General features: G+C 48.5%; 1 protein-coding gene and 1 long non-coding RNA gene across 2 annotated transcripts; one reads left to right on the top strand and one right to left on the bottom strand.

Moving 5' to 3' along the window:
- Positions 1-484: 484 nt before the first annotated feature.
- On the bottom strand, positions 485-7,168 carry LOC129825484 (uncharacterized). The gene is made up of 3 exons (XR_008754891.1): positions 6,853-7,168; positions 3,668-3,885; positions 485-3,325 (listed from the first exon to the last, which is right to left on the bottom strand). It is a non-coding gene; the product is annotated as an uncharacterized LOC129825484 (long non-coding RNA).
- A 9,513-nt stretch (positions 7,169-16,681) lies between these two features.
- mtfr2 (mitochondrial fission regulator 2) lies at positions 16,682-33,413 on the top strand. Its single transcript, XM_055885609.1, has 8 exons — positions 16,682-16,769; positions 17,034-17,270; positions 17,504-17,608; positions 19,277-19,404; positions 25,113-25,339; positions 25,554-25,920; positions 27,336-27,522; positions 30,860-33,413. Exons 2-8 carry the CDS (start codon positions 17,199-17,201, stop codon positions 30,902-30,904), a joined length of 1,131 nt encoding a protein of 376 aa, XP_055741584.1. The 5' UTR covers positions 16,682-16,769; positions 17,034-17,198; the 3' UTR covers positions 30,905-33,413.
- Positions 33,414-55,738: the final 22,325 nt, after the last annotated feature.

Genomic DNA, 55,738 nt, shown 5'->3' with positions numbered 1-55,738 from the left:
CTCGCTATGAATAAAAGTTACACTCAGGAAATGGTGTGGATACAGGGTGACGTTTCCCCTAGGTACAGATCTAGGATCAAATACCTCTCATCTTCCTCCTAATAATCATTTGTGGGGGAAATGTAAAACTGACCCCAGAGTCCCCCCCCCCCTACTCTCTGGGGGCAACTATACCTTGTGAATATGTAACAGTATAGCTTCCGTCCCTCTCCTCGCCCCCAACCAGGGATCCTCTGCACACATCAACCACAGTCACTCACGAAGCATCGTCACCCATCGCGCCACAAAAGCCGCGGCCCTTGCAGAGCAAGGGGAACCACTACTTCAAGGTCTCGGAGCGAGTGACGTCACCGATTGAAAACGCTAACTAGCTAGCCATTTCACATCGGCCACAAATACATAGACCAATATGTAACATTGTGACACCTACCGGTGAAGCCTGGATAATGATCGTGTTGGAAAACGGAAAAGCATTCGTGCAATGACTGATGCAATCAATTTTATTAAACCAACATTTCGACAGCTATGTCTTCTGCAGGGTTTTTCATAGAAGTCTGGCAATAACGATAATGTTGCCTGTGTGGTATAGTAAAGGACTTCCATTATACTAAGCATTTTCATTGTACTGTGTACACCAGGGATGTCAAACTCATGGTTATCCCGGACGCCACATTCAGCGTTTGAGGTGTTACATTTCCTCACCTTGTTTAAGGAAATTTTTGATGATCTGTCTAGTTTTAATTTCGGTGATTATTAGCCAGCTCTGGACTGACAAGAAACTGTCTGAATGAAGGTAAATGTTGATTTCTACACAGTTTTAGAGTTGGTTTTTTGAGTCATTTTAAAGTATATTGAGTGAATCTCCCCAACTTAAAACGATCTGCAGGTCACCCCTGTATGTCTTGAAACCTCCTATTGTACATAATTGGAAAAGTTGTCCTAATAAATTCTAACACACTCCCAGGAATTGAGTTTTTAATTAAGTTAAAAAATGTCTGCCTATTCATGCAAGTTTAATTTTATGGTTGTGGTTTGTTTACATTGAAATGATTTTGACGAATAAAGATATTGTGAGGGATACATGAATATATAAAGATATATTAGGGGATATATACACATGATCATTTATTTCAAGAAACAAACTAGAATCAGAAAGTATATTGAAGGCAGTTTTACAAGCAGAGTTTCAACTGTAAGAGATTTAAAGGTCCAATGCAGCTGTTTTCAGCTTAATATCAAATCATTTCTGGGTAACAATTACGTACCTTATGGTTTAAATGTTTTAAATTAAAATGGTCAACAACAACAAAAAAGTGCTTCTTAGCAAAGAGCAAGAATTTGACTAGGACTGTCTGGGAGTGGTCTGAGTGGGGAGGGGAGAACTGAAAACTAGCTGTTATTGGCAGAGAGGTTTGGAACTCTCTTTCTTATTGGTCTATTAACTCATTTACCGCTCGGTGATGTCACCATCCTACCGAAACAGGCAGACGTTTCAGGTGTTTTTTTGCAAACAGCTCTCACACTAAAAACATTATAACTTTCAGGAAAACCCACTGACTGCACTGGACATTTACGGTCCCCCCAAAGCAGACACATCCCTGGGTCTCTCCTCTTTTCAGTTCGCTGCAGCTAGCGACTGGAACGAGCTGCAAAAAAAACCCTCACTCTTCATTCAAAGACTCAATCATGGACACTCTTACTGACAGTTGTGGCTGTTTCACGTGATGCATTGTTGTCTCTACCTTCTTGCCCTTTGTGCTGTTGTCTGTGCCCAATAATGTTTGTACCATGTTTTGTGCTGCTGCCATGTTTTGTTGCTACCATGCTGTGTTATGCGTTTCTGCCTTGCTATGTTGTTAGGTCGTGGTGTGGTGTCTCTTGTCGTAATGTGTCTTTTGTCCCCGTAGGAGGCCTTTTGGTAGGCCGTCATTGTAAATAAGAATTTGTTCTTAACTGACTTGCCTGGTTAAATTAAAATGATTCGGGATTGGGCCTTCGATGCAGTTCTGCTGTATTCAGATCTGGGCTCAAAAGCCCCTGTGAGCAGCCATACCGGCTCCTAAGGGCACCAGTCCAAAAGCCCCTGTGAGCAGCCATACCGGCTCCTAAGGGCACCAGTCCAAAAGCCTCTGTGAGCAGCCATACCGGCTCCTAAGGGCACCAGTCCAAAAGCCTCTGTGAGCAGCCATACCGGCTCCGAAGGGCACCAGTCCAAAAGCCCCTGTGAGCAGCCATACCGGCTCTTAAGGGCACCAGTCCAAAAGCCCCTGTGAGCAGCCATACCGGCTCCTAAGGGCACCAGTCCAAAAGCCTCTGTGAGCAGCCATACCGGCTCCTAAGGGCACCAGTCCAAAAGCCTCTGTGAGCAGCCATACCGGCTCCTAAGGGCACCAGTCCAAAAGCCCCTGTGAGCAGCCATACCGGCTCCTAAGGGCACCAGTCCAAAAGCCCCTGTGAGCAGCCATACCGGCTCCTAAGGGCACCAGTCCAAAAGCCCCTGTGAGCAGCCATACCGGCTCCTAAGGGCACCAGTCCAAAAGCCTCTGTGAGCAGCCATACCGGCTCCTAAGGGCACCAGTCCAAAAGCCCCTGTGAGCAGCCATACCGGCTCCTAAGGGCACCAGTCCAAAAGCCCCTGTGAGCAGCCATTCCGGCTCCTAAGGGCACCAGTCCAAAAGCCCCTGTGAGCAGCCATACCGGCTCCTAAGGGCACCAGTCCAAAAGCCTCTGTGAGCAGCCATACCGGCTCCTAAGGGCACCAGTCCAAAAGCCTCTGTGAGCAGCCATACCGGCTCCTAAGGGCACCAGTCCAAAAGCCTCTGTGAGCAGCCATACCGGCTCCTAAGGGCACCAGTCCAAAAGCCTCTGTGAGCAGCCATACCGGCTCCTAAGGGCACCAGTCCAAAAGCCCCTGTGAGCAGCCATACCGGCTCCTAAGGGCACCAGTCCAAAAGCCTCTGTGAGCAGCCATACCGGCTCCTAAGGGCACCAGTCCAAAAGCCCCTGTGAGCAGCCATACCGGCTCCTAAGGGCACCAGTCCAAAAGCCCCTGTGAGCAGCCATACCGGCTCCTAAGGGCACCAGTCCAAAAGCCTCTGTGAGCAGCCATACCGGCTCTTAAGGGCACCAGTTTCACCAGTAGAAAGATCAGGTGAGGAAACTGCCTTCAGAGCTAAAGCCAGCTGCCAAAGGCGTCATTCTTGGCTGCGGTGCGGGACACGACACAGCCCTGTCTGTCGCCGTCTTGGGACTCTCGTCCTCTGAGAGTTAGTCTGGTATCGCCACATTCTCCACCCTCACCACAAGCACTGAGGAGGAGGAGGGCCTGGGGCAGAGGGGGAGGAAGAGAGACAGAAGAGAGAGAAAGGTATAACTTAAGGTAGCGTAACGTGTAAACATGGAAGCTTAGTTGATTTTTATCCTTTCATTAATCTATATATTTTTTTTTACCAATACAGTACCAGTCAAAAGTTTGGACACATCTACTCATTCAAGGGTTTTTCTTTATTTTTACTATTTTCTAAATTGTAGAATAATAGTGAAGTCATCAAAACTATGAGATAACACATATGGAATCATGTAGTAACCAAAATATACAAATAAAAAAATAGATATGAGAGTAGCCACCCTTTGATTTTGACAGCTTTGCACACTCAACCAGCTTCACCTGGAATGCTGTTCCGACAGTCTTGAAGGAGTTCCCACATATGCTGAGCACTTGTTGGCTGCTGTTCTTTCACTCTGCGGTCCAACTCATCCCAAACCATCTCAATTGGGTTGAGGTCATATGATTGTGGAGGCCAGGTCATCTGATGCATCACTCCATCACTCTCCTTCTTGGTCAAATAGCCCTTACACAGCCTGGAGGTGTGTTGGGTCATTGTCCTGTTGAAAAACACATGACAGTAAAAATAAAGAAAAACCCTGGAATGAGTAGGTGTGTCCAAACTTTTGTACTGTGTGTGTGCATATATATATATATATATATAACCCAAGTCATATTGATAACCTTAATGAATAAAGTTGACTTATTCATGAGCGCCAAGATTTCTGACCCGCCTCCAAACCATGCCAGGAGCAGCAGAAACACCAGCCCTGACAGTAGGTCCACTTAGTCCAGGAGCAGCAGAAACACCAGCCCTGACAGTAGGTCCACTTAGTCCAGGACCAGCAGAAACACCAGCCCTGACAGTAGGTCCACTTAGTCCAGGACCAGCAGAAACACCAGCCCTGACAGTAGGTCCACTTAGTCCAGGACCAGCAGAAACACCAGCCCTGACAGTAGGTCCACTTAGTCCAGGACCAGCAGAAACACCAGCCCTGACAGTAGGTCCACTTAGTCCAGGAGCAGCAGAAACACCAGCCCTGACAGTAGGTCCACTTAGTCCAGGACCAGCAGAAACACCAGCCCTGACAATAGGTCCACTTAGTCCAGGACCAGCAGAAACACCAGCCCTGACAATAGGTCCACTTAGTCCAGGAGCAGCAGAAACACCAGCCCTGACAGTAGGTCCACTTAGTCCAGGAGCAGCAGAAACACCAGCCCTGACAGTAGGTCCACTTAGTCCAGGACCAGCAGAAACACCAGCCCTGACAGTAGGTCCACTTAGTCCAGGACCAGCAGAAACACCAGCCCTGACAATAGGTCCACTTAGTCCAGGACCAGCAGAAACACCAGCCCTGACAATAGGTCCACTTAGTCCAGGAGCAGCAGAAACACCAGCCCTGACAGTAGGTCCACTTAGTCCAGGACCAGCAGAAACACCAGCCCTGACAGTAGGTCCACTTAGTCCAGGACCAGCAGAAACACCAGCCCTGACAGTAGGTCCACTTAGTCCAGGACCAGCAGAAACACCAGCCCTGACAGTAGGTCCACTTAGTCCAGGACCAGCAGAAACACCAGCCCTGACAGTAGGTCCACTTAGTCCAGGACCAGCAGAAACACCAGCCCTGACAATAGGTCCACTTAGTCCAGGACCAGCAGAAACACCAGCCCTGACAGTAGGTCCACTTAGTCCAGGACCAGCAGAAACACCAGCCCTGACAGTAGGTCCACTTAGTCCAGGACCAGCAGAAACACCAGCCCTGACAATAGGTCCACTTAGTCCAGGACCAGCAGAAACACCAGCCCTGACAATAGGTCCACTTAGTCCAGGACCAGCAGAAACACCAGCCCTGACAATAGGTCCACTTAGTCCAGGACCAGCAGAAACACCAGCCCTGACAGTAGGTCCACTTAGTCCAGGACCAGCAGAAACACCAGCCCTGACAATAGGTCCACTTAGTCCAGGACCAGCAGAAACACCAGCCCTGACAGTAGGTCCACTTAGTCCAGGACCAGCAGAAACACCAGCCCTGACAATAGGTCCACTTAGTCCAGGACCAGCAGAAACACCAGCCCTGACAGTAGGTCCACTTAGTCCAGGACCAGCAGAAACACCAGCCCTGACAATAGGTCCACTTAGTCCAGGACCAGCAGAAACACCAGCCCTGACAATAGGTCCACTTAGTCCAGGACCAGCAGAAACACCAGCCCTGACAATAGGTCCACTTAGTCCAGGACCAGCAGAAACACCAGCCCTGACAATAGGTCCACTTAGTCCAGGACCAGCAGAAACACCAGCCCTGACAATAGGTCCACTTAGTCCAGGACCAGCAGAAACACCAGCCCTGACAGTAGGTCCACTTAGTCCAGGACCAGCAGAAACACCAGCCCTGACAATAGGTCCACTTAGTCCAGGACCAGCAGAAACACCAGCCCTGACAATAGGTCCACTTAGTCCAGGAGCAGCAGAAACACCAGCCCTGACAGTAGGTCCACTTAGTCCAGGACCAGCAGAAACACCAGCCCTGACAATAGGTCCACTTAGTCCAGGAGCAGCAGAAACACCAGCCCTGACAGTAGGTCCACTTAGTCCAGGAGCAGCCATAGAAGCTCCACGAGTCCTCGCTGTAGTTCCACCAATCTGTTTTACAGCCTCATGACTGATTTTGTATCTCTGAGCCTCTTTGCACCTGGCATCCACTAAATGCTGCCCCCCCCCCCCCCCCAACAACACATAACCTTCACATTGCTTCCACAATCACCATCCCCTCCACACATAATTTTTCTTTCTTTAAAAATCGAACAGCTACATGTCCCATTCTTTGCCATTTAAAACATCGCAGTTGGGATGGGACAAATTCTCTGACATTAAAACGAAGAAATCCTATCTGTACTTTCCACCAGGCATAACCGTTCTCAAACCTCAACGGCACTGACAGGCGTTCCCTTCTTTCCTACTGATCAGCCTTTTAGTCTCCCGTCACATCTTCTTTAATATTATCTATGGACATAGATATCGGGACACCAGCTGGAATAAGTGTAACCGATGTGAAATGGCTAGCTAGTTTGCGGAGAGGCACGGGAAGCTATACTGTTACATAAGCAACACAGGGACGTGGCTTTTAATCTTCTTCCCATGAAGCTTTTCCATTGTCAGAATCTTCTCTTGCTGAGCCTGACTACCACCACACAATATGAACAATCTACCATTTCCAATGAACCGAACTAATTTCACTTCACCTACTACCACTTGCTCTATGGCAGGTGCTTCTACACCTGCATTGCTTGCTGTTTGGGGTTTTAGGCTGGGTTTCTGTACAGCACTTGGAGACATCAGCTGATGTAAGAAGGGTTTTATAAATGCGGCACAGTCGATAGCGCGCCGGACCTCGGGCTAGGAGGTCGAGGGTTCGAGACCTGCTCCCTGCCTGTTTCATTATACTACATTTGATTTGGAGTTAGGGCCTCTCTTACACCCTATGGTCTCATCAAACACTTTCCACTCCATCACTAATCTTGCTTCCTACCTTAGCCCTCTTTATGTTTTCGGTATCATAATCTCTCTTCTTCCAACGTCTTTCCACTACCGACCATTCCGGTCCTTGACCCTCATCCTCCCGCTCCATACCATCAGAACTGACACCGCTATTGTTCTCATTCCAGCACAGCTGTTGCTAAATCCAGTTTTTCCTCAATTTCCTCAATTTCGTCCGTACTACTTTCCGCCATGTCCGACCCTACCCGGCATGCAGAATGTCAGCTGCTAGTCCCCCAGCGGCTGCCGTTTTAAACATTTTACCAGGAAGACGGAGGAAACCAGGAACTAGAGATCGTTGCACACTAGTTTTCTGCCAGCAGCACAAACCACGACGTCAGTTTGGTATGTTAATGAGGAAACCTTCAAAATAAAAGCCCGCATTTCAAAACATTGCAATGTGGATGATTCAATCAAATTATATTTCATTTGAATCAATGGCCGCTTGTGTGCCAACAAGAAAATACGTAATTTTATTTTTTATTTTTATTACCAATTCATGAAAAAATACAATGTTGACACTGGTATGTTGAGGATATTGGCTTGTCGAGAACTTTTTTCCTGTCTCAGTTAAAGTGGGGTGGGAAATACTGAGTAGGTTCTCTACTAAACAAATGTGTGTAGTTTGAGGGGGGGACGGGGGACTGTGTCTCACGGCCTGCTGCTGGCTTTTCACTCCACACCCTCTTATAGCACCCAGTGCAACACACTGTGGATAGAACCAGGTAACTTAAAGCTGTGTTGCTGGATATGTACAACAAAGTCAATGTCACGATCGTGTGGTGGATTGACGGACCAAAATGCAGCTCTTGGAAAATAAGCCATCTTCTTTATTAACACACAACACGAAGATGAACACGACACAAAACACTTTAACAAAAACAACAAAACGACCGTGAAGCTACAAACGTTGTGCACAAACATACAGGCTACTAACGTTCTTACATAGGCTCTCATTAAGGGTGGGTAATTGTCTATGGCTACCCTAAATAAGGCTCCCAATCAGAGACAACCGACATCAGCTGTCTCTAATTGGGAACTCATTCAGGTAACCATAGACTCTTCTAGATCACTCACCAACATAGACAACGCTAGACATCTACACTAAACACAAAACCATATTTTACACCCCATAACCCCTTTACCAAATAAACATCAAAAACCAACAAAACATAAACATTACCCATGTCACACCCTGACCTAACTAAAATAATCAAGAAAACAAAGAATAATAAGGCCAGGGCGTGACATAACCCCCCCCTTGAGGCGCGAACTCCGGGCGCACCATACACAGTCTAGGGGAGGGTCTGGGTGTGCTCCCCTCCACGGTGGCGGCTCCGGCTCTGGTCGTAGTCCCCACGTCACCACAGTACCTAACCACCTCCTAGGCCTCCTCCAAACGACCCCCCTCCACATTAACCCCATTGCATTCAGGGGCAGTTCCAGACTAAGGGGCAGTACCAGGGTAAGAGGCAGTACCAGGGTCAGGGGCAGTACCAGGATCAGGGGCAGTACTAGGGTCAGGGACAGTACCAGGGTAAGGGGCAGCACCAGGGTAAGGGGCAGCACCAGGGTAAGGGGCAGCACCAGGGGAAGGGGCAGCTCCAGGGGAAGGGGCAGCTCCGGACTGAGGAATGGCAGCTCCGGACTGAGGGACTGCAGCTCCGGACTGAGGGACTGCAGCTCCGGACTGAGGGACAGCCCATGGCTGGCTGACAGATCTGGCTGCTCATGGCTGGCTAACTGATCTGGCTGCTCATGGCTGGCTGACGGATCTGGCTGCTCATGGCTGGCTGACGGATCTGGCTGCTCATGGCTAGCTGACGGATCTGGCTGCTCATGGCTAGCTGACGGATCTGGCTGCTCATGGCTAGCTGACGGATCTGGCTGCTCATGGCTAGCTGACGGATCTGGCTGCTCATGGCTAGCTGACGGATCTGGCTGCTCATGGCTAGCTGACGGATCTGGCTGCTCATGGCTAGCTGACGGATCTGGCTGCTCATGGCTAGCTGACGGATCTGGCTGCTCATGGCTAGCTGACGGATCTGGCTGCTCATGGCTAGCTGACGGATCTGGCTGCTCATGGCTAGCTGACGGATCTGGCTGCTCATGGCTAGCTGACGGATCTGGCTGCTCATGGCTGGCTGACTGATCTGGCTGCTCATGGCTGGCTGACTGATCTGGCTGCTCATGGCTGGCTGACTGATCTGGCTGCTCCTGTCTGGTTGGCGGCTCTGGCAGATCCTGTCTGGTTGGCGGCTCTGGCAGATCCTGTCTGGTTGGCGGCTCTGGCAGATCCTGTCTGACGGACGGCTCTAGCGGCTCCTGTCTGGCTGGCGGCTCTAGCGGCTCCTGTCTGGCGGACGGCTCAGTGGGCTCATGGCAGACGGGCGGCTTTGCAGGCTCATGGCAGACGGGCGGCTTTGCAGGCTCATTGCAGACGGATGGCTCAGATGGCGCTGGGGAGACGGATGGCTCAGATGGCGCTGGGGAGACGGATGGCTCAGATGGCGCTGGGGAGACGAGCAGTTCAGTCAATGCTGTGCAGACGGCAGATTCCTGCCGGCTGAGGCGCACTGTAGGCCTGGTGCGTGGTGCCGGGACTGGTGGCACCGGGCTGGGGACACGCATCTCAGGGCTAGTGCGGGGAGCAGCAACAGGACGCACAGGACTCTGGGGACACACAGGAGGCTTGGTGCGTGGTTTAGACACTGGTGGTAAAGGGCTGGAGACACGCACCATATAGCTAGTGCGTGGAGGAGGCACTGGTGGTACTGGGTTGGGGCGGGGAGGTGGCGCCGGAAATACCGGACCGTGCAGGCGTACTGGCTCCCTTGAACGCCGAGCCTGCCCAACCTTACCTGGTTCTATGCTCCCCGTCGCCTGACCAGTGCGGGGAGGTGGAATAACCCGCACCGGCCTATGTAGGCGAACCGGGGACACCATGCGTAAGGCTGGTGCCATGTACGCCGGCCCGAGGAGACGCACTGGTGACCAGATGCGTTGGGCCGGCTTCATGACATATGGCTCAACGCTCAGTCTAGCCCGGCCGATACGTGGAGCTGAAATGTACCGAACCGGGCTATGCACGCGTACAGGAGACACCGTGCGCTCTACTGCGTAACACGGTGTCTGCCCGTACTCTCGCTCTCCACGGTAAGTACAGGGAGTAGGCGCAGGTTTCCTACCTGACTTCGCCACACTCCCTTTAAGGCCCCCCCCAAGAAATTTTTGGGTTGTACTCACGGGCTTCCAGCCTTGTCTCCGTGCTGCCTCCTCATATCGCCTCCTCTCGGCTTTCGCTGCCTCCAGCTCTTCACGAGGGAGGCGATATTCTCCAGGTTGATCCCACGGCCCCTTACCATCCAGTATCTCCTCCCATGTCCAGAAATCCTTTGTGGGTAGGTCCTGTTGCCGCCTTCCATGCCGCTTGGTCCTATGGTGGGTAATTCTGTCACGATCGTGTGGTGGATTGACGGACCAAAATGCAGCTCTTGGAAAATAAGCCATCTTCTTTATTAACACACAACACGAAGATGAACACGACACAAAACACTTTAACAAAAACAACAAAACGACCGTGAAGCTACAAACGTTGTGCACAAACATACAGGCTACTAACGTTCTTACATAGACAATTACCCACCCTTAATGAGAGCCTATGGCTACCCTAAATAAGGCTCCCAATCAGAGACAACCGACATCAGCTGTCTCTAATTGGGAACTCATTCAGGTAACCATAGACTCTTCTAGATCACTCACCAACATAGACAACGCTAGACATCTACACTAAACACAAAACCATATTTTACACCCCATAACCCCTTTACCAAATAAACATCAAAAACCAACAAAACATAAACATTACCCATGTCACACCCTGACCTAACTAAAATAATCAAGAAAACAAAGAATAATAAGGCCAGGGCGTGACAGTCAACCTCGAAAACGACACATATTTGGCTACCGGGCGGCGGCGTAGCCTAGTGGTTAGAGTGGAGGGGCGGCAGCGTAGCCTAGTGGTTAGAGTGGAGGGGCGGCAGCGTAGCCTAGTGGTTAGAGTGGAGGGGCGGCGGCGTAGCCTAGTGGTTAGAGTGGAGGGGCGGCGGCGTAGCCTAGTGGTTAGAGTGGAGGGGCGGCGGCGTAGCCTAGTGGTTAGAGTGGAGGGGCGGCGGCGTAGCCTAGTGGTTAGAGTGGAGGGGCGGCGGCGTAGCCTAGTGGTTAGAGTGGAGGGGCGGCGGCGTAGCCTAGTGGTTAGAGTGGAGGGGCGGCGGCGTAGCCTAGTGGTTAGAGTGGAGGGGCGGCGGCGTAGCCTAGTGGTTAGAGTGGAGGGGCGGCGGCGTAGCCTAGTGGTTAGAGTGGAGGGGCGGCGGCGTAGCCTAGTGGTTAGAGTGGAGGGGCGGCGGCGTAGCCTAGTGGTTAGAGTGGAGGGGCGGCGGCGTAGCCTAGTGGTTAGAGTGTAGGGGAGGCAGGTAGCCTAGTGGTTAGAGTGGAGGGGAGGCAGGTAGCCTAGTGGTTAGAGTGGAGGGCAGGCAGGTAGCCTAGTGGTTAGAGTGTAGGGGCGGCAGCGTAGCCTAGTGGTTAGAGTGGAGGGGTGGCAGGTAGCCTAGTGGTTAGAGTGGAGGGGCGGCAGGTAGCCTAGTGGTTAGAGTGGAGGGGAGGCAGGTAGCCTAGTGGTTAGAGTGGAGGGGCGGCAGGTAGCCTAGTGGTTAGAGTGGAGGGGCGGCGGCGTAGCCTAGTGGTTAGAGTGGAGGGGCGGCGGCGTAGCCTAGTGGTTAGAGTGGAGGGGCGGCGGCGTAGCCTAGTGGTTAGAGTGGAGGGGTGGCAGGTAGCCTAGTGGTTAGAGTGGAGGGGCGGCAGGTAGCCTAGTGGTTAGAGTGTAGGGGAGGCAGGTAGCCTAGTGGTTAGAGTGGAGGGGAGGCAGGTAGCCTAGTGGTTAGAGTGGAGGGCAGGCAGGTAGTCTAGTGGTTAGAGTGTAGGGGCGGCAGCGTAGCCTAGTGGTTAGAGTGGAGGGGTGGCAGGTAGCCTAGTGGTTAGAGTGGAGGGGCGGCAGGTAGCCTAGTGGTTAGAGTGGAGGGGAGGCAGGTAGCCTAGTGGTTAGAGTGGAGGGGCGGCAGGTAGCCTAGTGGTTAGAGTGTAGGGGAGGCAGGTAGCCTAGTGGTTAGAGTGGAGGGGCGGCAGGTAGCCTAGTGGTTAGAGTGTAGGGGAGGCAGGTAGCCTAGTGGTTAGAGTGGAGGGGAGGCAGGTAGCCTAGTGGTTAGAGTGGAGGGGAGGCAGCGTAGTCTAGTGGTTAGAGTGTAGGGGTGGCAGGTAGCCTAGTGGTTAGAGTGGAGGGGCGGCAGGTAGCCTAGTGGTTAGAGTGTAGAGGCGGCAGGTAGCCTAGTGGTTAGAGTGTAGAGGCGGCAGGTAGCCTAGTGGTTAGAGTGTGGAGGGGGCAGGTAGCCTAGTGGTTAGAGTGGAGGGGAGGCAGGTAGTCTAGTGGTTAGAGTGTGGAGGGGGCAGGTAGCCTAGTGGTTAGAGTGGAGGGGCGGCAGGTAGCCTAGTGGTTAGAGTGTAGAGGCGGCAGGTAGTCTAGTGGTTAGAGTGGAGGGGCGGCAGGTAGCCTAGTGGTTAGAGTGGAGGGGCGGCAGGTAGCCTAGTGGTTAGAGTGTAGAGGCGGCAGGTAGCCTAGTGGTTAGAGTGGAGGGGTGGCAGGTAGCCTAGTGGTTAGAGTGTAGAGGCGGCAGGTAGTCTAGTGGTTAGAGTGGAGGGGCGGCAGGTAGCCTAGTGGTTAGAGTGTAGAGGCGACAGGTAGCCTAGTGGTTAGAGTGTGGAGGGGGCAGGTAGCCTAGTGGTTAGAGTGTAGAGGCGGCAGGTAGCCTAGTGGTTAGAGTGTGGAGGGGGCAGGTAGCCTAGTGGTTAGAGTGGAGGTGTAACAGTACTCTTCTTGCGTTGTGTACAATCAATCCTCGACACAAATTCCAACGTGTAGCACCAGTCATGGAGATTTATTCTTTAACAATGTACCTGGTAGGAACAGCACAAAATTGCACGTCATGCGATGCACGGCTCACCATCCAACTCTGCACTCACGCACTGTACAAAATATATGAACCCCCCCCACCAGACACAGTAAGTTGCTAGCTAGTACTGGCGGGAATTCTTTACAACCAAAATGCACAACCAATATTCTCCAAAAAACATTGCATCTTATGTGTGATGTTCGAATAACATTTACAAACAAATGTATATAAATTGTACACTTAAATCATCACTTGGGAGTATAAAAATCACTTTTGATGTACAGTGCTTTGCAACCAACAACTTACCGCTGGTTTGGTGCTTGTTCACTGGGACGATTCTAATGAAACATCCTCCCTCGTAAGCAAGCTACGCAAACCAGCCAATAAGATTCCATGTTGAGGAGGTGACGGCAAGACAAAACTAAAACCAAAAACCCATTGGCTTAACAATAAAGTGGCAAGGGGAATCACCAATAAAACCCTGTTACAGAGGGGCGGCAGGTAGCCTAGTGGTTAGAGTGGAGGGACGGCAGGTAGACTAGTGGTTAGAGTGGAGGGGTGGCAGGTAGACTAGTGGTTAGAGTGGAGGGGTGGCAGGTAGCCTAGTGGTTAGAGTGGAGGGGAGGCAGGTAGCCTAGTGGTTAGAGTGGAGGGACGGCAGGTAGCCTAGTGGTTAGAGTGGAGGGACGGCAGGTAGCCTAGTGGTTAGAGTGGAGGGGTGGCAGGTAGCCTAGTGGTTAGAGTGGAGGGGTGGCAGGTAGCCTAGTGGTTAGAGTGGAGGGGAGGCAGGTAGCCTAGTGGTTAGAGTGGAGGGACGGCAGGTAGACTAGTGGTTAGAGTGGAGGGGTGGCAGGTAGCCTAGTGGTTAGAGTGGAGGGGTGGCAGGTAGCCTAGTGGTTAGAGTGGAGGGGTGGCAGGTAGCCTAGTGGTTAGAGTGGAGGGGAGGCAGGTAGCCTAGTGGTTAGAGTGGAGGGGCGGCAGGTAGCCTAGTGGTTAGAGTGGAGGGGTGGCAGGTAGCCTAGTGGTTAGAGTGGAGGGGTGGCAGGTAGCCTAGTGGTTAGAGTGGAGGGGCGGCAGGTAGCCTAGTGGTTAGAGTGGAGGGGAGGCAGGTAGCCTAGTGGTTAGAGTGTGGAGGGGGCAGGTAGTCTAGTGGTTAGAGTGGAGGGGAGGCAGGTAGCCTAGTGGTTAGAGTGGAGGGGTGGCAGGTAGCCTAGTGGTTAGAGTGGAGGGGCGGCAGGTAGCCTAGTGGTTAGAGTGGAGGGGCGGCAGGTAGCCTAGTAGAGCGTTGGACTAGTAACCGAAAGGTTGCAAGATTGAATCCCCCGAGCTGACAAGGTAAAAATCTGTGGTTAGAGTGTGGAGGGGGCAGGTAGTCTAGTGGTTAGAGTGGAGGGGAGGCAGGTAGCCTAGTGGTTAGAGTGGAGGGGTGGCAGGTAGCCTAGTGGTTAGAGTGTGGAGGGGGCAGGTAGCCTAGTGGTTAGAGTGGAGGGGCGGCAGGTAGCCTAGTGGTTAGAGTGGAGGGGTGGCAGGTAGCCTAGTGGTTAGAGTGTAGAGGCGGCAGGTAGCCTAGTGGTTAGAGTGGAGGGGCGGCAGGTAGCCTAGTGGTTAGAGTGTAGAGGCGGCAGGTAGCCTAGTGGTTAGAGTGTGGAGGGGGCAGGTAGCCTAGTGGTTAGAGTGGAGGTGTAACAGTACTCTTCTTGCGTTGTGTACAATCAATCCTCGACACGAATTCCAACGTGTAGCACCAGTCATGGAGATTTATTCTTTAACAATGTACCTGGTAGGAACAGCACAAAATTGCACGTCATGCAATGCACGGCTCACCATCCAACTCTGCACTCACGCACTGTACAAAATATATGAACCCCCCCCACCAGACACAGTAAGTTGCTAGCTAGTACAGGCGGGAATTCTTTACAACCAAAATGCACAACCAATATTCTCCAAAAAACATTGCATCTTATGTGTGATGTTCGAATAACATTTACAAACAAATGTATATAAATTGTACACTTAAATCATCACTTGGGAGTATAAAAATCACTTTTGATGTACAGTGCTTTGCAACCAACAACTTACCGCTGGTTTGGTGCTTGTTCACTGGGACGATTCTAATGAAACATCCTCCCTCGTAAGCAAGCTACGCAAACCAGCCAATAAGATTCCATGTTGAGTAGGTGACGGCAAGACAAAACTAAAACCAAAAACCCATTGGCTTAACAATAAAGTGGCAAGGGGAATCACCAATAAAACCCTGTTACAGAGGGGCGGCAGGTAGTCTAGTGGTTAGAGTGGAGGGACGGCAGGTAGACTAGTGGTTAGAGTGGAGGGGTGGCAGGTAGTCTAGTGGTTAGAGTGTAGGGGCGGCAGGTAGCCTAGTGGTTAGAGTGTAGAGGAGGCTGGTAGTCTAGTGGTTAGAGTGTAGGGACGGCAGGTAGACTAGTGGTTAGAGTGGAGGGGTGGCAGGTAGCCTAGTGGTTAGAGTGGAGGGGAGGCAGGTAGCCTAGTGGTTAGAGTGGAGGGGCGGCAGGTAGCCTAGTGGTTAGAGTGGAGGGGTGGCAGGTAGCCTAGTGGTTAGAGTGGAGGGGTGGCAGGTAGCCTAGTGATTAGAGTGGAGGGGCGGCAGGTAGCCTAGTGGTTAGAGTGGAGGGGAGGCAGGTAGCCTAGTGGTTAGAGTGTGGAGGGGGCAGGTAGTCTAGTGGTTAGAGTGGAGGGGAGGCAGGTAGCCTAGTGGTTAGAGTGGAGGGGTGGCAGGTAGCCTAGTGGTTAGAGTGGAGGGGCGGCAGGTAGACTAGTGGTTAGAGTGGAGGGGTGGCAGGTAGCCTAGTGGTTAGAGTGTGGAGGGGGCAGGTAGTCTAGTGGTTAGAGTGGAGGGGAGGCAGGTAGCCTAGTGGTTAGAGTGGAGGGGTGGCAGGTAGCCTAGTGGTTAGAGTGGTGGGGCGGCAGGTAGCCTAGTGGTTAGAGTGGAGGGGCGGCAGCGTAGCCTAGTGGTTAGAGTGGAGGGGTGGCAGGTAGCCTAGTAGAGCGTTGGACTAGTAACCGAAAGGTTGCAAGATTGAATCCCCCGAGCTGACAAGGTAAAAATCTGTCGTTCTGCCCCTGAACAAGGCAGTTAACCCCCTGTTTCTTAGGCCGTCATTGAAAATAAGAATTTGTTCTTAACCGACTTGCCTGGTTAAATAAAGGTTAAAATACAAATAAATAGTAGAGATCTTACTGAGTATTTCCCACCCCACTTTAGCTGAGGCAGTGGAAATGTTCTCTCTACAAGCCAATAAGTACCCTATATACCGTGTGTTGCATTGCAGTGAATTGGGTGGGTGGACTCACCAGTACTCTGTATTAAACCCGTTGCCCAGCACAAGAGACCCATTGAAGTTTTACAGACTCAATTGAGTAATTCCAATATTAGTATTTTATTAAAAAGTGTATTTATTTAAATATAGCCTACACAATAGCTTTCAACATACCAGTATTTGTGTAAAATACATCCTTTTTTTGTTGGTGAAACCCTGTGAACTGTAGTTGTACTGCACTGGAGTGCAAAAACAACAAAAAGTTTAGCATGTCCTTGCATGGGAACTCTTATTTTGAAGAAAGAAATCCTTGATGGTGCGGCAAAGGTTTTTATTCTGACTGCTAGGAGAACGGTCAACTCGTCCACACACACAAAAATACGAATTTGGTGCGAATATTACTGAAAGCCCCATTGGTCGAACAGCTGTGGTCACATTGCACGATGCGCTATTCTGATTGGCGTAGGATTTTCTTCCAATTGAAATGTCCAATCACGGCACGGTTTGCTAGAGTGGCTTTATTTGAGTTCACCTTCTCACTTGTCCGGACACGTGAGCATCGGAGGAGAAGGTTATTTCTCGCCAAGTATAATTTCTAAATGATCTATAGGGTAAGAGAAGATTTATTAAATGTATTCACAATATACCGTTTACACGTATAAAATATTACAATATTGATTGCACGCTCGCTCGTTTGTTTATCATGTTACCGCTTGATGTCTTGTGATGAACCGTGTTTTCGTGAATATTGTACTGTATACTGTACTGATAGCAAGGTAACTCTACCAAACGTGCATGAAATTAATACATTATAAGTGATGTGGGTGACCATTTTCTAATTTGTTCGGGGATTTTTAAACCGTCCCCCCCCCCAGGTTTGAATGAGGATGCTTCTGCTTGTTTGGTCCGGGCTCGCATCCCATGGTGCAAAGTGAAACGGGAGTCCTAGCCTGCCGAACGAAGCTGTCGACAGAAAGCCTACACCACCAGCAGTTCTTGTATCCATCATCAGCCAAAACATTCAGAAGTGCTGCTTCCAGATGTCTCTACTAGAAGATATATTTGATCTGTTGCAAAATGTCCTTGAGTATTTCGGAGTCTCTCCTGACATGGTAAAAAAAAATGAGTTACATATCACAAATGCAGTGGCTCAATTTTATAGGATGCTTGTTTTGAGATTGTACCAACAGATTGAAGATTTGAAGAGTGCTTCTTGCCAATAATTGTGTGTGTGTGTGTGTGTGTGTGTGTGTGTGTGTGTGTGTGTGTGTGTGTGTGTGTGTGTGTGTGTGTGTGTGTGTGTGTGTGTGTGTGTGTGTGTGTTGTGTGTGTGTGTGTGTTTCAGCTGGTTCCAGTGTGGGAGAGCCAGTTGTGTGGTCAGTACCGGAGCCTGGTGCGGATGATCGGGACCAACCTCCCATTGACCCCGTCTCCACGTATCCACTTCCAGGTCAATATGAATATAAACTGGTTAATAATATTATTAATACAGGTCTAGGATCATCTGAATTAATACATCGGTCTTATCCGTAACCCGTTGACTCCGTAACCCGTTGACTCCGTAACCCGTTGACTCCGTAACCGTTGACTCCGTAACCCGTTGACTCCGTAACCCGTTGACTCCGTAACCCGTTGACTCCGTAACCCGTTGACTCCGTAACCCGTTGACTCGTAACCCGTTGACTCCGTAACCGTTGACTCCGTAACCCGTATACTCCGTAACTGTAGACTCCGTAACCGTTGACTCCGTAACCCGTTGACTCGTAACCCGTAGACTCTGTAACCCGTTGACTCCGTAACCGTTGACTCCGTAACCCGTTGACTCCGTAACCGATGACTCCGTAACTGTAGACTCCGTAACCCGTTGACTCCGTAACCGATGACTCCGTAACCGATGACTCCGTAACTGTAGACTCCGTAACCGTAGACTCCGTAACTGTTGACTCCGTAACCCGTTGACTCCGTAACCCGTTGACTCCGTAACCGTTGACTCCGTAACCCGTTGACTCCGTAACCCGTTGACTCCGTAACCCGTTGACTCTGTAACCGTTGACTCCGTAACCCGTTGACTCCGTAACCGTTGACTCCGTAACCCGTTGACTGTAACCGTTGACTCCGTAACCCGTTGACTCCGTAACCCGTTGACTCCGTAACCGTTGACTCCGTAACCCGTTGACTCCGTAACCCGTTGACTCCGTAACCGTTGACTCCGTAACCGTTGACCCTGTAACCGATGACTCCGTAACCGTTGACTCCGTAACCCGTTGACTCCGTAACCCGTTGACTCCGTAACCGATGACTCCGTAACCGATGACTCCGTAACCGTTGACTCCGTAACCCGTTGACTCCGTAACCCGTTGACTCCGTAACCGATGACTCCGTAACCGTTGACTCCGTAACCCGTTGACTCCGTAACCGATGACTCCGTAACCGTTGACTCCGTAACCGTTGACTCGTAACCGTTGACTCGTAACCGTTGACTCCGTAACCCGTTGACTCTGTAACCCGTTGACTCCGTAACCCGTTGACTCCGTAACCCGTTGACTCCGTAACCGTTGACTCCGTAACCGTTGACTCCGTAACCCGTTGACTCCGTAACCCGTTGACTCCGTAACCCGTTGACTCCGTAACCCGTTGACTCCGTAACCCGTTGACTCCGTAACCCGTTGACTCCGTAACCGTTGACTCCGTAACCGTTGACTCCGTAACCGTTGACTCTGTAACCCGTTGACTCCGTAACCCGTTGACTCCGTAACCGTTGACTCCGTAACTGTTGACTCCGTAACCCGTTGACTCCGTAACTGTTGACTCCGTAACTGTTGACTCCGTAACCCGTTGACTCCGTAACCCGTTGACTCCGTAACCCGTTGACTCCGTAACCCGTTGACTCCGTAACCCGTTGACTCTGTAACCCGTTGACTCCGTAACCCGTTGACTCCGTAACCGTTGACTCCGTAACCCGTTGACTCCGTAACCCGTTGACTCCGTAACCGACTACGAAGCAACACTGCCTCATCTGATACACATTGAGGTGTATTGTTGTTATGGAAGACAGAACCAGAAGGCTAATGGTTCTGTGGTTTTGGTCTCACACTCCGCTCGCTCACACCGTCCACAGATTCCTCTACACACCTCCCGACAGCACAGGTACCTGGACGTCACCATGGATACCCGCCCCGCTATCCCCTCCTTGGCTGACGTGCTGTGGGTGGCGGAGGATGAGGGAGACAGCTTCACCAAGATCAGGTAGATGGGACCCAGTAGATATACAGAGACTCCTCATCAGACTGGTAGAACCCAGTAGATATACACAGAGACTCCTCAGACTGGTAGAACCCAGTAGATATACACAGAGACTCCTCAGACTGGTAGTACCCAGTAGATATACACAGAGACAGACTGGTAGAACCCAGTAGATATACACAGAGACCCCTCAGACTGGTAGAACCCAGTAGATATACACAGAGACTCCTCATCAGACTGGTAGAACCCAGTAGATATACACAGAGACTCCTCAGACTGGTAGAACCCAGTAGATATACACAGAGACAGACTGGTAGAACCCAGTAGATATACACAGAGACTCCTCATCAGACTGGTAGAACCCAGTAGATATACACAGAGACCCCTCAGACTGGTAGAACCCAGTAGATATACACAGACTCCTCAGACTGGTAGAACCCAGTAGATATACACAGAGACAGACTGGTAGAACCCAGTAGATATACACAGAGACCCCTCAGACTGGTAGAACCCAGTAGATATACACAGAGACTCCTCATCAGACTGGTAGAACCCAGTAGATATACACACAGACAGACTGGTAGAACCCAGTAGATATACACAGAGACCCCTCAGACTGGTAGAACCCAGTAGATATACACAGAGACTCCTCAGACTGGTAGAACCCAGTAGATATACACAGAGACAGACTGGTAGAACCCAGTAGATATACACAGAGACCCCTCAGACTGGTAGAACCCAGTAGATATACACATAGACTCCTCAGACTGGTAGAACCCAGTAGATATACACAGAGACAGACTCATCAGACTGGTAGAACCCAGTAGATATACACAGAGACCCCTCAGACTGGTAGAACCCAGTAGATATACACAGAGACTCCTCAGACTGGTAGAACCCAGTAGATATACACAGAGACAGACTGGTAGAACCCAGTAGATATACACAGACTCCTCATCAGACTGGTAGAACCCAGTAGATATACACAGAGACTCCTCAGACTGGTAGAACCCAGTAGATATACACAGAGACAGACTGGTAGAACCCAGTAGATATACACAGAGACCCCTCAGACTGGTAGAACCCAGTAGATATACACAGAGACTCCTCATCAGACTGGTAGAACCCAGTAGATATACACAGAGACAGACTCCTCAGACTGGTAGAACCCAGTAGATATACACAGAGACAGACTCATCAGACTGGTAGAACCCAGTAGATATACACAGAGACTCCTCCTCAGACTGGTAGAACCCAGTAGATATACACAGACTCCTCATCAGACTGGTAGAACCCAGTAGATATACACAGAGACAGACTCCTCAGACTGGTAGAACCCAGTAGATATACACACAGACTCCTTAGACTGGTAGAACCCAGTAGATATACACAGAGACAGACTGGTAGAACCCAGTAGATATACACAGAGACTCCTCATCAGACTGGTAGAACCCAGTAGATATACACAGAGACAGACTGGTAGAACCCAGTAGATATACACAGAGACCCCTCAGACTGGTAGAACCCAGTAGATATACACAGAGACCCCTCAGACTGGTAGAACCCAGTAGATATACACAGAGACTCCTCAGACTGGTAGAACCCAGTAGATATACACAGAGACAGACTGGTAGAACCCAGTAGATATACACAGAGACTCCTCAGACTGGTAGAACCCAGTAGATATACACAGAGACAGACTGGTAGAACCCAGTAGATATACACAGAGACCCCTCAGACTGGTAGAACCCAGTAGATATACACAGAGACTCCTCATCAGACTGGTAGAACCCAGTAGATATACACAGAGACCCCTCAGACTGGTAGAACCCAGTAGATATACACAGAGACTCCTCATCAGACTGGTAGAACCCAGTAGATATACACAGAGACAGACTGGTAGAACCCAGTAGATATACACAGAGACTCCTCAGACTGGTAGAACCCAGTAGATATACACAGAGACTCCTCATCAGACTGGTAGAACCCAGTAGATATACACAGAGACTCCTCATCAGACTGGTAGAACCCAGTAGATATACACAGAGACCCCTCAGACTGGTAGAACCCAGTAGATATACACAGAGACCCCTCAGACTGGTAGAACCCAGTAGATATACACAGAGACTCCTCAGACTGGTAGAACCCAGTAGATATACACAGAGACTCCTCAGACTGGTAGAACCCAGTAGATATACACAGAGACAGACTGGTAGAACCCAGTAGATATACACAGAGAACCCCTCAGACTGGTAGAACCCAGTAGATATACACAGACTCCTAATCAGACTGGTAGAACCCAGTAGATATACACAGAGACCCCTCAGACTGGTAGAACCCAGTAGATATACACAGAGACAGACTGGTAGAACCCAGTAGATATACACATAGACTCCTCAGACTGGTAGAACCCAGTAGATATACACAGAGACCCCTCAGACTGGTAGAACCCAGTAGATATACACAGAGACAGACTGGTAGAACCCAGTAGATATACACAGACTGGTAGAACCCAGTAGATATACACATAGACTCCTCAGACTGGTAGAACCCAGTAGATATACACAGAGACTCCTCAGACTGGTAGAACCCAGTAGATATACACAGAGACTCCTCAGACTGGTAGAACCCAGTAGATATACACAGAGACCCCTCAGACTGGTAGAACCCAGTAGATATACACAGAGACCCCTCAGACTGGTAGAACCCAGTAGATATACACAGAGACTCCTCAGACTGGTAGAACCCAGTAGATATACACAGAGACAGACTGGTAGAACCCAGTAGATATACACAGAGACCCCTCAGACTGGTAGAACCCAGTAGATATACACAGAGACTCCTCATCAGACTGGTAGGATCCAGTAGATATACACAGAGACTCCTCATCAGACTGGTAGAACCCAGTAGATATACACAGAGACCCCTCAGACTGGTAGAACCCAGTAGATATACACAGAGACAGACTGGTAGAACCCAGTAGATATACACAGAGACCCCTCAGACTGGTAGAACCCAGTAGATATACACAGACTGGTAGAACCCAGTAGATATACACAGAGACTCCTCAGACTGGTAGAACCCAGTAGATATACACAGAGACAGACTGGTAGAACCCAGTAGATATACACATAGACTCCTCAGACTGGTAGAACCCAGTAGATATACACAGAGACAGACTGGTAGAACCCAGTAGATATACACAGAGACCCCTCAGACTGGTAGAACCCAGTAGATATACACAGACTCCTAATCAGACTGGTAGAACCCAGTAGATATACACAGAGACTCCTCAGACTGGTAGAACCCAGTAGATATACACAGAGACCCCTCAGACTGGTAGAACCCAGTAGATATACACAGAGACTCCTCAGACTGGTAGAACCCAGTAGATATACACAGAGACAGACTGGTAGAACCCAGTAGATATACACAGAGACTCCTCAGACTGGTAGAACCCAGTAGATATACACAGAGACAGACTGGTAGAACCCAGTAGATATACACACAGACTCCTCAGACTGGTAGAACCCAGTAGATATACACAGAGACAGACTGGTAGAACCCAGTAGATATACACAGAGACCCATCAGACTGGTAGAACCCAGTAGATATACACAGAGACCCCTCAGACTGGTAGAACCCAGTAGATATACACAGAGACAGACTGGTAGAACCCAGTAGATATACACAGATACCCCTCAGACTGGTAGAACCCAGTAGATATACACAGACTCCTCATCAGACTGGTAGAACCCAGTAGATATACACAGAGACAGACTGGTAGAACCCAGTAGATATACACAGAGACCCATCAGACTGGTAGAACCCAGTAGATATACACAGAGACCCCTCAGACTGGTAGAACCCAGTAGATATACACAGAGACTCCTCATAAGACTGGTAGAACCCAGTAGATATACACAGAGACCCCTCAGACTGGTAGAACCCAGTAGATATACACAGAGACTCCTCCTCAGACTGGTAGAACCCAGGAGATATACACAGAGACCCCTCAGACTGGTAGAACCCAGTAGATATACACACAGACTCCTCATCAGACTGGTAGAACCCAGTAGATATACACAGAGACAGACTGGTAGAACCCAGTAGATATACACAGAGACCCCTCAGACTGGTAGAACCCAGTAGATATACACAGAGACTCCTCAGACGGGTAGAACCCAGTAGATATACACAGAGACCCCTCAGACTGGTAGAACCCAGTAGATATACATCAAGACCCCTCGGACTGGTAGAACCCAGTAGATATACACAGAGACCCATCAGACTGATAGAACCCAGTAGATATACACAGAGACAGACTGGTAGAACCCAGTAGATATACACAGAGACAGACTGGTAGAACCCAGTAGATATACACAGAGACTCATCAGACTGATAGAACCCAGTAGATATACACAGACTCCTCATCAGACTGGTAGAACCCAGTAGATATACACAGAGACCCCTCAGACTGGTAGAACCCAGTAGATATACACAGAGACAGACTGGTAGAACCCAGTAGATATACACACAGACTCCTCAGACTGGTAGAACCCAGTAGATATACACAGAGACCCCTCAGACTGGTAGAACCCAGTAGATATACACAGAGACAGACTGGTAGAACCCAGTAGATATACACATAGACTCCTCAGACTGGTAGAACCCAGTAGATATACACAGAGACAGACTGGTAGAACCCAGTAGATATACACAGAGACCCCTCAGACTGGTAGAATCCAGTAGATATACACAGAGACTCCTCAGACTGGTAGAACCCAGTAGATATACACAGAGACTCCTCAGACTGGTAGAACCCAGTAGATATACACAGAGACTCCTCAGACTGGTAGAACCCAGTAGATATACACAGAGACAGACTGGTAGAACCCAGTAGATATACACAGAGACCCCTCAGACTGGTAGAACCCAGTAGATATACACAGAGACTCCTCCTCAGACTGGTAGAACCCAGTAGATATACACAGACTCCTCAGACTGGTAGAACCCAGTAGATATACACAGAGACAGACTGGTAGAACCCAGTAGATATACACAGAGACTCCTCAGACTGGTAGAACCCAGTAGATATACACAGAGACTCCTCATCAGACTGGTAGAACCCAGTAGATATACACAGAGACAGACTGGTAGAACCCAGTAGATATACACAGAGACCCCTCAGACTGGTAGAACCCAGTAGATATACACAGAGACTCCTCATCAGACTGGTAGAACCCAGTAGATATACACAGAGACCCCTCAGACTGGTAGAACCCAGTAGATATACACAGACTGGTAGAACCCAGTAGATATACACAGAGACAGACTGGTAGAACCCAGTAGATATACACAGAGACCCATCAGACTGGTAGAACCCAGTAGATATACACAGAGACCCCTCAGACTGGTAGAACCCAGTAGATATACACAGAGACAGACTGGTAGAACCCAGTAGATATAGTCACCCTGGGGGTTGTGTGTAGAATCCTATGGGGCCATGTTATTGACACGCCAGAGAAAGAGTAGGAGCGATTACTACCCGACTGTCAACAAGTTAAGCTGGCTAGCTAGTAATTTTGGCTAACTTGTTGGGTGAAAAGATTCACATATTTACTGTTAATTAGCCATCGAAAAATCACTTTCCAAGCTTGTTTATAAAAGGACTGTTTCTCAATCTGTCTTCCCTTCTGGTCCGATCTCAGGCACCGTGAGCGTCCGTGTCGGCAGGGTGCTGCGAGTCGGGGAGATGAGGTGGTGCTGACTCCTCCTCCAGGGGTCCCGGGGTTGGCAGCGCTCCGAGCCCAGCCAAGAGACATGATGCTGGGGCACAGATCGGACCCAGTGGCCCTCCGGAAGATCACAGCCCTGGAGGAGGAGCTGCTCAAACTACGAGCACAGATTGCCATGATTGTCACCGCGCCACCCTCAGGTGTATATATATACACACACACACACACACACACACACACACACACACACACACACACACACACACACACACACACACACACACACACACACACACACACACACACACACACACACCTATCCCTGTCATGGTAAACATATCATTCCTCTATTATGAAAGTGATACACCGGACTTTGTTCACCCTTTTCTATCCCTCCTTTTTCCTGTCGTCCAGGTCCAGCCCATTCACAGATTCTTCCGGGTACCCCTGGAATGTCCCCTGCCTCTGTCCTCACCTCTACTCCTCGCTGCCCTCCTCCTCCCTGCCCTCCTCCTCCCTGCCCTCCTCCTCCCTGCCCTCCTCCTCCGTGCCCTCCTCCTCCACCTCCTCCTCCCAGCTCCTCTGTAGGGCTGTCTGCGGTGGAGAATCTAATCCAGCAGGGCAGGGAGGCCGGTCAGGGTCATGCCCAGGGGAAGAGCCATGAGGCTGGGCAGGTTGGACTACTACAGTCCCAGGATAAGGCGGTAGGACAAGGCCCGGTCCCCACCATGCTGGATGTACTGAATGACCTGAAGCAGGTCAAACTACGCTCCGTGCAGAGGTAAGCATGGACGCTAAGGTATGTCATTGTGCTGGAGTCTACAACTCTGAGAGCCTGTCTGAAACAGCAGATCTGCCACCGCCTTTTGAGGTGAAATCAAATGTTATTGGTCCATACACATATTTAACAGATGTTATTGGTCCATACACATATTTAACAGATGTTATTGGTCCATACACATATTTAACAGATGTTATTGGTCCATACACATACAGTGGGGCAAAAAAGTATTTAGTCAGCCACCAATTGTGCAAGATCTCCCACTTAAAAAGATGAGAGAGGCCTGTAATTGTCATCATAAGTACACTTCAACTATGACAGACAAAATGAGAAGAAAAAATCCAGAAAATCACTTTGTAGGATTTTTAATGAATTTATTTGCAAATTATGGTGGAAAATAAGTATTGCCGCAAGGATCTGGACACAATTCCTGGAAGCTGAAAATGTCTGCCTGGGCTCTGGACTGGGGCTCTGGAGTAGGGCTCTGGAGTAGGGCTCTGGACTGGGGCTCTGGACTGGGGCTCTGGACTGGGGCTCTGGACTGGGGCTCTGGACTGGGGCTCTGGAGTAGGGCTCTGGAGTAGGGCTCTGGAGTAGGGCTCTGGACTGGGGCTCTGGAGTGGGGCTCTGGAGTGGGGCTCTGGAGTGGGGCCCTGGAGTGGGGCCCTGGACTGGGGCTCTGGACTGGGGCTCTGGAGTGGGGCCTTGGAGTAGGGCTCTGGAGTAGGGCTCTGGGCTGGGGCCCTGGAGTAGGGTTCTGGAGTAGGGCTCTGGAGTGGGGCTCTGGAGTGGGGCTCTGGAGTGGAGCCCTGGAGTGGGGCCCTGGAGTGGGGCTCTGGAGTGGGGCTCTGGAGTGGGGCCCTGGACTGGGGCTCTGGAGTAGGGCTCTGGACTGGGGCCCTGGAGTAGGGTTCTGGAGTAGGGCTCTGGAGTGGGGCCCTGGAGTGGGGCTCTGGAGTAGGGCTCTGGAGTGGGGCCCTGGAGTGGGGCCTGGAGTGGGGCCCTGGAGTGGGGCTCTGGAGTGGGGCCCTGGAGTAGGGCTCTGGAGTGGGGCCCTGGAGTGGGGCCCTGGTGTAGGGTTCTGGAGTAGGGCTCTGGACTGGGGCTCTGGACTGGGGCCCTGGAGTGGGGCTCTGGAGTAGGGCTCTGGAGTGGGGCCCTGTAGTGGGGCTCTGTTAAAAAGTTGTGCACTAATATAGAGAGGGTTGCCATTTGCCAATATAGCCTATCTGGCAAGCAAATCTCTGTCACAATGGCTGTGTTCGAGAGCATCAAAACCATGATGCATCATGGGTAAATTGTGACGTACTGATCTATAAATAATGAGTAGTTATTTACGATGCGAAGTGTGTGGAACAAACCCACTGGATGTTATGTAGCTGTTCCTTAGTGTCTTGCGTTTGCCCCACCCCCAGGTCGCCCGGGGGAACGCCGGTGCAGAGGAGGCGGAGCAAGGGCACGGCGTTGCTAAGCGACCCGGCTTCCATGATTGCCGAGGCCCTGAGGAGGAAGTTCGTCCACCATCGCCTCAATGACTCGTACGACAAAGAGAACCGCTCGGCCGAGCTCTCGCCGTTCGGCAGCCCCGATACATCGCCCTGTGTAAGTACAGAATCACATTCACAAACTAACCTAGGCTGTTAGGAGACACTATTGGGACACTGCCCCAGTGTCTGTCTGTCTGTGGTCTGCCCCAGTGTCTGTCTGTCTGTGGTCTGCCCCAGTGTCTGTCTGTCTGTGGTCTGCCCCAGTGTCTGTCTGTCTGTGGTCTGCCCCAGTGTCTGTCTGTCTGTGGTTTGCCCCAGTGTCTGTCTGTCTGTGGTCTGCCCCAGTGTCTGTCTGTCTGTGGTTTGCCCCAGTCGGTGTCTGTGGTCTGCCCCAGTGTCTGTCTGTGGTCTGCCCCAGTGTCTGTCTGTCTGTGGTCTGCCACAGTGTCTGTCTGTCTGTGGTTTGCCCCAGTGTCTGTCTGTCTGTGGTCTGCCCCAGTGTCTGTCTGTCTGTGGTTTGCCCCAGTCGGTGTCTGTGGTCTGCCCCAGTGTCTGTCTGTGGTCTGCCCCAGTGTCTGTCTGTCTGTGGTCTGCCCCAGTGTCTTTCTGTCTGTGGTCTGCCACAGTGTCTGTCTGTTTGTGGTCTGCCACAGTGTCTGTCTGTGGTCTGCCACAGTGTCTGTCTGTCTGTGGTCTGCCACAGTGTCTGTCTGTCTGTGGTCTGCCACAGTGTCTGTCTGTCTGTGGTCTGCCACAGTGTCTGTCTGTCTGTGGTCTGCCCCAGTGTCTGTCTGTGGTCTGCCACAGTGTCTGTCTGTGGTCTGCCCCAGTGTCTGTCTGTCTGTGGTCTGCCACAGTGTCTGTCTGTCTGTGGTCTGCCACAGTGTCTGTCTGTCTGTGGTCTGCCACAGTGTCTGTCTGTCTGTGGTCTGCCCCAGTGTCTGTCTGTCTGTGGTCTGCCCCAGTGTCTGTCTGTCTGTGGTTTGCCCCAGTCGGTGTCTGTGGTTTGCCCCAGTCGGTGTCTGTGGTCTGCCACAGTGTCTGTCTGTGGTCTGCCCCAGTGTCTGTCTGTCTGTGGTCTGCCCCAGTGTCTGTCTGTCTGTGGTCTGCCACAGTGTCTGTCTGTCTGTTGTCTGCCCCAGTGTCTGTCTGTCTGTTGTCTGCCCCAGTGTCTGTCTGTCTGTGGTCTGCCACAGTGTCTGTCTGTCTGTGGTCTGCCCCAGTGTCTGTCTGTCTGTGGTTTGCCCCAGTCGGTGTCTGTGGTCGTTGTCTGTGGTCTGCCCCAGTGTCTGTCTGTGGTCTGCCCCAGTGTCTGTCTGTGGTCTGCCCCAGTGTCTGTCTGTGGTCTGCCCCAGTGTCTGTCTGTGGTCTGCCCCAGTGTCTGTCTGTGGTCTGCCACAGTGTCTGTCTGTGGTTTACCCCAGTCGGTGTCTGTGGTCTGCCCCAGTGTCTGTCTGTGGTCTGCCACATTGTCTGTCTGTGGTCTGCCCCAGTGTCTGTCTGTCTGTGGTCTGCCACAGTGTCTGTCTGTGGTCTGCCCCAGTGTCTGTCTGTGGTCTGCCCCAGTGTCTGTCTGTGGTCTGCCACAGTGTCTGTCTGTGGTCTGCCCCAGTGTCTGTCTGTCTGTGGTCTGCCACAGTGTCTGTCTGTCTGTGGTCTGCCACAGTGTCTGTCTGTGGTCTGCCACAGTGTCTGTCTGTGGTCTGCCACAGTGTCTGTCTGTGGTCTGCCACAGTGTCTGTCTGTCTGTGGTCTGCCACAGTGTCTGTCTGTCTGTGGTCTGCCCCAGTGTCCGTCTGTCTGTGGTCTGCCCCAGTGTCTGTCTGTCTGTGGTCTGCCCCAGTGTCTGTCTGTCTTTGGTCTGCCACAGTGTCTGTCTGTCTGTGGTCTGCCCCAGTGTCTGTCTGTCTGTGGTCTGCCCCAGTGTCTGTCTGTCTGTGGTCTGCCCCAGTGTCTGTCTGTCTGTGGTCTGCCCCAGTGTCTGTCTGTGGTCTGCCCCAGTGTCTGTCTGTCTGTGGTCTGCCCCAGTGTCTGTCTGTCTGTGGTCTGCCACAGTGTCTGTCTGTCTGTGGTCTGCCCCAGTGTCTGTCTGTCTGTGGTCTGCCACAGTGTCTGTCTGTCTGTCTGTCTGCCACAGTGTCTGTCTGTCTGTGGTCTGCCCCAGTGTCTGTCTGTCTGTGGTCTACCCCAGTCAGCGTCTGTCTGTCTGTCTGTCTGTCTGTCTGTCTGCCCCAGTCAGCGTCTGTCTGTGTCTGTCTGTCTGTCTGCCCCAGTCGGTGTCTGTCTGTCTGTCTGTCTGTCTGCACCAGTCAGCGTCTGTCTGTCTGTCTGCACCAGTCTCTGTCTGTCTGTCTGTTTGCACCAGTCAGCGTCTGTCTGTGTCTGTCTGTCTGCCCCAGTCAGCGTCTGTCTGTCCGTCTGTCTGTGTCTGTCTGTCTGTCTGTCTGCACCAGTCAGCGTCTGTCTGTGTCTGTCTGTCTGTCTGCCCCAGTCAGCGTCTGTCTGTCCGTCTGTCTGTGTCTGTCTGTCTGTCTGTCTGCACCAGTCAGCGTCTGTCTCTGTCTGTCTGTCTGTCTGCACCAGTCAGCGTCTGTCTGTCTGTCTGCACCAGTCTGTGTCTGTCTGTCTGTCTGTCTGCACCAGTCTGTGTCTGTCTGTCTGTCTGTCTGCACCAGTCAGCGTCTGTCTCTGTGATCTGCCAGCAGGTGGTGCTGTTTCTGGGTCTGTAGTGTGTCTGGTCATTTTGTAGTTGAGATGGTCAAATGTGGGTAAAGTTACTGGGACTTTACAACCTTGTAGGGCTCCGGTCAAACTAATGCCCTATGTAGGGAATAGGGAGCCATAGTGCAGTACTTTTGGCCAGAGCCCTATGTCGGGAATAGGGAGACATAGAACTCTGGTCTAAAGTAGTGCACTATGTAGGGAATAGGGAGCCATAGAACTCTGGTCTAAAGTAGTGCACTATGTAGGGAATAGGGAGCCATAGAACTCTGGTCTAAAGTAGTGCACTATGTAGGGAATAGGGAGCCATAGAACTCTGGTCTAAAGTAGTGCACTGTGTAGGGAATAGGGAGACATAGAACTCTGGTCTAAAGTAGTGCACTATGTAGGGAATAGGGAGCCATAGAACTCTGGTCTAAAGTAGTGCACTATGTAGGGAATAGGGAGACATAGAACTCTGGTCTAAAGTAGTGCCCTATGTAGGGAATAGGGAGCCATAGTGCACTACTTTTGGCCAGAGCCCTATGTCCCCCTTGTCCCTACATAGTGCACTACTTTTGGCCAGAGCCCTATGTCCCCCTATTCCCTATATAGTGCACTACTTTTAACCAGAGTTCTATGGCTCCCTAGTCCCTACATAGTGCACTACTTTTAACCAGAGCCCTATGTAGAGAACAGGGCACCTTTGTTATCTTCCTCTTATCTGTTCATGTGACCTGTCATTGTTTTAGATCCCCCAGCATTCCAAGCGCAGCCAGGGACGACTCCACCTGTGACCTCTGACCTCCCGAGGTCAAGTAAACCAGCGGCCTATCACTTCGCCACCTGAAACACCGATGCCTCCCGCCGACTACTATGGCAACTGCTGACTGAGGGTGCGTCCCAATAATACCTCCTTTCTCTTGAAGTGTACACTTGTTCACTACTTCAGATTAGGGAAGTGAACAAGTGTACACTTTGGAAGGAAGGACAGATAATTGGGATATAGCCTAGGTCTGTTTGTTTTGTTGTCTTTTAAAAAATATATGTTTTTGAAGAGCTTCTCTTGTCCATCTTTCAACATGTGCTATGATGCGTCCATCAGGTATTGTTTATATAAGGGACGATCGATATTGAGAGTAATTTAATTTCATGCAGTCATTTCAATTGTATATATTTTTGCTGTAAATACACTATATAACCAAAAGTATGCGGACACCTTATTGAACATCTCATTACTAAATCATGGGCATTAATATGGAGTTGGTTCCCCCCCTTTGCTGCTATAACAGCCTCCCCTCTTCTGGGAAGGCTTTCCACCTAGATGTTGGAACATTGCTGCTATAACAGCCTCCACTCTTCTGGGAAGGCTTTCCACTAGATGTTGGAACATTGCTGCTACAACAGCCTCCACTCTTCTGGGAAGGCTTCCCACTAGATGTTGGAACATTGCTGCTATAACAGCCTCCACTCTTCTGGGAAGGCTTTCCACTAGATGTTGGAACATTGCTGCTATAACAGCCTCCACTCTTCTGGGAAGGCTTTCCACTAGATGTTGGAACATTGCTGCTATAACAGCCTCCACTCTTCTGGGAAGGCTTTCCACTAGATGTTGGAACATTGCTGCTATAACAGCCTCCACTCTTCTGGGAAGGCTTTCCACTAGATGATAGAACATTGCTGCTATAACAGCCTCCACTCTTCTGGGAAGGCTTTCCACTAGATGTTGGAACATTGCTGCGGGGACTTGCTTCCATTCAGCCACAAGAGCATTAGTGAGGTCGGGCACTGATGTTGGGTGATTAGGCCTGGCTCGCAGTCGGCGTTCCAATTCAGCCCAAAGGTGTTCGATGGGGTTGAGGTCAGGACTTTGTGCAGGCCAGTCAAGTTCTTCCACACAAACCATTTCTGTATGGACCTCGTTTTGTGCACGGGGGCATTGTCATGCTGAAACCTTCCCCAAACTGTTGCCACAAAGTTGGAAGCACAGAATCGTCTAGAATGTCATTGTGTGCTGTAGCGTTAAGATTTCCCTCCACTGGAACTAAGGGGCCCGAACCATGAAAAACAGCCCCAGACCATTATTCTTCCTCCACCAAACTTTACAGTTGGCACTATGCATTGGGGCAGGTAGCGTTCTCCTGGCATCCGCCAAACCCAGATTCGTCCGTCAGACTGCCAGATGGTGAAGTGTGATTCATCACTCCAGAGAACGTGCTTCCACTGCTCCAGAGTCCAATGGCAGAGAGCTTTACACCACTCCAGCCGACGCTTGGCATTTTGGTGATCTTAGGCTTGTGTGCGGCTGCTCAGCCACGGAAACACGTTTCATGAAGCTCCCGGTGGTCCGTTGTCATGCTGACGTTGCTTCCAGGGGCAGTTTGGGACTCAGTAGTGAGTGTTGCAACCCGAGGACAGACGATTTTTACGAGCTACTCGCTTCAGCACTCGGTGGTCCCGTTCCGTGAGCTTGTGTGGCCTACCACTTCGGCTGAGCCGTTGTTGCTCCTAGACGTTTCCACTTCACTTTAACAGCTCTAGTAGGGAAGAAATTTGACGAACTGATTTGTTGGAAATGTGGAATCATATGACAGTGCCACGTTGAAAGTCCCTGAGCTCTTCAGTACGGGGCATTCTACTGCCGATGTTTGTCTATGGAGATTGCATTTTTTATTTAACTAGGCAAGTCAGTTAAGAATAAAAAATCTTATTTTCAATGACAGCCTAGGAACAGTGGGTTAAACTGTCTTGTTCAGGGGCAGAAAGATAGATTTTTACCTTGTCAGTTCGGGGATTCGATCTAGCAACCCTTCGGTTACTAGTGCACTAACTACTAAGCTACGCTGCCGCCCATGTTAGACCCACACCTGCCGCCCCAGCATGGCTGTGTGCTCTATTTTATACACCTGTCAGCAACGGGTGAGGCTGAATTCAATCATTTGAAGGGGTGTCCACATACTTTTGTGTAGCTATACCAATGTTTTTCTACTGAGTTAGTTTTAATGTCTTGGTACAGTTGAATGATTCCATGTTTCTATTGGCTAGGATTTCATCGGTCGTAATTCATTCGTGCACACTGTAGCAAAACATTTTGCCACGGATAACAAAAACGAGCGTATCTTATTGGACAACTTCCGCTTCTACCTACCTCCCTTGTACAATTTAAAGGAAATTATGTATTATTATAATATGGACAGACAGCTCTCTACTCTTATCAAATAGTCTGTCTTTGTTTTTTTTCGTGTTCTTATTTGCTGCTCTGTTGACATGACCTTTGACCTGACCAATACAAATGCCTAAACCCTTTGTCTGTGAAGTGAAGTACTAGACACACCAAAAGGAACTTTGTCTGTGTGTAGGCAGGGAGGGAGGGGGGTTAAAACATGTTATTGATTTACAGTACCAGTCAAAAGTTTGGACACATCTACTCATTCTAGGGTTTTTCTTTATTTTTACTATTTTCTACATTGTAGAATAATAGTGAAGACATCAAAATTATGAAATAACACATATGGAATCATGTAGTAACCAAAAAAGTGGTAAACAAATCAAAATATATTTTATAGTTTAGATTCTTCAAAGTAGCCACCCTTTGCCTTGATGACAGTTTTGCACACTCTTGGCATTCTCTCAACCAGCTTCACCTGGAATTATCTTCCAACAGTTTTGAAGGAGTTCCCACGTATGCTGAGCACTTGTTGGCTGATTTTCCTTCACTCTGCTGTCCAACTCATCCCAAACCATCTCATTTAGGTCGAGGACGGGTGATATGTCTATTCTTTCAGTCTCACTCCTCCAGCTGTCTGTCTACTCTCTCCATCCCTGAGGCAGAAGGAGAGAGAGGAAGTGGCTAAATGACAAATCACTCCCTTCCCCTCGGTCATACATTTACGCGTTCACTCTCGCCTCCGACATATGCACAAGTGTCCCAAAGCTGAGGGAGTGACAATTATCGAGGGTGTTAGGGGCTAATTAGACCCTCGGACTACCACATCGACCGAGCCAGCAAGGATTAAGAGCAAAGTGATATCCCAACATGCACTGCAATATCTTTATGCAATTTCCTAAAAAAGAATGAAGAGGCCACGTGCATTTGTTTACGTCTGATTTCGTGACCTGACACATGTAACAGATGAAATACCTCCCAAATTAAATGTTAAGCTGTTACTGAGGTTTAAACTGTCATTTTTCAAACAAAATAAACAAGTTTACCAGAAAGGAGGTCAAACTGCAGTCGGGGAGGAATCCGTTTGATTGATTACGGGGCGGCAGGGTAGCCTAGTGGTTAGAGCATTGGACTAGTAACCGAAAGGAAAGGTTGCAAGTTCATATCCCCGAGCTGACAAGGTACAAATCTGTCGTTCTGCCCCTGAACAGGCAGTTAACCCTCTGTTCCTAGGCCGTCATTGAAAATAAGAATTTGTTCTTAACTGACCTGTCTAGTTAAATAAAGGTAAAAAAATAAATAAATAAAAAATCAACACTGAGGTAAACACTGAGCCATGACTGTCCACTAGATGGCGGTAGTGTCTCATTAGGATCAGAGAGAGATATAACACGGACTAGCTGCTTAGGTCCACTCTACTGCTGTGTGTAGACTAGCTGCTTAGGTCCACTCTACTGCTGGGTGTAGACTAGCTGCTTAGGTCCACTCTACTGCTGTGTGTAGACTAGCTGCTTAGGTCCACTCTACTGCTGTGTGTAGACTAGCTGCTTAGGTCCACTCTACTGCTGTGTGTAGACTAGCTGCTTAGGTCCACTCTACTGCTGTGTGTAGACTAGCTGCTTAGGTCCACTCTACTGCTGTGTGTAGACTAGCTGCTTAGGTCCACTCTACTGCTGTGTGTAGACTAGCTGCTTAGGTCCACTCTACTGCTGTGTGTAGACTAGCTGCTTAGGTCCACTCTACTGCTGTGTGTAGACTAGCTGCTTAGGTCCACTCTACTGCTGTGTAGACTAGCTGCTTAGGTCCACTCTACTGCTGTGTGTAGACTAGCTGCTTAGGTCCACTCTACTGCTGTGTAGACTAGCTGCTTAGGTCCACTCTACTGCTGTGTGTAGACTAGCTGCTTAGGTCCACTCTACTGCTGTGTGTAGACTAGCTGCTTAGGTCCACTCTACTGCTGTGTGTAGACTAGCTGCTTAGGTCCACTCTACTGCTGTGTAGACTAGCTGCTTAGGTCCACTCTACTGCTGTGTGTAGACTAGCTGCTTAGGTCCACTCTACTGCTGTGTGTAGACTAGCTGCTTAGGTCCACTCTACTGCTGGGTGTAGACTAGCTGCTTAGGTCCACTCTACTGCTGTGTGTAGACTAGCTGCTTAGGTCCACTCTACTGCTGTGTGTAGACTAGCTGCTTAGGTCCACTCTACTGCTGTGTGTAAACTAGCTGCTTAGGTCCACTCTACTGCTGTGTGTAAACTAGCTGCTTAGGTCCACTCTACTGCTGTGTGTAGACTAGCTGCTTAGGTCCACTCTACTACTGTGTGTAGACTAGCTGCTTAGGTCCACTCTACTGCTGTGTGTAGACTAGCTGCTTAGGTCCACTCTACTGCTGTGTGTAGACTAGCTGCTTAGGTCCACTCTACTGCTGTGTAGACTAGCTGCTTAGGTCCACTCTACTGCTGTGTGTAGACTAGCTGCTTAGGTCCACTCTACTGCTGTGTAGACTAGCTGCTTAGGTCCACTCTACTGCTGTGTGTAGACTAGCTGCTTAGGTCCACTCTACTGCTGTGTGTAGACTAGCTGCTTAGGTCCACTCTACTGCTGTGTAGACTAGCTGCTTAGGTCCACTCTACTGCTGTGTGTAGACTAGCTGCTTAGGTCCACTCTACTGCTGTGTGTAGACTAGCTGCTTAGGTCCACTCTACTGCTGTGTGTAGACTAGCTGCTTAGGTCCACTCTACTGCTGTGTGTAGACTAGCTGCTTAGGTCCACTCTACTGCTGTGTAGACTAGCTGCTTAGGTCCACTCTACTGCTGTGTGTAGACTAGCTGCTTAGGTCCACTCTACTGCTGTGTAGACTAGCTGCTTAGGTCCACTCTACTGCTGTGTGTAGACTAGCTGCTTAGGTCCACTCTACTGCTGTGTGTAGACTAGCTGCTTAGGTCCACTCTACTGCTGTGTGTAGACTAGCTGCTTAGGTCCACTCTACTGCTGTGTGTAGACTAGCTGCTTAGGTCCACTCTACTGCTGTGTAGACTAGCTGCTTAGGTCCACTCTACTGCTGTGTGTAGACTAGCTGCTTAGGTCCACTCTACTGCTGTGTGTAGACTAGCTGCTTAGGTCCACTCTACTGCTGTGTGTAGACTAGCTGCTTAGGTCCACTCTACTGCTGTGTGTAGACTAGCTGCTTAGGTCCACTCTACTGCTGTGTGTAGACTAGCTGCTTAGGTCCACTCTACTGCTGTGTGTAAACTAGCTGCTTAGGTCCACTCTACTGCTGTGTGTAAACTAGCTGCTTAGGTCCACTCTACTGCTGTGTGTAGACTAGCTGCTTAGGTCCACTCTACTACTGTGTGTAGACTAGCTGCTTAGGTCCACTCTACTGCTGTGTGTAGACTAGCTGCTTAGGTCCACTCTACTGCTGTGTGTAGACTAGCTGCTTAGGTCCACTCTACTGCTGTGTGTAGACTAGCTGCTTAGGTCCACTCTACTACTGTGTGTAGACTAGCTGCTTAGGCCCACTCTACTGCTGTGTGTAGACTAGCTGCTTAGGTCCACTCTACTGCTGTGTGTAGACTAGCTGCTTAGGTCCACTCTACTGCTGTGTGTAGACTAGCTGCTTAGGTCCACTCTACTGCTGTGTGTAGACTAGCTGCTTAGGTCCACTCTACTGCTGTGTGTAGACTAGCTGCTTGGGTCCACTCTACTGCTGTGTTTAGACTAGCTGCTTAGGTCCACTCTACTGCTGTGTGTAGACTAGCTGCTTAGGTCCACTCTACTGCTGTGTGTAGACTAGCTGCTTAGGTCCACTCTACTGCTGTGTGTAGACTAGCTGCTTAGGTCCACTCTACTGCTGTGTGTAGACTAGCTGCTTAGGTCCACTCTACTGCTGTGTGTAGACTAGCTGCTTAGGTCCACTCTACTGCTGTGTGTAGACTAGCTGCTTAGGTCCACTCTACTGCTGTGTGTAGTCTAGCTGCTTAGGTCCACTCTACTGCTAGTAACATGTTATGTGGCTAATTAGTAGGATGTTATGGGGTTAGTGGGATGGTATGGGGTTAGTAGGATGGTATGGGGTTAGTAGGATGTTATGGGGTTAGTAGGATGTTATGGAGTTAGTAGGATGGTATGGGGTTAGTAGGATGTTATGGAGTTAGTAGGATGTTATGGGTTAGTAGGATGTTATGGGGTTAGTAGGATGTTATGGGGTTAGTAGGATGTAATGGGGCTATTAGTAGGATGTTATGGGGTTAGTAGGATGTTATGGGGTTAGTAGGATGTTATGGGGTTAGTAGGATGTTATGGGGTTAGTGGGATGTTATGGGTTAGTAGGATGGTATGGGGTTAGTAGGATGGTATGGGGTTAGTAGGATGGTATGGGGTTAGTAGGATGTTATGGGGCTAATAGGATGTTGTGGGGCTAATAGGATGTTATGGGGTTAGTAGGATGTTATGGGGTTAGTAGGATGTTAGTAGGATGTTATGGGGTTAGTAGGATGTTATGGGGTTAGTAGGATGTTATGGGGTTAGTAGGATGTTATGGGGTTAGTAGGATGTTATGGAGTTAGTAGGATGGTATGGAGTTAGTAGGATGTTAGTAGGATGTTATGGGGTTAGTAGGATGTTATGGGGTTAGTAGGATGTTATGGGGTTAGTAGGATGTTAGTAGGATGTTATGGGGTTAGTAGGATGTTAGTAGGATGTTATGGGGTTAGTAGGATGTTATGGGGTTAGTAGGATGTTAGTAGGATGTTATGGGGTTAGTAGGATGTTAGTAGGATGTTATGGGGTTAGTAGGATGTTATGGGGTTAGTAGGATGTTATGGGGTTAGTAGGATGTTATGGGGTTAGTAGGATGTTATGGAGTTAGTAGGATGGTATGGAGTTAGTAGGATGTTATGGGTTAGTAGGATGTTATGGGGTTAGTAGGATGTTATGGGGTTAGTAGGATGTTATGGGGTTAGTAGGATGTTGTGGGGTTAGTAGGATGTTATGGGGTTAGTAGGATGTTGTGGGGTTAGTAGGATGTTATGGGGTTAGTAGGATGTTATGGGGTTAGTAGGATGTTATGGGGTTAGTAGGATGTTATGGGGTTAGTAGGATGTTATGGAGTTAGTAGGATGGTATGGGGTTAGTAGGATGTTATGGGGTTAGTAGGATGTTATGGAGTTAGTAGGATGTTAGTAGGATGTTATGGGGTTAGTAGGATGTTATGGGGTTAGTAGGATGTTATGGGGCTATTAGTAGGATGGTATGGAGTTAGTAGGATGGTATGGATTTAGCCCCATAACATCCTACTAATTCCATAACATCCTATTAAACTCTGTAACGGTTTTAAAGTCCCCATTGGCCTCATGGTGAAATCCCGAGTGGTTTAACTTAGTTAGGAAGGATGCCTGTATCTTTGTAGTGACCGGGTGCATTGATACACCATCCAAAGTGTAATTAATAACTTCACCATGCTCAAATGAACATTCAATATCTGCTTTTTTTACCCATCTACCAATAGGTGCCCTTCTTTGCGAGGCATTGAAAAACCTCCCTGTCCTTTGTGCTTGAAACTGTGTTTGAAATTCACTTACAATTATCTGTATGTGTGTGGTACAGAGATGAGGAAGTCATTAACAAATAATGTTAAACACTATTATTGCACACAAAGTGAGTCCATGCAATTTATGTGGCATTTTTACACATTTTTATATAACAAAGGAGTTGAATACGTATTGACTCAAAACATTTCAGCTTTATATTTATTTTTACAATTCATTACACTTTGAAATGATTTCGGGTATTGTGTGTAGAACAGTGACACACACAAAAAAATCTAAATTGAATCCCATTTCAGGCTGTAACAACGTGGGGAAAGTCAAATGGTTGTGAAAACTTTCTGAAGGTATTATAAGGCATTACAGACTGGGTCAGGGAGAGGTTGAAAATGTCAGGGAAGACACTGGCCAGCTGGTCAGTGCATTATCTCAGTACACGTCCTGGTAAGCCGTCTGGCCCTGCCGGACTTCTGAATGTTAACCTGTTTAAAGATCTTACATAGGCTATGGAGAGCAAGTTCAGTCGTCTGGAACAGCTGGTGCTCTCATGCGTGGTTCAGTTTTGCTTGCCTCGAAGCGAGAATAGTAGGCGTTTAGCTCATCTGGTAGGCTCGTGTCACTGGGCAACTCGTGGCTGGGTTTCCCTTTTGTAACCCGTAAAAGTTTGCAAGCACAGCCTCATCTGACGAGCGTCAGAGCCCAGCCTCATCTGACGAGCGTCAGAGCCCAGCCTCATCTGACGAGCGTCAGAGCCCAGCCTCATCTGACGAGCGTCAGAGCCCAGCCTCATCTGACGAGCGTCAGAGCCGGCGTCAGTAGGATTTAATCTTAATCATGCATTGCCTGTTTGATGTCGGAGGTCGTAGCGGGATTTAATGGTCCGGATTAGTTGGCTTCTGGTTGGGATATATATGGTCCCTGTGGGGACGACATCATCGATGCACTTATTAACGAAGCCAGTGACTGATGTCGTAAACTCCTGAATGTTATCGAATCTATTCCTGAACATATCCCAGTCTGTGCTAGTGAAACAGTCCTCTCTCTCTCTCCCTTCTTCCTTCCCTACCTCTTTATCTGATTAGAGGTTCAACTCTTATCGGGGTGGGGTGGGGGTAGAGAGAGAACTATGGCTGTGTATTGTGTATTGTTGTTACTGCAAACAGAGTAGTGCTGGAATACCCCCATAACATCCCAGACCCCAGGAAGAGTAGCTGCTGCCTTGGCTAATGGGGATCCATAATAAATACAAAACTCAGTGTTATGATTCAACATAATGACTCATCTTCAAACACTTCAAATTACCACCTGAAATCTGTTTACAGGCAACAAGTGAAGATAGATAGCCCTGGATTTGAGAGAGAGAGGGGAGAGAAAGGTGGTGGTGGGGTGTAGAGAGAGAAATATGGCTCATGGAGAGATTATGATTGGTAGGTGTATTGTTGGATTGTTGTCACCCCAAACAGAGTAGTGCTGAAATACCCCCACAACATCCTACTAACCATAACTCCATAACATCCTATTAGCCCCATAACATCCTACTAACTCCATAACATCCTACTAACCCCATACCATCCTACTAACTCCATAACATCCTACTAACTCCATAACATCCTACTAACCCCATACCATCCTACTAACCCCATAACATCCTACTAACTCCATACCATCCTACTAACTCCATAACATCCTACTAACTCCATAACATCCTACTAACCCCATAACATCCTACTAACTCCATAACATCCTACTAACCCCATAACATCCTACCCCCATAACATCCTACTAACCCCATAACATCCTACTAACCCCATAACATCCTACTAACCCCATAACATCCTACTAACCCCATAACATCCTACTAACCCCATAACATCCTACTAACCCCATAACATCCTACTAACCCCATAACATCCTACTAACCCCATAACATCCTACTAACTCCATAACATCCTACTAACCCCATAACATCCTACTAACCCCATAACATCCTACTAACCCCATAACATCCTACTAACCCCATAACATCCTACTAACCCCATAACATCCTACTAACCCCATAACATCCTACTAACTCCATAACATCCTACTAACCCCATAACATCCTACTAACCCCATAATATCCTACTAACCCCATAACATCCTACTAACCCCATAACATCCTACTAATAGCCCCATAACATCCTACTAACCCCATAACATCCTACTAGTAGTTTTCCATAGAGGAAAACATGGTTCAGTCTGCTTTCCACCAGACACTGGGAGATGAATTCACCTTTCAGCAGGACTATAACCTAAAACACAAGGCTTAATCTACACTGGAGTTGCTTACCAAGATAAATGTAATTTTAAGTATATGGCAAGACCTGAAAATCGTTGTCTAGCAGTGATCAACAACCAATTTGACAGAGCTTGAAGAATAATGGGCAAATGTTGCAGGTGTGGAAAGCTCTTAGACTTACCTGGAAAGACTCACAGCTCTTAGAGACTTACCTGGAAAAACTCACAGCTATTAGAGACTTACCTGGAAAGACTCACAGCTCTTAGAGACTTACCTGGAAAGACTCACAGCTCTTAGAGACTTACCTGGAAAGACTCACAGCTCTTAGAGACTTACCTGGAAAGACTCACAGCTCTTAGAGACTTACCTGGAAAGACTCACAGCTCTTAAAGACTTACCTGGAAAGACTCACAGCTCTTAGAGACTTACCTGGAAAGACTCACAGCTCTTAGAGACTTACCTGGAAAGACTCACAGCTCTTAGAGACTTACCTGGAAAGACTCACAGCTCTTAAAGACTTACCTGGAAAGACTCACAGCTCTTAGAGACTTACCTGGAAAGACTCACAACTCTTAGAGACTTACCTGGAAAGACTCACATCTCTTAGAGACTTACCCGGAAAAACTCACAGCTCTTAGAGACTTACCTGGAAAGACTCACAGCTCTTAGAGACTTACCCAGAAAGACACAGCTTTAATCGCTGTCCAAAGGTGCTTCTACAAAGTATTGACACAGGGTTGTGAATACTTAGGTAAATAAGGTAGTTCTGTATTTCATTTTCAATAAATGTAAAAAAATAAATAAATAAAAATGTTTTCACTTTATTATTATATGGTATTGTGTGTAGATGGGTAATTATTACATAAAAAAAAAATCTATTTAGATTTCAGGCTGTAACACAACATTTTTCAATAAATTAAAGGAATACTTTCTGAAGGCTTTGTACATGTTTCAAGCAGACCACCATAGTCCCTGTGCCCCCAAAATCACCAAGGCAACCTGTCTAAAGGACTATCGTAGCACTCACGTCTGTAGCCATGAAATGCTTTGAAAGGCTGGTCATGGCTCACATCAACACTATCATCCCCAGAAACCCTAGACCCATTTAAATACCGCCCCAACAGATCCACAGAAACCCTGGACCCATTTAAATACCGCCCCAACAGATCCACAGAAACCCCAGACCCATTTAAATACCGCCCCAACAGATCCACAGAAACCCCGGGCCCATTTAAATACCGCCCCAAAAGATCCACAGAAACCCCAGACCCATTTAAATACCGCCCCAACAGGTCCACAGAAACCCCGGGCCCATTTAAATACCGCCCCAACAGATCCCCAGAAACCCTAGACCCATTTAAATACCGCCCCACCAGATCCCCAGAAACCCCGGACCCATTTAAATACCGCCCCAACAGATCCCCAGAAACCCCGGACCCATTTAAATACCGCCCCAACAGATCCACAGATGACGTAATCTCAATCGCCCTCACCCACCTGGACTAAGACAACACCTATGGGAGAATGCTGTACATTCACTACAGCTCAGCGTTCAACGCCATCACTTAGCTCAGGACCCTGGGATTGAACACCTCCCTCTGCAACTGGATCCTGAGCTTCCTGACTGACCGGCACCGTCAGGTACCGACTCCAACACCATCATCAAGTTTGCTGACGACACGACGGTGGTAGTCCTGATCACCGACGACCATGAGGCAGACTATAGGGAGAAGGTCAGAGACCTGGCAGTGTGGTGCAAGGACAACAACCTTTCCCTCAACATCAGCAAGACAAAGGATCGTGTCCGACAGGAAACGGAGGGGTCGAGCACGCCCCCAATCCACATCGAAAGGGGGCTGTAGTAGAGCGGGTCGAGAGCTTCAAGTTCCTCGGTGTCCACATCACTATGGAATGAACATGTTCCACAGACCGACACGGACGAGAGGAAGGAGGCTACAAAAAGGTTACGGCATGGGGCCGCTCAGATTCTCAAAACGTTCTACAGCTGCACCATTAAGAGCTGCACCATGACTGGCTACATCACCGCCTGGTATGGCAACTGCTTGGCATCTGACCACAAGGTGCTACAGAGGGTAGTGTGTACGGCCCAGTACATAACTGGTGCCGAGCTCCCTGCCATCCAGGATCTTCATACCAGGCGGTGTCAGAGGAAGGCCTTTTAAAAACTGTCAAAGACTCCAGCCACTCAAGTCACAGACTGTTCTCTCTGCTACCGCACAACAAGCGGTACCGATGCACCAAGTCTGGAACCAACAGGACTCTGAACAGCTTCTACCCCCCCCCCCCCAAGCCATAAGACTGATAAAGAGTTAACCAATAGCTACCCGGACCATCTGCATTGACCCTTTTTGCACTAACCTTTTTGACTGATGACATACTCTGCTGTTAGTGTTTATTATCTATCCTGTTGCCTAGTTACTTTATCCCTATCTATACAGTATGTACATATCTACCACATTTACCTCGTACCCCTGCGCATGGACTCTGTTCTCAAGATATGTATGAAGGCGAAGTCAGGTGCAGGAGAGCAGAGTAATATTAAATAAAGCGCACTTTATTATTGTTCCAAACCTGAGAGCACAACAAAACAAGCGCGCTCAAAAAACACGGAACAATAAAGTTAAAGCGCTTTAACGAACATCACTTGACATGAAGACAATTGCATACAAAACATGATGGGAAACAGAGGGTTAAATACAAGTAGATTGATTGGGGTAATGAAAACCAGGTGTGTATGAAAACAAGACAAAACAAATGGATATATGAAAAATGGAGTGGCGATGGCTAGAAAGCCGGTGACGTCGATCGCCGAACGCCGCCCGAACATGGAGAGGAGCCGACTTCGGCGGGAGTCGTGACATCTGTACTGGTACCTTGTGTATATAACCAAGTTATCATTTACTCAGTACTGGTACCCTGTGTATATAGCCAAGTTATCATTGACTCTGTACTGGTACCCAGTGTATATAACCAAGTTATCATTGACTCAGTACTGGTACCCTGTGTATATAGAAAAGTTATCATTGACTCAGTACTGGTACCCTGTGTATATAGCCAAGTTATCATTTACTCTGTACTGGTACCCAGTGTATATAACCAAGTTATCATTGACTCAGTACTGGTACCCTGTGTATATAGCCAAGTTATCATTGACTCAGTACTGGTACCCTGTGTATACAGCCAAGTTATCATTGACTCAGTACTGGTACCCTGTGTATATAACCAAGTTATCATTGACTCAGTACTGGTACCCTGTGTATACAGCCAAGTTATCATTGACTCAGTACTGGTACCCTGTGTATATAACCAAGTTATCATTGACTCAGTACTGGTACCCTGTGTATACAGCCAAGTTATCATTGACTCAGTACTGGTACCCTGTGTATACAGCCAAGTTATCATTGACTCAGTACTGGTACCCTGTGTATATAGCCAAGTTATCATTGACTCAGTACTGGTACCCTGTGTATATAACCAAGTTATCATTGACTCAGTACTGGTACCCTGTGTATATAGCCAAGTTATCATTGACTCAGTACTGGTACCCCGTGTATATAGCCATGTTATCATTGACTCAGTACTGGTACCCCGTGTATATAGCCATGTTATCATTGACTCAGTACTGGTACCCCGTGTATATAGCCATGTTATCATTGACTCAGTACTGGTACCCTGTGTATATAACCAAGTTATCATTGACTCAGTACTGGTACCCTGTGTATATAGCCAAGTTATCATTGACTCAGTACTGGTACCCCGTGTATATAGCCATGTTATCATTGACTCAGTACTGGTACCCCGTGTATATAGCCATGTTATCATTGACTCAGTACTGGTACCCCGTGTATATAGCCATGTTATCATTGACTCAGTACTGGTACCCTGTGTATATAACCAAGTTATCATTGACTCAGTACTGGTACCCCGTGTATATAGCCATGTTATCATTGACTTAGTACTGGTACCCCGTGTACATAGCCATGTTATCATTGACTCAGTACTGGTACCCTGTGTATATAGCCAAGTTATCATTGACTCAGTACTGGTACCCTGTGTATATAACCAAGTTATCATTGACTCAGTAGTGGTACCCTGTGTATATATAGCCAAGTTATCATTGACTCAGTACTGGTAACCTGTGTATATAGCCATGTTATCATTGACTCAGTACTGGTACCCCGTGTATATAGCCATGTTATCATTGACTCAGTACTGGTACCCTGTGTATATAACCAAGTTATCATTGACTCTGTACTGGTACCCTGTGTATATAGCCAAGTTATATTTGACTCAGTACTGGTACCCAGTGTATATAGCCAGGTTGTCATTGACTCAGTACTGGTACCCTGTGTATATAGCCAAGTTATCATTGACTCAGTACTGGTACCCTGTGTATATAACCAAGTTATCATTGACTCAGTAGTGGTACCCTGTGTATATATAGCCAAGTTATCATTGACTCAGTACTGGTACCCTGTGTATATAGCCAGGTTATCATTGACTCAGTACTGGTACCCTGTGTATATATAGCCAAGGTATCATTGACTCAGTACTGGTACCCTGTGTATATATAGCCAAGTTATCATTGACTCAGTACTGGTACCCTGTGTATATAACCAAGTTATCATTGACTCAGTAGTGGTACCCTGTGTATATATAGCCAAGTTATCATTGACTCAGTACTGGTACCCTGTGTATATAGCCAAGTTATCGTTACTTATTGTGTATTTATTCCTCATGTTATTATTTTTCTCTCTGCATTGTTGGCCCGTAAGTAAACATCTCACTGTTAGTCTCCACCTGTTGTTACCAAGTATTTTAGTGGTAGTCTCCACCTGTTGTTACCAAGTATTTTAGTGGTAGTCTCCACCTGTTGTTACCAAGTATTTTAGTGGTAGTCTCCACCTGTTGTTACCAAGTATTTTACTGTTAGTCTCCACCTGTTGTTACCAAGTATTTTAGTGGTAGTCTCCACCTGTTGTTACCAACTATTTTAGTGGTAGTCTACACCTGTTGTTACCAAGTATTTTAGTGGTAGTCTACACCTGTTGTTACCAAGTATTTTAGTGGTAGTCTACACCTGTTGTTACCAAGTATTTTAGTGGTAGTCTCCACCTGTTGTTACCAAGTATTTTAGTGTTAGTCTTGGAGTAAGGGGTAGAAGGAGAAGGAGGGAAAAGGGGAAATCTAGTAGGGAGAGAAAGACAAGGAAGGGAGAAGAAAAGAGAAAGGAGAGAGACAGGAGGACAAGAGAGAGACAGACAGATGGAGAGATGGAAAGAAGGGGAGACAGGAGGACAAGAGAGACAGGCAGATGGAGAGATGGAAAGAAGGGGAGACAGGAGGACAAGAGAGACAGGCAGATGGAGAGATGGAAAGAAGGGGAGACAGGAGGACAAGAGAGACAGGCAGATGGAGAGATGGAAAGAAGGAGAGAGACAGGAGAACAAGAGAGAGACAGACAGATGGAGAGATGGAAAGAAGGAGAGAGACAGGAGGACAAGAGAGAGACAGACAGATGGAGAGATGGAAAGGAGACAAAGGGAATGAGAGAGAGAGAGAGAGAGTTCCCGGGCTGGAACATTTGCATATCAGTCATTTGCAAGTCAAACAAGGCTTTCTGCCCTGTAGACAGAAGTGGGGGACCTCTCCTCTGATTGGGTGGCCCTCAAATCACCTGATGATGTAATTATTAACCTTTTCACTCATGGCTTCAAGGGGCTGTCTGACTGTCTGAGAAGGCACACTATTCACTGTGCAGGCCTGGTAGGAAGTAGTGCACTAAGTAGGGAATATGGTGTATAGTACCTGGTAAGAAGTAGTGCACTAAGTAGGGAGTATGGTGTATAGTACCTGGTAAGAAGTAGTGCACTAAGTAGGGAGTATGGTGTATAGTACCTGGTAGGAAGTAGTGCACTAAGTAGGGAATATGGTGTATAGTACCTGGTAAGAAGTAGTGCACTAAGTAGGGAGTATGGTGTATAGTACCTGGTAGGAAGTAGTGCACTAAGTAGGGAGTATGGTGTATAGTATCTGGTAGGAAGTAGTGCACTAAGTAGGGAGTATGGTGTATAGTACCTGGTTGGAAGTAGTGAACTAAGTAGGGAGTATGGTGTATAGTACCTGGTAAGAAGTAGTGCACTAAGTAGGGAGTATGGTGTATAGTACCTGGTAGGAAGTAGTGCACTAAGTAGGGAGTATGGTGTATAGTACCTGGTAGGAAGTAGTGCACTAAGTAGGGAGTATGGTGTATAGTACCTGGTAGGAAGTAGTGCACTAAGTAGGGAATATGGTGTATAGTACCTGGTAAGAAGTAGTGCACTAAGTAGGGAATATGGTGTATAGTACCTGGTAGGAAGTAGTGCACTAAGTAGGGAGTATGGTGTATAGTACCTGGTAGGAAGTAGTGCACTAAGTAGGGAATATGGTGTATAGTACCTGGTAGGAAGTAGTGCACTAAGTAGGGAGTATGGTGTATAGTACCTGGTAGGAAGTAGTGCACTAAGTAGGGAGTATGGTGTATAGTACCTGGTAGGAAGTAGTGCACTAAGTAGGGAATATGGTGTGAAAGTTTTGGGACTTTACAATAAACAGATTGGATACCTCCCCTACACACACACACACACACACACACACACACACACTCCTACGGACAAACACAAGCACCCACACACACACACACACTCCTACGGACAAACACAAGCCCCCCCCCCCCCCCCCCACACACACACACACACACACACACACACTCCTACGGACAAACACAAGCACACACACACACACACACACACACACACTCCTACGGGCAAACACAAGCACCCCCCCCCACACACACACACACACACACACACTCCTACGGACAAACACAAGCACCCACACACACACACACACGCAAACACACAAACAAGCACTCCTACGGACAAACACACACACACACACCCCTGGACACACACACACCGCAGGACATACACACCCCCGGACACACACACCCCCGGACACGCAATAGGACCTGAGGTAGCTGCAGGTGAAAGATCAGCAGATCAGGTTTTATGTAGTGCCTAATCTACTCATCAGAGCATGAACACACACACACATATCAACACTGGAAATATTGACACACTAAACAAAGCCCCACCAAATGATTGTCAGTCACACACACCGCTGGACACACACACACACCCCCGGACACACACACCGCTGGACACACACATACACACCCCCGGACACACACACCGCTGGACACACACACACACACCCCCGGACACACACTCCTTAGTACACACACACACTCCATCCTCAGAAACATCTTCATTCCACCATGTAGAGAAGTGTTTTGAGACTCAAACCCTAGGAGGATGTACTCTTCTTCCCTGATACTTACTCTGTGTGTGTGTGTGTGTGTGTGTGTGTGTGTGTGTGTGTGTGTGTGTGTGTGTGTGTGTGTGTGTGTGTGTGTGTGTGTGTGTGTGTTTGTGTGTATACCTGTACAGTGTCTGAGCGTGTAATATTATCTCAGATGTTATTGTCTGTCTGGTTCGACCTGTCTCCCCTGTTAGACCCCATCGTCTGACCTGGATCATATTGTTATCACTGTCACCATTACACACACACACACACACACACACACACACACTATTATAGAGTTGTGATATTGTTACTATGAGTGGATGATGTGTATCACAGGTCATATATTTATCAATATAAATATATGTACTGTATATATACTCTATGTAAATAAGGTATCTGTTTTGAATTTTAACACGTTGACACACATTTCTAAAAACCTGCTTTCACTTTTTCATTATTGGGGTATTGTGATGTCATTATGGGGTATTGTGATGTCCTAATGGGGTATTGTGATGTCATTATGGGGTATTGTGATGTCATTATGGGGTATTGTGATGTCATTATGGGGTATTGTGATGTCATTATTGGGGTATTGTGTGTAGATTGTTGAGATTTAAAAAAATATTTAATCCATTTTAGAATAAGGCTGTGACGTAACAAAATGTGGAAAAAGTCAAGGGGTCTGAATACTTTCCCAATGCACTGTTTATATACAGTACCGGTCAAAAGTTTGGACACAGCTACTCATTCAGGGGTTTTTCTTTATTTTTACAATTTTCTACATTGTAGAACACATATGGAATCATGTAGTAACCAAAAACGTGTTAAACAAATCAAAATTTATTTTAGATTTTAGATTCTTCAAAGTAGTCACCCTTTGTCTTGATGACAGCTTGAATGAGTTCCCACATATTTTTTTATTTTTTTTATTTTATTTTACCGTTATTTTACCAGGTAAGTTGACTGAGAACACGTTCTCATTTGCAGCAACGACCTGGGGAATAGTTACAGGGGAGAGGAGGGGGATGAATGAGCCAATTGTAAACTGGGGATTATTAGGTGACCATGATGGTTTGAGGGCCAGATTGGGAATTTAGCCAGGACACCGGGGTTAACACCCCTACTCTTACGATAAGTGCCATGGGATCTTTAATGACCTCAGAGAGTCAGGACACCCGTTTAACGTCCCATCCGAAAGACGGCACCCTATGCTGAGCACTCATCCCAAACCATCTCAACTGAGTTGAGGTCGGGTGATAGTGAAGACCAGGTCATCTGATGCAGCACTCCATCACTCTCCGTCTTGGTCAAATAGCCCTTACACAGCCTGGAGGTGTGTTGGGTCATTGTCCAGTTGAAAAACAAATGATAGTCCCACTAAGCCCAAACCAGATGGGATGGCGTATCACTGCAGAATGCTGTGGTAGCCATGCCAGTTAAGTGTGCCTTGAATTCTAAATAAATCACTGACAGTGTCACTAGCAAAGGACCCCCACACCATCACACCTCCTCCTCCATGCTTCACGGTGGGAACCGCACATGTGGAGATCATCCGTTCACCTACTTTGCGTCTCAGACACGGCGGTTGGATCATAAAAAGACTTGGTCTTCTACCAAACAGAGGTGTCTTCTGTATACCACCCCTACCTTGTCACAACACAACTGATTGGCTCAAATGCGTTAAGAAGTAAAGAAATTCCACAAATGAACCATTTTTTAAAATAAAATAAATAAAAAGTTATGTATTTTTTACAAAGCCAAAAAACACACAGTACTGCGCGTCTCAGGTTTTGGTTCAATATTGTGATTTTTTAATGATGGTTGTTTTTGTCCAGGAGAAATGTTCAGGTATGACACCCCACCCTACCCCACCCTACCCCACCCTACCCTACCCCACCCTACCCCACCCTACCCCACCCTACCCTGCCCCACCCTACCCTACCCTACCCCACCCCACCCCACCCTACCCTTTCCCCACCCCACCCCACCCTACCCCACCCTACCCTACTCTACCCCACCCTACCCCACCCCACCCTACCCCACCCCACCCTACCCCACCCCACCCTACTCTACCCCACCCTACCCCACCCCACCCCACCCTACCCCACCCTACCCCACCCTACCCCACCCCACCCTACCCCACCCTATCCTACCCCATTCTACCCCATCCTACCCCACCCTACCCTACCCCATTCTACCCTACCCCACCCCACCCTACCCTATCCTACCATACCCCACCTACCCTACCCCACCCTACCCTATCCTACCCTACCCCACCCTATCCTACCCTATCATACCCCACCCTACCCTATCCTACCCTACCCCGTCCTACCCCACCCTATCCTACCCCATTCTACCCCATCCTACCCCACCCTACCCTACCCCACCCTACCCTACCCCCTCCTACCCCACCCTACCCCACCCCACCCTACCCCACCCCACCCTACCCCACCCCACCCTACCCTATCCTACCCTACCCCACCCTATCCTACCCCTACCCTACCCTACCCCGTCCTACCCCACCCTATCCTACCCCATTCTACCCCATCCTACCCCACCCTACCCTACCCCATCCCACCCTACCCTACCCCACCCTATCCTACCCCACCCCACCCTATCCTACCCCACCCTACCCTATCCTACCCCACCCTACCCTATCCTACCCTACCCTATCCTACCCCACCCTACCCTACCCCACCCTATCCTACCCCACCCTACCCTATCCTACCCCACCCTACCCTTCACTACCCCACCCTACCCCACCCTACCCTATCCTACCCCACCCTACCCTACCCCGTCCTACCCCACCCTATCCTACCCCATTCTACCCCATCCTACCCCACCCTACCCTACCCCATTCTACCCTACCCTACCCTACCCCACCCTACCCTATCCTACCCTATCCTACCCCACCCTATCCTACCCCACCCTACCCTTCACTACCCCACCCTACCCTATCCTACCCCACCCTACCCTACCCCGTCCTACCCCACCCTATCCTACCCCATTCTACCCCATCCTACCCCACCCTACCCTACCCCATCCTACCCCATTCTACCCCACCCCACAATACCCCACACTACCGCACCCCACCCTACCCCACCCTACCCTACCCCACCCTACCCCACCCCCTCCTTCCCCATGATGCAACAGACTGGGTATTACAAACCAACAAAAGGCGGCGATTCCCCCATTTAACTAAACAGGTAAACCGATATAGGTAAACAAACGCATTTAAACAATAGTGTCTCTGTCAGGGGTGGAGATGTGAGATGGTATGCCTCCAGGATGTGAGATGGTATGCCTCCAGGATGTGAGATGGTATGCCTCCAGGATGTGAGATGGTATGCCTCCAGGATGTGAGATGGTATACCTCCAGGATGTGAGATGGTATACCTCCAGGATGTGAGATACCTCCAGGATGTGAGATGGTATACCTCCAGGATGTGAGATGGTATACCTCCAGGATGTGAGATACCTCCAGGATGTGAGATGGTATACCTCCAGGATGTGAGATACCTCCAGGATGTGAGATGGTATACCTCCAGGATGTGAGATGGTATACCTCCAGGATGTGAGATGGTATGCCTCCAGGATGTGAGATGGTATGCCTCCAGGATGTGAGATGGTATGCCTCCAGGATGTGAGATGGTATACCTCCAGGATGTGAGATACCTCCAGGATGTGAGATGGTATGCCTCCAGGATGTGAGATGGTATGCCTCCAGGATGTGAGATGGTATGCCTCCAGGATGTGAGATGGTATACCTCCAGGATGTGAGATGGTATACCTCCAGGATGTGAGATGGTATGCCTCCAGGATGTGAGATGGTATACCTCCAGGATGTGAGATGGTATACCTCCAGGATGTGAGATGGTATGCCTCCAGGATGTGAGATGGTATGCCTCCAGGATGTGAGATGGTATGCCTCCAGGATATGAGATGGTATGCCTCCAGGATGTGAGATGGTATGCCTCCAGGATGTGAGATACCTCCAGGATGTGAGATGGTATGCCTCCAGGATGTGAGATGGTATGCCTCCAGGATGTGAGATGGTATGCCTCCAGGATGTGAGATGGTATGCCTCCAGGATGTGAGATGGTATGCCTCCAGGATATGAGATGGTATGCCTCCAGGATGTGAGATGGTATACCTCCAGGATGTGAGATGGTATACCTCCAGGATGTGAGATGGTATACCTCCAGGATGTGAGATGGTATACCTCCAGGATGTGAGATGGTATACCTCCAGGATGTGAGATGGTATACCTCCAGGATGTGAGATGGTATACCTCCAGGATGTGAGATGGTATGCCTCCAGGATGTGAGATGGTATACCTCCAGGATGTGAGATGGTATACCTCCAGGATGTGAGATGGTATACCTCCAGGATGTGAGATGGTATACCTCCAGGATGTGAGATGGTATGCCTCCAGGATGTGAGATGGTATGCCTCCAGGATATGAGATGGTATACCTCCAGGATGTGAGATGGTATACCTCCAGGATGTGAGATGGTGTTTCTCCAGGATGTGAGATGGTATACCTCCAGGATGTGAGATGGTATACCTCCAGGATGTGAGATGGTATACCTCCAGGATGTGAGATACCTCCAGGATGTGAGATGGTATACCTCCAGGATGTGAGATGGTATACCTCCAGGATGTGAGATGGTATACCTCCAGGATGTGAGACGGTGTGCCTCCAGGATGTGAGATGGTATGTCTCCAGGATGTGAGATGGTATGCCTCCAGGATGTGAGATGGTATGCCTCCAGGATGTGAGATGGTATGCCTCCAGGATGTGAGATGGTGTGCCTCCAGGATGTGAGATGGTATACCTCCAGGATGTGAGATGGTATGCCTCCAGGATGTGAGATGGTATGCCTCCAGGATGTGAGATGGTATGCCTCCAGGATGTGAGATGGTATGCCTCCAGGATGTGAGATGGTATGCCTCCAGGATATGAGATGGTATGCCTCCAGGATGTGAGATGGTATGCCTCCAGGATGTGAGATGGTGTGCCTCCAGGATGTGAGATGGTATGCCTCCAGGATGTGAGATGGTATGCCTCCAGGATGTGAGATGGTATGCCTCCAGGATGTGAGATGGTATGCCTCCAGGATGTGAGATGGTATGCCTCCAGGATGTGAGATGGTATGCCTCCAGGATGTGAGATGGTATGCCTCCAGGATGTGAGATGGTATGCCTCCAGGATATGAGATGGTATGCCTCCAGGATGTGAGATGGTATGCCTCCAGGATGTGAGATGGTATGCCTCCAGGATGTGAGATGGTATGCCTCCAGGATGTGAGATGGTATACCTCCAGGATGTGAGATGGTATGCCTCCAGGATGTGAGATGGTATGCCTCCAGGATGTGAGATGGTATACCTCCAGGATGTGAGATGGTATACCTCCAGGATGTGAGATGGTATGCCTCCAGGATGTGAGATGGTATGCCTCCAGGATGTGAGATGGTATGCCTCCAGGATGTGAGATGGTATACCTCCAGGATGTGAGATGGTATGCCTCCAGGATGTGAGATGGTATGCCTCCAGGATGTGAGATGGTAGTTCTATGTATTCAGTTCAGTTCTAATTATTGAGTACAGTACAGTTCTATGTATTCAGTTCAGTTCTATGTATTCAGTACAGTACAGTTCTATGTATTCAGTTCAGTTCTATGTATTCAGTTCTATGTATTGAGTTCAGTTCAGTTCTATGTATTGAGTTCAGTTCAGTTCAGTTCTATGTATTGAGTTCAGTTCAGTTCTATGTATTGAGTACAGTTCAGTTCTATGTATTGAGTTCAGTTCAGTTCTATGTATTGAGTTCAGTTCAGTTCTATGTATTGAGTTCAGTTCAGTTCTATGTATTGAGTTCAGTTCAGTTCTATGTATTGAGTACAGTTCAGTTCTATGTATTGAGTTCAGTTCAGTTCTATGTATTGAGTACAGTTCAGTTCTATGTATTGAGTTCAGTTCAGTTCTATGTATTCAGTACAGTTCAGTTCAGTTCTATGTATTGAGTACAGTTCAGTTCTATGTATTGAGTACAGTTCAGTTCTATGTATTCAGTACAGTTCAGTTCAGTTCTATGTATCGAGTTCAGTTCAGTTCTATGTATTGAGTTCAGTTCAGTTCTATGTATTCAGTACAGTTCAGTTCAGTTCTATGTATTGAGTACAGTTCAGTTCTATGTATTGAGTACAGTTCAGTTCTATGTATTCAGTACAGTTCAGTTCAGTTCTATGTATCGAGTTCAGTTCAGTTCTATGTATCGAGTTCAGTTCAGTTCTATGTATTCAGTACAGTTCAGTTCAGTTCTATGTATTGAGTACAGTTCAGTTCTATGTATTGAGTTCAGTTCAGTTCTATGTATTGAGTTCAGTTCAGTTCTATGTATTCAGTACAGTTCAGTTCAGTTCTATGTATTGAGTACAGTTCAGTTCTATGTATTGAGTACAGTTCAGTTCCATGTATTCAGTACAGTTCAGTTCAGTTCTATGTATCGAGTTCAGTACAGTTCAGTTCTATGTATTGAGTTCAGTTCAGTTCTATGTATTCAGTTCAGTTCAGTTCTATGTATCGAGTTCAGTACAGTGGAGTTTTATGCATATATCTACAGTCTGGGGGAATTCTGGGGAAGTTCAGTCTCACACATTACACTCACACATACACACACACACACACACATATACACACATATACACACACACACATACATTTGGTTTGCAAATATTTATGCAAATACTGCTTTGAGGTGCACAGAAGGTGAGGTGTGTGTGTGTGTGTGTGTGTGTGTGTGTGTGTGAGCAGAGAAGAGAGGAACAGGTCAGTGTGTGTGTGTGTGAGCAGAGAAGAGAGAAACAGGTCAGTGTGTGTGTGTGTGCCCCTTTCTTGTTGAATCACGTTACCCCCCCAACCCACTGTTACTCCCAAACCCCCACCCCTCTCTACCCCCCATGACCTCCCCTCTACAGAGATGGAAATGCAGCTGGAATCTAAGAAGTGAGATGGGAATATTTACATAGTTTTGCATGTGAACCTGGATAGGAGCATGGACAACAAACAGGGTTCCTTTATCACTTCTCTAGAGAAACCTGAGGGGCATGTAGGTGTGTCTGTGTGTGTTGGGTGTGTCTCTGTGTGTGTGTGTGTGAGAGAGAGAGAGAAAGTGAACTCTTTTGTTCCTTATTTAGTCTTTCCCTGTCAACCCATCTATTGCATCAGAGTGACTAACAGACAGAGAAACTCTCTCTCTCTCTTTCTCTGTGA

The sequence above is a fragment of the Salvelinus fontinalis genome, chromosome 27, assembly GCF_029448725.1.
Source record: "Salvelinus fontinalis isolate EN_2023a chromosome 27, ASM2944872v1, whole genome shotgun sequence".
NCBI classification, from domain to species: Eukaryota; Metazoa; Chordata; class Actinopteri; order Salmoniformes; family Salmonidae; genus Salvelinus; species Salvelinus fontinalis.
The sequence above is the reverse complement of the archived record's forward strand: the minus strand, read 5'-3'. Positions and strand labels throughout refer to the sequence as shown.

Excerpts from the sequence above, each read along its gene's own strand:
- mtfr2 (XM_055885609.1), top strand. The coding sequence starts at position 17,199 with ATGTCTCTACTAGAAGATATATTTGATCTGTTGCAAAATGTCCTTGAG. Across the intron at positions 19,405-25,112 it reads GACAGCTTCACCAAGATCAG|GCACCGTGAGCGTCCGTGTC; the intron begins GTAGATGGGACC and ends GTCCGATCTCAG. Across the intron at positions 25,340-25,553 it reads TGTCACCGCGCCACCCTCAG|GTCCAGCCCATTCACAGATT; the intron begins GTGTATATATAT and ends CCTGTCGTCCAG.